This window comes from Heterocephalus glaber, unplaced genomic scaffold (assembly GCF_053883595.1).
Source record: "Heterocephalus glaber isolate CG9 unplaced genomic scaffold, H.glaber_assembly_v1.0 deba00001538, whole genome shotgun sequence".
In the NCBI taxonomy this organism is placed as follows: domain Eukaryota; kingdom Metazoa; phylum Chordata; class Mammalia; order Rodentia; family Bathyergidae; genus Heterocephalus; species Heterocephalus glaber.
The window spans coordinates 513,561-583,038 of NW_028258333.1; the positions used below are offsets into that span (position 1 = coordinate 513,561).

Here is a 69,478-nt window from a genome sequence, read left to right on the forward strand (position 1 = left end):
TGCGAGCCGGGGGGCCAGGCCTCGGGAAATCTCTGATTTCCAGCCCCCAGCACTGTGGAGAAACGCAGTCCTGTTGTTCACGCATCCGGTCTGCAGCATCCCCTTACGGCAGCTCCAGCAAACCCACACGGATGTGTTTCCAAAGGTATGAGATTTCCAACACAGGTGAAATGTCAGCATTAAATTGCCTTTAAGTGAAGAAGCCCCTTGAGGTGGGGTCAGGCGGTTCTGCTTAGAAGAGACCGTCCAGTCACTTTCTCTTCGCTGAGACGCAATCCCCGACGGCCACGAGTGAAAGGAGAGCTTCATTTTGGGCCACAGTTTGTAGAGGTCTCAGTCCAGTCACCTGGCTCCACTGCTCGACGGCGGGTCCCCACCTCCTTGGCAGACCAGATATAAGCCCCATAGTCACCTGCCAAACACCTGAGGCCTTGGAGTCTTTTCAGATCTAAAGTACACCAATGCTATTTCGTCCACCCGTCTCTAGCAGGAGAATTCTGTTAAGTCTGCTGCTTTCCCCTTCTCGTGGGCTTGTGCTTCCAACTCAGGGACCACTCTGTCTTCCAAAACTAGTTCCGATTCAGAGTCCACGCTTGGGACTTCCTCACATGCTGCTAATGTCCGGGCTCACTAAATAGATGGAATTAATCCCACGGTAGTAGAAGCTTCACACGGCCTGGCCGGACAGTGGAATAGCGGGAGATTTGTGGGCCTCGGTGTCAGGAAGGCCTGTGTTTGAATCCCAGCTCCACTACTTCCCGATTAGTGCGTGTGCCCTGCCAAATGTATGGTTGGTTGTCTGCGTGACTCAGTTTAAATCAGCTGAGGAGTATCCTGTCTATACTTCAGAATTAGCATGAGAATTTGTAAATGTGTTGAAAAAGCTATAACATGGTAGGAACTCAATACCTGAAAGCTAGCCTTATGGTTTCTGGACTATGAATTTCCATTCATCACTGACATTTCAGGTCAAGGAAAACCTAACAGTCACCCCAGTTCGTCTTTCTAAGCAGTCAGGGAGATGCCGGTGGGGTGGGCTAGGGTAAGGGCCAGGGAGGAAGCAAGAAGCCCGATAATAACATGGATGACTCTTTCAGTCTTGCTAAAACCAAATGCATATTAAAGGGTTTCTTAAGAAAATGCCAGTGCCCTTGGAAACAGCACTATGTAATCTAACCCTATACTCAAAGACTTGTGGACCTGTGAAACATGCAAAGCTCACATGGTGCAATGGCCCAGGGTAAGTGCCAGGGCGTGGTGTGGGAGGGCTGAAAGGGGGACCGCCACCCAGGTGGGGCGTGGCACCCCTGCAGTTCTGTCGACTGCCAGCTACCCCTTCCTGGGGTCTCGCCAAATGCATTCTGCCACCCTGCCTGTCCTTTAACTGTCACGTTGCGCACAGAAAGCGCTGCAAAGCTGTGTTCGCAGCTCACTCTCTGAGACCTCACCGCCTGAAAGCAGCCACCAAATCTGGAATAGAGGTGGGGTTTCGTGAAACTCTTCTGACCTTTGCATTAATTCATAAAGCACAATTTTGCTGCCGAATTTTTCATCTTGCAATATGACAGGGAAGAAAACTAACCTGACTCCTCCCTTCCATCCCTGAATTCAACCTGGTGACCGATGAGCCATTCTTTTATTGGTCCTCCCTGCTGAATGTTCACACTGCAATATTAAATTAGAAAAATAAGACATCTAATTTCCCTCACCTATAAAAGTTATATGATCTTTTCGTTCATGTTCAATTTGCATCAGTTCATCAAGTCACAAGTGTGCCAATTCCAGTATAACCATAGTGTGTCATTATCCCAGACAGAATCGGTCTAGAGGAATAAGGTGTTCTGGCTAAGAGGATCCCAGATCTCTGCACTTTACTCCCTGAGGTGAGGAGCTTGAGTGTGTAATTTAAGTGCAGCTGTCCTACATTTGTATAAATATCCACTTCTACACTTAGCTATAGGAGAATAAGAAGTCCCTTGTGTTTAATACCTACTATGACAAGTGGAATCTTCATTGGTCATAAAATTATCCATTTCACAAATGGAGTTCTTCAAAGGCAAGTCATTCCACTTAATCAGAGAAGGAGCCAGGCCGAGCTGCCTAAGGTATGGCACCCTCTGCGTAGTACACTCATGCACTGCCTCCTCAGAAGGTTCCTCCCTTGACAAGAGCCAGGGAAGAGAAGTGTCACCTCAAGGGACACAAGGCCCCACTCGTGATAAGCCTGCCAGGAGCTTCAGGAGCAGCTCCCTGGCTCAAATCTGTACTGAGTTAGCAAAACTGAGTCCAGCCTAGCTAAATCCTGAGGGATGTCATGGATTCCACTTTCCTGAGATTTCAGCCTTTGTGTGTGGGTGGAGTTCTGATACAATTTATCTTCATGCATCAGCCTCCCAGTATTTTGACAGCATTGTTTTTGCAAAACCAGAGTAAGCACTGCCGAGCACTCCTGTTTGTGGGGTGCTGAGCTTGTCAGGATTGCGTGAGGTACCTGTGCAGCTGCAGGCTGCTGTCTGCTCCACAGGCGCCGCCTGGAGGCCGCTCCATGAGCCAGGCGGCCCTCTGCTGTGAGGGAAACTCTTCCCGCTACAGGTCATTTTAGGACTCCAGGCTTGTGGCAGACAGATCCCTTCTGCAACATCTCCACCAAGTGGCCATCAGGCTTCTGCTCGCCTGCAGGCAGAAGGAACTGGCTGTTCTGAAGGCCACATTCTACCTCAAAATGGCTTCCTGAAGACTTCACTACTTCACATCGAGCTTAAACTCCTGCCCTTTTCACATCCACCCAGTGACCCTGGTTTGTTCTCCAAAACCAGGCAGAACAGTCTGATTCCAAGGAAGCAAACGAATATGACAAAAACCTCACGTTCCTGTGTCAGGCTGTGTCTCTGAGCAAGCTGGCAATGATTTCCCCTGGATTTAAATTTTTTTTTAAATGGAGACAGGATGAGGGGAAACAGCACACAGAACCCCTGGCCCTTGGTAGTGTTCTTACTTTCCTCTCTTCTACATGGTGTTAAGTTTCAGATCTAAGAAGTCCCCCAAAGTCTCACAGGTATGACGGTGACTGGATCATGGGGTGCTGCGCTCATCAATGGAGTCCTCTGTTGATGAGTTTGGTAGCTGACTATACTGTTAGGAGGCAGGGCCTGGCTGCAGGTCGTCCCTGGGGTGTGACCTGGAGAGGTATATTCTGGCCCCTGCTCCTCCCCTCTCACTCTGCTTCCTGGCTGCCCTGGGATGAGCAGCTGTTCTCCACCAGGCCCTTCCACCATGCTGTTTCTGCCTCGGAGCCAGCAGACCATGGACTGAACCCACGGGAAACTGTGACCCAAATAACCTCTCTTCCTTTACGTTCTTGGTAGGAGGTAGTGTGTCTCAGTGACAAGAGGGCTGACTAATTAATACACAGGACAACCCTTCAAATATTCAACAACCCTGCCACTCTGCCTTTAAACATCCTCCGTTCAGAGGAGACGGTTACAGCCTCTGTAACTATGCCTCCGAGAAGGTGTTTTCCAGACATCCGGAGTTCATTTCCATTTATCCACGTGGCTTCTCCTGTTCCCTGCTCTCTTTTGTTTTTTTTAATATCATCCATCAAAGCCATTGTTAGTGTGGGGACAGACTGCGTGAGGCAGGACCAGGAGTCCTCTCCCCAGGGCACCTCCCGTGTAAGGGCATTGCCACCTGCACTGCTGGGCTCACCCACAGGGGCCCAGAGGAACTTCTGGAGCTGATGCAGCCATACAGGGAGGTTTGCTTCCCTTCCCACCAGCCAACCAAGGAAGGCTTTTGCAACGAGACTCCCACCACTTCCTTTCCTCATGAGCACTGAGGAAACGTGGTCCAGGGCTGGGAGAAGACCAGACAGAGCTGGTTGTGACTCCTCTGAGTTAGCCGCTCCTACACATGCCAGTCCTACTGCTCAGAAAGGCAATCCGAAGGTGATTTCTTCCCTTTCATTCCCTAATTTCTCTCCAGTGCTGAGAAATAATCTCTGCCCCTATAAAACTCTCTGCAACAGGGACATGGCTGAAGCTCTGCTGACTCACCCCTCCATGCCCCCAAGAACAGGATGCCCTGCTGAGATGGTGGTGTCCCTAAGGAGCCATTTGTTCACCTGTCACAGCCCCCTTGACTTAGTACAATGCCCCCAAGCAACAGTTCTGGGAGCTAATCGGTGAGTGGCCCTGGCCCTGGGAGCTCCCATCCCTCACTCTCTTCTGACGCCCCTCCTAGCCTTGCCAGAAAGGGCTGCCTCTGCCAGTCCTCACCACAGTGGCCTCATGGGGACCGGCCATTCCACACTGTCAGTTCCCCTTACCCCAGTTCGGCCCTCACTCTCCCATCGTCAAAGGACCATGAACGTACAGATGACACCCAGGTAACGGCAGCGCAAAACACCATGGATATATTGCTTCACTTACAGAGGTGCCCTGAAGCAGGGGGCTTCCAGGTAGGGTCAGCAGCTCAGCACCATCTTTATGATCAAGACTGCATCTGTCTGTCTGCTCCACATCTCAGCTTTCATCTCCACATTCCCTCATGGCTACAGAATCGCTGCTAAAGCTTCCAGTATAGAGCACATCCAAAGCCAGGAAGGGTGCTTGGTCCTTGAGCATCTCAGTCTCTTAGTAACAAAGGCCCTTCCTGTGCTCCCCACAGACTTCCCTCCAATTCAGCAGCAGCAGCTGTTCACGTGCCCACTGCCAACTGACCACCCTGGCACCCATGGCAAAGAGGGAGGTGCTCAGACAAGTGGCTGGGCCCATCTTCCCTGAACACACCAATGCCTGACACCTGAAAAATGGGATTCTGCTAGCAAGACAGGGAGAATGGCTGTAAGGTAGGAAACAAGCAGGTTTGCACAGCTTCATTCCCGCTAGCGTCCCCTGCTCCAGGATGGGCCACCTGGGTCAGAGGCCTGCGGATCTTCCTGCCCAGCTGGGTGAGGACATCCCATGATGGCCCACATGACTTCAGTGAAGCACTGGGCAAACTAGGTCAGGCATGGCTCTGAGGGCAGCAAGACACACTAGTGTATTTTCTATTCGTGTACCTGTTCACTGAGATTTAAGCAGCTTTCTGTCCTGTGCTCTGCCATGACTAAGAGATCTTTCCCACAAAGTGTCAGCCAGGGCTAAATCAGCCAAGGCTAAGCTAAGAGCACCTGTCATATCCAGGTCACCAGAATCGTGGACTTCAGAACATGTCTTTCTCCACACCCACGTGTTTCACAGCTTCAGCCACCGGGGAGGGTTCTTCGGCAGAGGGAGGACATCTATCCAGGTGATTTAAATGTCAAGGATCTTGCATTTCTTCTATTGTTTGACTACAACTTGCCACAGTGCACACTGTCTCCCAGTAATGGTGAACAAACAGTGTATCTGGAAGACAGCCTCCTTTCTAAATCTTTAAAAATGGTTTCATGTGCACTGGGTAGAGCTAAACATTTGAGGGAGTCTGAACACCCGAAGTGCCAAGGGTCTGATGAGGCCCAGCTGGCACACCTGGCAAACACTGGGGTCACATCCTGGGCACCATACTTTTGAGAAATATGCATTCAGAGGGGAGAACTCTTAAATCATTGGCCAAAGTGTCAATGGAAACCCCAGGATCAGTCCATCCAGGCTCCTGCAGGGCAAAATTGGCCCTAAACTATCTCCTCTCTTCCTTCTTTCCTTCCTTCCTTCTTTCCTTCCAACACTTTACTACTGAGCTATATCACCAGTCCTCTATTGATTCTTTAAATTTTATCGAGTGTTAACTTAATACTTGATAAATAACTGGCCTCTTGATTTCTAACTTTGGCATCAGACACAGTAGCCCTCACTCCCTACCTTGTGTCATACGCACAAATTTGATCAGTGTCCTTAACCATATAATTGATAAAAAAAAAGAGGAGGAGGAGGAGGAGAAAGAGGAGGGAGAAGCAGCAGCAACAGCAACTGTGAGAGGGAAAATCCTTATTGCAGTTTACTTTATAAGCCACAATTTTACAAAGCAATTCCAGATCCTACAGACCCGAATCACAACACCTCTACAATTTTACTCTGAAGTTGTAGGAGCAAGCAACATCTAATTCTCTGAGAGCTAAAGGAGAAACTCAAAAGATAGCAAGTTATTAATGACTGCACAAAACTGGAGGTTTCTACAAACCCACCAGAGAAACTTCTGGGAAAACCTGAATATCTCCACTGTTCCACAAACCCTGCCTCGATCCGCCACATCCATCTGCAGGAAGCGACTATGGGTCCTTCTCCAAGTGTGCCCAGAAAAACTACAGGACTGGCTAGAGTGAAAGATGACAAGGACAGGCAGACAGTAAGAGCTGAAGAGAATTCACTCTTCAGAGGACACTGGGGATCTGGAGAAAGGGGTGGACGGTAACAGCCAACCACATGACAAACGTCCAAAGCAACCCGTCCCTCATCCAAAACATGTACAGTTGCTCTCTGTGTAACTGCAACTTCTTCCAGAGAACTCACATGTGGAAATTTGCTTATTTATTTGTCTCCCCTTCTAGAACAGGAATTCCATGAGGCCAGGCCCAGGGGGTCCCTTCACTTATTTCCGAGTGGACACTCAGCACACTGAATGGGACGATGGATGACTGAGTGGGTCCCCAGACAGACAGTTCTCACTTGGATGGATATTAGGAAATTGATCGTATTCTTAGCAGTTTGGTTAAAGATGCAACCGTCCATTTTTACTAAGTCTCCATTAAGACAAATCGGTATTCAGGTTTCAGGTTTATGAGTGAGAGTTTCTTTCTTTTCTGAGATTATTTGAGCCACCACTCGGTGTTCATTTCTCAGATATATGAAGCTTGTCTTCTCATATCTAAAGGCTTTCCTTGTCTTTTATCTAAATCAGTCAAGTCTCTTCTCATAAATGAAAAATACTAAATGGTTGCTCTAATAAGATGAAGAGGTGACTAGCAGAAATAATCGGCAGCTTCCAACTTCCATGAATAAGTTTTCCTTAGTGTCTAAAATAATAAATACCATTTACACACCAAAGACTATGTGCTGTGAGGTTTACAAATTGGTCCCCAGTTCCCCATTCAGTGTGTCATTAATCCAACTAGTGGGATGCTCAGGAAACCGAGGCTTGGAGAGAAAAGCCACTGTCCAAGGCTCCTGCTGATGACAAAGCAAGGATCTATACCCACGTGGGCTTAAGTCAAAGCTCACAATCATTTATTATACTTTTTTTTTTTTTTTTTTGCAGTACTAAGGATTGAACCCAGGACATAGGCAAGCACTTTACCGCTGAGCTATACCCCCATCCCCTAAGTTGCCAGGCTGGCTTCAAACTTGGGATCTCCTGCCTCAGTCCCCCAAGTGGGATAACAAGCATGTGCTTCCATGTTCTGCTTATTTTACTCCTTAATCATTACTAGTTAAGCCATCATATCAGGAATCCTCGCTGAGTACTGTACTTCATCAAGTCCATTTAATGGAGAACTTCACTGAGATGTACAGCACTGCCAATTAAAGCTACAAATGCCTTTATTGGGAAGGTATGTCACAATTCCAGAAATGTTAAAATGCATGTTATTCACACCCACTTGCATACATACATATACACGTACACAAATATATGTGTTAGACTCAATAACATGCAGCAATCTACTAATCTTGGAGCAAATGATGCCTAATAAATGCCATAAATATAAATACCTACTGAGTCCTCTAGAAAATGAATTTTTCCATAACGTACAGAAAAGAGATAAATCTTAAGTATGAGTAAAGTTACAGCACAGTGCAAACATTTGGGAATCTGCACACTCTAAACACTGTGTCATCTCATCTGTGGCGTTAGGCCATGTTGTTTACAATGGAAAACGTTGCTGACATTTTCAGAAGCCATGAACCTTTCCATCACTTTCTCATATTTTGACACACCCGAGTGCATGACAAGGCAGTATGCACTTTTTTTAGAATATTCCATTAAAAGTGGATTTTAAATCTTCCTGTTTTCTCTTAACTTCCATTTGTTTTCTCCAAAAGTTAAGGAAGAAACTAATTTTTCAGTCCTTACCAAAGGAAAACATGCCGATGCTGACATGACTGTAAGTTTCCAATGGAAGACGACCACCAACGTGGCAGAGAAGCATGCTCCATAAAGTCTCCACTGGAATGGCCAACTGCAGATGCTGGCCCTTCAGGGCCTCTTCTCCCTTCCCCTCAAAGTGCCCATATCATAAGCCCACACGGTGTCCACTCCGGCTCCAACGACGTGGTCTGGTGTCCAGTGCGGGAAAGGGAACCTGCACGCGATGACTCTGGCGTCCTCCTCAAGTTCCTGTTCAAGTTTCTTCTCCAGCTGTGGCATCTGTGGAGAGCAACAGCCATTACTTCCGTGAATGATGGAGGAAGAGCAGTGATCCCAAAATGCTCTTCTGGATTTATGAGTCCCTGAAAATATTTATAACAAAGATCACTTCAGGGCACAAATACATTACCAAACAATCCATTATCATACAGAGACACATTAGCAGCAATTATAAGAACACCTTCTGGTATCAATTATAAAAGATGCCATTTTTAGCAGATCTCTAGTAGAGATTTCCAGTTTTCTAACTAAAATGATGATATGGCAGTAATTGAAATAAGAAAAAAGTGTTAAATTACTTATCTATTTCACCATACCCTGTATGATATATTTTAAACACATTTTTAACATCTCTGAAACGAGAATAAAACATACAATGGACACTGTCTTAGAATTACTGCTGGCAGTACTTTTTCCTTAACAGCAATGCTGCATCTTCATAGCTAAAGCCCAAATCCTAATTCATCGCTACCATCAATACTAGGGTAACAAAGGATAAATTCCAAGAAAGATAGAAAATTTGTATTCTCCTAACAGCCAGTAAAAGATTCTTTTTAAAAAATGTGTTAGTCCTTGAGGGAAAAATTAAATAAGCACAGAATGAGACAATATGTGTTCTTCTAAAATATCAGAGGTTTTTCATGGTAATTTTGTTCATAAAAAGGATAATTGTAAACTTATTCATATTACCATTATTCTCCTTTTCCCTTTCATAGTTTCATTTATTTCCAAATGATTGTCATATGCTAAGTCAAGATAAACCTAAAAATGAAAGGAGCTATTTTAATCCTAAGAAATTAACTGACTAAATTACACATAAATATGCAATGAATCTGGTTCTTGATATCAAACACAAAGAGAAGCACGGTGTGTCATGCCTGTCTAATGGAATTCAAAATTATTCATACAATTTAGGTTTCAAAGTGACACAAACTCATCTTAGTCTAATTATAGCTTCAAAACTTTAAACACAAGCTAGAACCAGCTCAAAGGCATGAGACCGATCAACCAACCCGCGTGAACTGAATCTGGAGTCTCGTGCACATTGCACTCTCTAGACAAACACTCCGCCCCTGAGCTACCTTCCTGGTCCCACACCTCGCCCAGCTCAGCTCACTGCAACCCTAAGCATCATCTGGGCGCTCCAGCAGGTTCCTCGAGTCTGTCTCTCTCTCTCTCTCTCTCCCCCTCTTCTTGGATCTGGCCGCTAATCCTGTTGATTCCATCTTCACATGCATCCGCTGTGACCGCTTCTCGCCTGCCCACCCACCCTGGTCCACACCCCAACCTCAGCTTCCTGGAGACCCCTGAGGGCTCACAAACTGACTCCGACCCCCACTTCACACACGGACCACTCCCTGAGGCGGCCCCTCTTGGTCTCTGCCCAGCGGGCCCTGCATGCCTCTGCTCTCTGGTCTGTGGCTACTGTCCCTGAGAAGGCCAGTGATCTTCATGACCACTGAGTGTTCTCCCACCGCTTGCTGCTCCTGCAACCCAACTTGCACACACCACTGACCCCACCCTGCCGCTCCCTCGCTTTTAATTCCTCCATAACACCCATCCCTTTCTCCTGTGAGATGCATTTTACACAGGTAGCTATTTAACACCTGCCTCTCCTTCCCCAGGCACAGAAACACCTGGAGGCAGAGTGTTTCCTGCCCTTCACCAAAGCACTGATTCCAAGTGATTAGGAAGGGCCTGGTGCTTGGTGTGTGTGTGGCCTTAGCTGTGGAGTACACAAAGGAAGGCAGGATAAGTGATCCGGTCCTGAGTCATTTTGCTCTATCAGAACATGGTGACAACATCTTTCCTCTTCCACTGCTAACAATCCATAACTAAAACTAAACTGTTCGTTCCTCGAAGTCATGAGAGTGAATGGCCTCTGGGAAGTGTAAGGGTCTGGGTGTGCCCTCCACACTTGGTCACCCGTGTTCACTGAGTGATTACTTTGTGCCCCACAGCGCGGTGCTGGGGCTCGAGGGTCCATGCAGCCACAGTCGATTCCACCCAGAGCTCTCGGCGCAGTGAAGACACAAACACCGCAGCTTCTGTGGCCAGGGCAGGCGTGGTGCCTCGGGAGTGGGAGATGGCACTGGAGCTCGCCTCCTCTCCTCGGGGATCAGGGATGGCTGACAGAGGAGAGGACAGCTAGCCCGTAAGCGTAAGTGTCTATCGATGTCACTCCTGCCAGTGATAAGGGACAGCCCAGGCCTTGGGAAGAGAGACCCAGGCAAGGGCAGGGCCAGGGAGAGGGTGAGAGGCGAAGGAGGAGTGGGCAGGAGGCTCAGGGCCCCCCCCCCCCAGGTGAGGGCCTCACCCTCAGGTCAGGTTCAGCAGGAAGTCTCCAGCGGTTTTTATCAGGGTGTGACAGGCCTGTCCCGGACTGTGTCCTGCATTCTGAAAAGGGGCTCATGTCAAACTGGGGTCTGCAGTCCTGGCAAGGGCACTGCAGAGCCAAACGCGATTCCCGTCCCGTGATGTCAGACGCTGGCTGTGCTCCTACAGCGAAGTTCTCGGGAACCATCGGTCTTCGGGCAGAAGCAGGGCGGAGCGCTGACTGCGCCAGGGTTTCCCCTCCTGGCCGGCGGTCAACTACCACTGGGGGCTTCTGGGGCACAGCACAGCCCGGGCAACGCCGACTCCCAGGCCGCAGCCCCGGCCTCCCACTGCCTCTGCTGCGTAAGGCGTCAGGCCCCCAAAAGCGCGGCTCAGCCTTCCCGACCAGAAGCCTCTGGGCCTCCACGCCCGTGGTCAACACCGCGGCGCGGACACAGCCCACTGGGCCTCCTGCTCCAGGGCGGACAGCTACTCCCCGAGTCTCAGCTACTCCCGGTTTCCCGGGACAGGGACTGCTCCACGCTCCTCGGCTCGGCTCGGCTGGGGAGAACTGCAAAAGCGCTTATGGAAGCGGTAAGACTCCCACTGCCCCGGTGCAAGGCCAGCTCCGTGCACACTGCAGGCTGATGGGAAGCAGCAGGCTTTTCCGAAGGACGCTGCTGCCCCCCGCTGGGCACGCGAAAATACCTCGGCTCAGCATCCTGTCCTCAGCAGAGTTCCCAGGAAGCATGAACCTTCCTTTTAAACGAAGCATGGAATTCAAATGAAAATTACTTATCTCTCAAATGCTAACTATTCCACTTCAAAAGGAAAGCCAAAACATCACAATAAGGAGTAGATCACCATCAAAATTCCACATCAATTCTCTAACACCAGTTGTTCAAACTGACTGAGGATCAGGCCCTTCTATGTGTTTTCACTTCCTGACCAGCATAGACACCCAAGTCTGGTCCTAATCTCAGGGCCAGTGAGAATTACAAACACAAAGAATACCTCCACTTTCAAGAACAGACAACAAAAGCATTTCTGAATTGCCTTTAAACAATTAAAGAAAATGTCAGGCTTTAAACAATTACAGAAAACCTGGTGGAGCACACCTGTAATCCTAGCACTCAGAAGGCTGAGGCAGGAGGACAGCCGCATGTCCAAAGCCAGCCTGGCTACACAGTGAGTTCAAGAGCAGCCTGAACTACATAGCAAGACCCTATCTCAAAAAGAACAAAGAAACAAAATTAAAGAAAATGGTAATACAGTGAAGGTCCTAATAGTAAGAATGAATTCTCCAAGCATTGAAACATCTTACATAAAAATTAAGGATGAATAAAAGAACAAAAATGTAAATTTCCTTTTCTAAAATTAAAAACCATCCATATCAGTCTTATAGTGGCATTACAGTAAACATCTAATTCCACCAGCATTACTACAGCAACAATTATAGACTTTGGAAAGTACAAAGGGATTTATTTCTTCCTCTGGCACGTAAACCAGCAGTTATGGCAGAAGCATCCCACCCTGCCCATCTTGTCAAAGGCTGAGGGACCATTTTCAGCCCAATTCTTCAGTTTTATCACTTGTGAAAGTATATAATCAAAGTTCAATATTCAGTTCTTCGGCAAATCAGTCAATTGGGGTAAATGGAAACTAGTCAATGCATATCCACCCTGAAAACTCTTCCTGCGGAACTGGAGGTGGAATGATCAGCCCTAGGGAACATCCCATTAACTCCCCCGAATGATCTCGCTGCGACTAAGTGAGCAGTTGTGAAAATCACAAACCACTGGCACCTCGTAAAGCCGTTTTCAAATCGGAATTTTTAAGGCGCAGGGAGACAGATTTTTATCTGAAACAAAAGTTCAAAAGTAGGCCTGTGTCTTGTACAATGGAGCTCGGCAGGCCTGAAGTTTTATTAAAGCACCGAGCCGAGGTCCCCTGCTCCCGGGAAGGCCCCGGAAGGCCCCGGACAAGGTGAGGGGCGCTGGAAGGGCAGCGGGGTCCCTGCTGGAACCAGAACCGGAAACGGGCCTAGGAGCGGACCGGAAGCGCGGCCGCACTCACCATCTGGGGCACGCCGAAGACCACCACGTTCGAGTACTGCGAGAAGGTAACCTAGGCGAGAGGGAACGACGGGGATATTAACTCTAAGAAGTCAGACATGAGCGTTTCCCCTTTGCCAATGTGACTTTTACAGACGCCTGAGAGGAACGCTGCTCGAAGCAAAGAGCCCCGCCTTTGCGGAGATTCCGTTCGTGAGGTTTTCAGACGCCTCCATGTAATTCAGCTCGTCCACACTGGGGCTCCATGCGGGCCCACCCCGGGGATCCTGTGACACTCAGTGACCGCTCTACTCCACACACACAGAACCAGCTTAGTAAGAAAACACAAGGCATATGCCGGGTATCCTAGCCCTGGGGAGACCGAGGGAGCAGGATCACTGCGAGTTTGAGGCCAGGTTGTGCTACAGAGTGAGTTCAAGGCCAGCCTGGACTACACAGCAAGAACCTGTCTCAAAAAAAAAAAAATTCATCTGGTGTGAAATCAAGCAAGCCTTTGATGGGACATTTTAGATCTGAAGTCAGACCAGGTGAGCTTCTGATAGGACAAACGTCCCAAATTCCAGTTTCGGATGGGAGAGAAGGCTCTAGGAAGGCCTGGGCGTTAACCTCATGGCAGCTATGAGCCTTCTCAGCCCCCGATCTCACTCTGAAGAGTGTATTTCTTTTCTGCCTTTAATAAATATAAATCCTTGTTACCCTTAAAAAAAAAAAAAAAAAATTCAGACCCACCCGATTTTTTTAGTTTTTCAGAGCCACCAGTTTTATGTTGAACCATTCTTAGACTTCTGATCTCCTCTTCTCTAAATACTACACAAAAAGTGCAGTAAAATGGTCTTTCAATAGTTGAAAAAGTGGGCGGGACAAGTGCTTTGCCAGGCAAAATTCTTATTGCCCCATAAAAGTCTTATTTACTCTATAGAGAGATCGTTTAGTTATATAGTATGAAAAACAACGCAAGCAAAACTCAAGTGAATTTTTATGAGCTACTGATGACAGTATTACAGTGGAAATTCTTATTTAAGAAAAAAATCATAGGGGCTAGGGATTTAGTTCAGTGGCGCTGCACCTGCCTTGCAAGTGCAAGGTCCTGAGTTCGATCCCCAGTTCCAAAAAACAAAACAAGAAAAAAATTATGGAGCATTTCTAAAGCAAAATTATAGGGCCTTTTGAGAGCCCAAATAAACTGAAGTTCCTCACACTTTATGAGGACCAGGAGCCTGGTTAGTGGATGCTTTCTTTTTCCATCACCCATCTCAGTCCCTGTCTAAATGTACAAACATACATGCATGCAGGAAAAAAAAAACACTTGCATGTGTATTAAGAACAATGTATATAAGATCCCCAAGTGAGATGTAAAATCTCATTATTTCATAACAAACAAAATCAGAACATTTTCACTTAGGAAATAAATTGGTAGGATTCACATTACCTATCACAGTGATGGCAAACCTTTTAGAGCTTTCAGAGATACAAACAGCTTGCTGCAGCACATGTGCCATAGGTTCGCTGCCACTGACCTATCATATGAAAAAGCTTTAAGCTTCTACTCTAAAGTTGAGCCTGTCTATAAAATCTATCAGGTTAAAATGTGAACATACTTCATTATGACAAAATATTCGCTTGGATTTTAAATAGTTTTCTTTTAACAAATCTTTCATGTTTTCATTAGTAATAAATTTTTTGATGGCTGTTTCTAGGACCGTTCTCTGCCTTCCATACCTTCCATAAATCTGAAATATAAAATGTGGCTGAGCTGCCTGCTCTCCAAGCTCGGTACCTGGAATACCAAACCAGCCATGGATTTAATTCATAACCAACCGCTGTGAATCCTTCTTCTGCAGCTGCTATTACCTAAAGAGAGGCCAAGATGTATCACAAAGAAGAAAAATCAATATACATAGTCAAATAATATGCATATTTCCTATGTACGTTTATAGTCTTAAAACATCCCATCAAAAAGCACATCCTTTGTCAAAGACACCATTTAAAAATGCCTCCTCACAGGGCCAGGGATTTAGCTCAGTAGTGCCGCACCTGCCTTGCAAGCACAAGGTCCTGAGTTCGATCCCCAGTAATGGAAAAAAAATTTTAAATGCATCCTCTCCAGAGGAAGGTGGCTTTTGGACAGGGTGATGACCAACCTATTAGGACTCAGTTCCTATTTCTGTCACAGACTTCACCTCGAGTATCAGTAAATACTTGCATTGGACAACTGCAAAGTTCATTCTGGTTTAGCCAGCACCTGGGCAGGTCTAACAGGAAGTTGCTGAAAGTCTGCCATGTCTTCCCATCAGTGGGCCAGCACAGCACAGGATGAAATGACTGCACCCAGGAGGATGGTTTTGCAAACAAGTAATAATATTGTATAAAGTATCCTGTCAGGCAGACCTGCAAGTAGTCACACATTTCCTTAGAATTCAGTGACGTGTCCTCTAACCGGAAAGCAGGTAAAGGTAAAATGGAATGCATTTGAACAAAGCCAGCAGTGTCTCCCACCAGCCTTTCAGTGACAGGAGGGAAGTCAAATGGTCCTAGGTCTCTTGACCCACCTGCCCAGCCCCCACCCTGTGGTTGTTCACCTGACATCACCTTCAGACACAGGGCTGCATGGAACCATTTCCTCAGAAACCAGAAGGTACCATTCAAGTATATGAAGGATTCAAATATGGCCTTAAAACTTTCCTCCCAATTACTATATACGTCTCCCAGTTTCTCAGAAATTAACACTGGTGGGCCGGGGATTTAGCTCAGTGGTTCCGGCTCCTGCTTCAAAAGCACAAGATCCCAAGTTCGATCCCCAGTACCAAAAAAATAAACACTGGTGCTTGCCAGAATGGGGGAAAGAAGGGACTGGAGAATTACTGCTTAATAAATTCAATTTCATTGCAAGATGGAAAGAGTTCTGGAGGTGAGTGGTAGTGATGGTTGAACAATGAGAATGTACTTCATATCACTGAATGATGTTCCTCAAAATGGTAATGTGGCAAATCCTATGGTGTATAGATAAAGTTTCCAAAAGGAAGCCAAGTTGCCAAATCTTTGATCTTTCAGTTCAGTGGGGGTTCACCACTGGCTCTTGTTTAGCTCTATAGTACCCCATAGGAATTCTAAATCTATAAATATAGAGAAATGTAAACATAATGAAACTCTGTAACTGAATGTTTCGTCCAATTGCGCTACCTCTATTAGCCCACAGATTTTAATAGACAGTTGATAATTATCGATGAAGTGCTCTTTTTTACCTAGCATATATACAGAGTACTTTCTCCTTTAAGAAGAAATTAAATCTATGAAAAATGAATTCCACACATATGCTGGTGGCCTGACAGTTTAGCCAAACAAATACAACATGAAACAACCACTTTCTCCAACTGTCAGAATGGTTTGGCAAGTCTTTGTGTAAGCCTGTACTATAGTAAATGTAAAGAGAAATTTCAGCCATTCTGGATCCACACTTCAGATGTTCTGACCACTCACAACACGTCCATCACCGCTGCCAATGTCTACCAGGGACCCTCGTCTGTGCCGCAGCATCTTCATCACATTTTCAATCTGCTTTGCAGTTGCAGGTACAAAAGGCAAACAGATCTTCCGGAGGGCTGGTGTGATAAATGGTGTTGCTACAGCATACACGGCCACGAGGGCCCCGCCAACAACACCAGTGAACAAGAGCCCCCAACCGCTTCTCTTCACGCTGCTAGCTTCGGAACTCGGAGGGACACCGTGTCCACACTGTCTTTCTTCTTGAAGCACTTCTGAGGGTGCACCTGCGTTGGCAGCAAGCAGAAAACACAAGTGGCACAAGCTGAAGCCCAAGACTGCACTTTTTTGTGCAACTCATACTGACAAATTGTGCTTTTATATTTAGCTGAATTCAGTCACAATCACATTCCAATTGTGGAATTGTAGGATTCCACAATGAGTTCTAAATCCCACTAACAAAATTTAAATGATTTGAAGAAAATTATTCAATACTGATGAAAAACTGAAATCTTTTCTTTCCAATATACTGCTTTTGTGTGTGTCTCAGAGTCATCCTGAGAAAACAATATATTAAAACCTATCTAAGAGGGCCGGGGATTTAGCTCAGTGGTTTCACTGCCTGCTGCACAAGCGCAAGGACCCGAGTTCGATCCCCGGTACCAAAAAAAAAAACCAAAAAAACCTTATCTAAGGGCCAGGGATTTAGCTCAGTGGTTCCACCGCCTGCTTCACAGGCGCAAGGACCCGAGCTTGATCCCTGGTACCAAAAAAAAAAAAAAAAAAAAAAAAAAATCTAGTGCCTGGGCATGGTGGTGCACACCTATAATCCCAGCACTTGGGAGGTGGAGGCGCAAGTACTGCCAGAAGTTTGAGGCCAGCCTGGGGTACATCGCAAGACCCTGCCTCAAAAAACAAAACAAAAGCCTGCCTCACAAGCGCAAGGTCATGAGTTGATCCCTGGTACCAAAAACAAAACCAAACAAACAAACTTGTAATTTACTAATTCAATGTCTATTCATACAAATTGTAACCACAAACTCTGTTTTTATCTTTTGAATGAAGAACACCTAGACAAATAAGCATGAAAATGTCTACCCTATTTCTAGTAGAATGAAAGGATTCCACATCAAAATTGGCCTGACATCTGTAATTTAGTGGCACAAATACAATTTTGAAGTAACAGAAGAGACAAAAATCAGGTTTTACCAAACTCTTGAGGTTTTTTTGGTACTGGGGATCGAACTTGGGACCTTGTGCTTGTGAGGCAGGTGGCGGAACCACTGAGCTAAATCCCCAGCGCACCAAACTCTTAAGTAAGTATAGTAATAAAGAGACTTATTAATTCTTAAAGCAGATCATGAACAAAAACTAAGTCATTTCAGTACTATCACAAGCATGGAATAAAGCAAAAAGACGCCAATCACTGGCTGCAGAGAAGTGGATGTGGCCTTACGTATCCTCTGTGGCACCCTCATTGGGATAGGAAACTGATACGAACTTCGAATTGATTAATGACAGGCACAGCATAAGATGGGGTGCAAGGCCCCTCTGGAGGCAGCCGTGGCAATGATCCCAGCACTGCCACTTTACTTCTGGTGTGACCCCGAATCCCTTCTCCCCACTGAACCTCTGCTTCCTGCTCCATAAAGCGGGGTTCCAGGTTGTGAAAATGAAAGGAAGAGATGGAGGTACCACACTCAGGATGGGCCAGGTACACCGGAGGCAGAAGTGGTCTCCCCGCTGTCATCAGTTACTGCTGGGGGTCACGCTGAGCCCCACAGGTGTCAGACCAGCTTCCCTGGAGCAGCGGCCCCCCAGCCAGTGAGGGGTGAGGTCAGAAGCCCACAAATCAGTAGAGAGCAGAAGAGGGTGAGGGGCGATGACAACAGGCTTCACAGCTGCTTTGTGGTCAGCATGGCGTCCACAGACCACTGTATTAGTTCATCACTGCATGAAGAAACTGCCACACACTTGTTGGCACAAAAGCACATGCATTCATGAGCACACGTGCAGAGGGTAAGAACCTGCATTGGGGCAGCAGGGCTGCCCTCTTCCCAGAGACTAAGGCAGGACCAGTGCCCTTGTTTTTCAGGTTGGCTTCTGATCAATGCCGCACCAACCTCTGCTTCCATCCCAGCATCTCCTGATGTAACATTCCTGTCTCCCTCTTTCTTTACAAGGACCCCTGGGAAAACACTGCCCCCCCCATAGCCCAGGGTGACCTCCCATCTCCAGATCCTAATTCACATCTGCACAGTTTGCAGTGATTAGAATGTACCCATCTTTGAAGGGTCCACTCTGCATATGGCACCCATGGGCAAGACTACGCGTTCTGCTGAAGTACAAATGTGAATGCAGGGCGCTCCAAAAACGCACACAGCAGCAGATCCAGGGCAGCTGGCACACCTCTGGCATCCCTAGCAAGCAGCATGGCTTTATTCTGGTTTCGGAGGACCTGGGAGAGTTTTCCAAAACTGGTTTCTTCTAACCGAGGATGAATATCTAAAATACAGAACTTGGGCCGGGGATTTAGCTCAGTGGTTCTGCCGCCTGCCTCGCAAGCGCAAGGTCCTGAGTTTGATCCCCAGGACCAAAAAAATAAATAAATAATAAAATACAGAACTGAAAAACTTGAACACATACCAAAACAAAGCAGCCCAATCATTTTTCCTTTTTTTTTTTTTTTTAGATGTGGTCTTGCTCTATAGTCCAGGCTGGCCTTAAACTCATGGCACTCCTCCTGCCTCAGCCTCCTAAATGCTGGGATTACAGGGGTGTGCCACCACACGTGGCAAAAGAGACCAATCAATAAAAGGCCAAATGATGGGGATTTAGCTCAGTGATTCCAGCGCCTGCCTCGCAAGCACAAGGTCCCGAGTTCAATCCCTGGTACCAAAACAAAAGGCCAAATGAACTGAACAGAAATTTCTTAATAGAAGTACAAATAACCAATAAGTATATGAAAAAATATTCAATATCTTTAGCCTAATTTAGGGAAATGCAAATTAAAACTACACTGAGATTCTATCTCACCCAGTCAGAATGATTGTTGTCAGGAATACAAAAGTAATAAATGCTGGTGAGAATGTAGAGGAAAAGGAACCTACACTGCTGGTAGGAATATAAATTAATACAGCCGCTATGGAAATCTGTATGGAGGTTCCTCAAAAAATAAAAATACAACTACCATATGCCCAGCTACGCCAGTCCTCAGTATAGACCGAAGGAATTAAACTCAGCATAATACAGGGATTCCTGCACACCAACATCCCCTGCAGCGTGATTCCCAACAGACAGGATGCAGAATCAGCCCAAGAGCTCATCAACAGATGAGTGAATAAATAAAAGGTGGTGTAGAATACAATGGAGTACTATTCCACCATAAGAGCAAAATTATGTCATTTGTAGGAAAATGAATGGAACTGGAAATAATTGTGTGAAGATAATCCAGATTCAGAAAGGCAAGTATCACATTTTCCCTAATATGTGAAATCTTAAAAAAAAAAAAATGAAAGTAGAAAATAGACTGATTAGACAGGAGGAAGAGAATGAAGGTAGGGGGGATATAAGAGAGGATATTAGAGGGTGAGTGTGATCAAAATTCTATGCATGGGTGAAAAGACCACATTAAAAACCCAGTATTTTGTAAAATTAATAGGCTCTAATAAAAATGTATTTTACAAAACTGGTTTCATAATGAAAAACCAACTTGAGGGAAAAAGTCTGCTACAAGTGCTAGTGATAGAGGTAAAATAAAACTAGGAAAATGTGGCTCATGATGCTTGATAGAAATCCAGTGTTTCCCATCATCTCAGCGATGACTTTGGCACGGTATGGAGAAGCCTATAAGCGACATCAAGGTACATTTGTCTCCCCATGCACACAGCCACCCTGTGGGCATCCTAACAGCACACCGTGGGCCAAGAGGACTTCGGTCACATGCTGCTGGAAGCTCAGAACTTCACCTAGTTGTTTACAACTGAACTAAAGCTCACATTAAGCAAGCTTTTCCTAAGGCATGGTGTGCTCACCAGTAAGACATAGAAATAATTATATATAGTTACAATAATTATCTAATATATAATTATTAATATCTATTCTTCCACAATTTGAAAACTGTTTAAAAGATTTTGAAATCTTTTAATTGCTAGACTGGTTAAATAGCGCATAAAAAGCACTTAGCCCAGGACTGGAAAAGTAAGGGACAACTGGTAACTGCCATTATCCTTCTCAAGACTCATTTTGGAGAAGGGCTCCATTTCTTAAACTTCCTTGAGATACAGTACAATGCATGCACATACAAGAGGCACACCTGACAGTTCGATGCTTATTCATACTTGTGTGCGACTACCACCACCAATTTTAGAACATTTTCATTACCTTTAGAAGAAGCCTTTGTCCTTCAGCTGTCATCTACCCACTTGCCTCAGTCCACACTCCACCGGAACCCCCTACCCCATCCCCAAGTAAGCACTAACCTATTTTTGTCTCTAGAGTCCCATTTTCTAGACCTAGAGGAATGGGATAAAATAGTATGTGGTCTTCTATGACCACATTCTTTCACTTATAATGCCCTCAAGATTCATCTGGGTGTGTGTGTGTGTGTGTGTGTGTGTGTGTACTGGAGATTGAATCCAGGGGCATTCTATCTCTAGCTACATTCTCACTCTGAGCTACATTCCCACCCTTTCTTAAAATTTATTACTGAGACAAGGTCTCATTAAGTTGCTGAGGCTGGGCTCAAAGTCCCATCCTCTTGCCTCAGCCTCCTAAGTAGCTGGGATTACAGAAGTGCCGCCAGTGCACCTAGCTCCACATTATACCTTGTTATCAGTATTTTATTTTTTTATGACTGAATAGATACGTGACTTGTGCGGGTTATTAAACCCACACAAGTCAGGCGATCCAAATTTCCCGTGTAGAGACAGACCCTTCCATTACGCAGACACTGGCCAGCTGAAACACTGTACCATGCACAAGACTGAATGTGAGATGAGACAGAGAGAGAGAGAGTTTTTAACAGGAAGGTGGGTCTGTGTGTATTTTATTCTATGTCTATGTGTATTTTATTCTGTGTACCCTAGGACTAAACAAAGACATTGTTTACATTTTAAAGAAAGATAATACCAGCAGCAATGTGTCCCCTAACAAAAATCAGTTTTCCTTCTCAAGTTTTTATGTCTGCAAGTTTTTCAACCACACAAAGACTTGTACGCAGAAAACAATATCCATGGCCTTTGCCTGAGCTTTTGAAGACATTAGTATGTAAATCCAATGCAACTATATTGGTAGCTCCATTCAATGAAAGATGTATTGATTTTTATCAGTGAAAACTAGTCCCTGAAAATTCAAACTTAAAATCAGAAGCATTTCAACAGATCCTTCTGATTGACCATGTTTAGATATGCAAGACTATTTACTATAATGTAAATAAATGCTAAGAGATTTCTGTCAGATGTGCTCTTTGGAACATGGAACCATTCTATTAAATAGAGCTGTGGTGCGCATTGACTACTTCAGAATCCATTCTTGAAAGTAAAACACAGCACAAGGTTAACCTCTATTCTGCTGTAGTCTCCAGACACTGCCTCTGCTGCTCAGACTGGCTGAAAACCACAACTTCCAAGGACAGATTTGGGTCAGCTAAAGGCAGAGGCAGGTGTACCAAAATGTACAAAAATGTATACAGGTGGGCCAGGGATTTAGCTCAGTGGTTCCGTCACTTGCCTTGCAAGCGCAAGGACCCGAGTTCGATCCCTGGTAACAACAACAACAAAAAAATGTATACAGGGTTCATATTCCAAGTTCAAACCAAAAAGAAAAGGCAGGATTAAAGAACTGGCTCAAAGGGAATTGTGCCCAGGCACATGCTTAAAGTGGGGTTTTTATCTGAAGGTCACAATATTTGAGGGCTATTCAATGTGGACTTGCACATGCATACTAGTTTAGTAACTACAGAATGATGTATTGTACAACCATTCTTGTACTGGCCTAGTATGTGTCCTTTGCTGTATTAGGAAAAAATCACACACACACACACAGTGCTGTGGAGTTTTTGTTTTATTTTGTTTTGGGGGGGGGGTTTCTTTCTGGTGCCAGGGATCAAACTCAGATCCTTCTGCTTGCGCAGCAGGCAGCGAAACCACTGAGCCAAATCCCCAGCCCCCTATTTTGTTTTTTTGAGACAGGGTCTCACTATGTAGTCCAGGCTGGCCTCAGCAATTTTCCTGCCTCAGTCTCTAGCATGCTGGGATTACAGGTGTGCGTGACCATGCCTGTCAAAATGTTTTGACAGAAAGGAAATTGCATAAAGGATGCCATTAGACGTCTATTTTTCATAGCAAGATAATAAGCAAAATCGTTTGCAGGATTTGCCATTTTGCACATGGAAAGACCAAAGTCTTTCCAAAGCAGAAGTGTGAAATAAGCCCCAACTACAAAAATCTAAGATGCCCTTGGACTCAAAACTATCTCATATGCACGTGCCAGCATCTCACTACTCTGTGCTAGTTATGAGCCAGTAACAAATATTTTTTTAAAAAAATAATAAATAAAATACTCTCGGAGCCTCACTCTTAAGTCTAGTGAGGCAGTGGACCAGACATTTGCATGGGCTAATGGATCACGGATCATCCAGTCAGTTCAATTCTTGGTCCTCAGGCCAGGGCTAAACATAATTCCTGCCATCATTTCCACATTTATTGAGCCTGGGAGTTGGAGCCGGGGATTTAGCTCAGTGGTTCCGGCGCCTGCTGCGCAAGGACAAGGTCCTGAGTTCGATCCCCGGTACCAAAAAAAAAAAAATCCTGGGAGTAATAAAGCAGTTGGAGTGAAGAGGGGCTGGAAATTCACAAGTAAATCCAAGCAAGGTACTAACTAGTTAGGTTACCAGAAAATATCTTTCTGAGTCAGCGTAACACGGGTTAAGACACCAGCCGGGACTGGTGGTAAACCCTATTCCTCCTGAGGCGGAGGCAGGACTACAAAACAAGACTCTTTTAAACAAACCAAAAAAGCCGGCTGTGGTGCCACACGCCTGTTAGCCTGTAGTTCCAGCATTCTAGGAGGCTGAGGCAGGAGGATCACAACTTAGCAACTCAGGGGGCCCACCTCAAAATTTAAAAATAGAAAAAGAGCAGAGGATGTAGCTCAGTGCAAATGTCCTCGGTTCAATCCCCAGCACTGCCACCAAAAAAAGAAAAAAAGTGAGACCACTTGTACCCAAAGCAGTAGGCTGTATAATTTGTCTCTTACCATCGGTATAACCTTGGGCAGGTTACTGGATTCTTTATGCAAATGAGGGGTTTACTGAACGAACACTTAAACACTGCGTGCAAAAGACCAGCCACTGTTCTCCCTGGCTCCTTACAGCAGCAGCCCAGTCAGGAGGACACCAGCACTATTACAGCCATTTGTCCAGGCGAGAAATCTGAGGCACAAAGAGGCTAAACAACTTCCAGAAGACGCGGCGAGTAAGTAGCCGACCTGCAACCCCCTTGCAGGCTGCGCGCGAACGGTACCGACAGTAGTCCGCGCCCGCCGCCAGGCCCACGACCTGAGAAACGGCACCAAACGGTAGCCCGCCCGCACACCGATACTGAGGGGCCCCATTGAGGCGACCGAGGCTGCCCGATTACGCCCACCCCACATCCCAGGTAGTCCCCGCGAACCCTCCCCAGAGTTTAAGGGAGACCCCATGAAGTTCCGGCCTCACCTCTTCCTCCCTCCATCGCGAGATTTCCCGGAGAGCGAAACACGGAAGTGGGTTCTACCATCTTCTCAGAGCCAGGGTGGGAGAAAGAAAAAGTTTTGAAGTGAAGGAACTCTTAGTTGGGACTCGCTACTCAGAAACCCTAAGTAATTAAGCCTTAATAAGTGACTAAATTCTAGCTGATCTTGGGTACTCATGGTACTCAAGATTCCCACCCTGTCTTCAAATCCCCCCTACAGAATGATGGAAGTTTCCGAAGGCCGCTAATTCCAGAAGGTACTGTCGGGCGTGAAACTAGTCTCGGTTGAAAAATAAGTCTCACGAGACCTGTACTGCGCGTGCGCAAACTGTCATTTCCCCGGGAGGAAGGTGCGTTTTCAGTTCAGGAGTGGCTACTGCCGGCGTGCGGGAAACTAAGTCTTGCTGCTACACCATGACGTCTGTGGGGACCCTTGCCTTCGACGAATATGGGCGCCCTTTCCTCATTATCAAGGATCAGGAACGCAAGACTCGCCTTATGGGACTTGAGGCCCTCAAGGTAGGCCCAGAGTGCGTTTGCGGTGAGATAATGGGGAGGCTACTGAAGTGGTGGCTCTGCGCCTGCGCGAGTTTAGGAGCGGGTCCTCCTGCCATGTGCCGCGGGGAAGGAAAGGTCGGGAATCGTCTCCTAGGCAACCCTCTCGGTTCCAGTCGCGCACCCCGCTGCCGGAGCTCGGGACAGACAGGCAGGTAAGCCATGAGTGCGAATATGGGGCTCGGATGGGCCGCAAGCGCCCTTCGGAGCGGGTAGGGCAGCTTCGTTCCGCCCGCGAGCAGGACTCATTCCCGCGGCCCTGCAGCCCGGCTGACCCACCGTGCCGGGTTTGCATCGGACGACGCCGGGAAGCAGGGCTCGGTCACCTGTCCCGCCGCAGCTGCACGTCCTGGAGAAATGGAGGCTGACTTGCTTTCTCACTCAGGGTTTTAGACGTTTGCAAAGTAGTTTTTGAGTGCTTTTGAGCATGGCACATTCCTGAATGTGATGTCGTAAAAGTAAGTAGAATCCTTAGGGAAGAAAGTAATTTTCAAGAGTGGAAAGTGGATACAAGTAACTGTAATCCAAGGCGGGGTGTGATCAGAGGACCAGTGTAGGAAGGGATGCAGATAGGAGTGGAGGGAACTCTTCAGCATTGGATAGGGGATAGGGTGGTAGAGAGGCTCCATTAGGAAAAGGAGACAGTAGCTAATTCAGTGCTGGGGCAGGAAAACGCGCCGCGATTTATCGAACCGAAGGAAAATCTAGTTTTAATGGAACACACTCCATTCACCAAGTGGCGCTGTAGGAATCAACGTTTGAGCTAGATTGAGAGAGATGGGAAGACCAGAGAATGATGTGTGAGGGTCCAGGTAAGAAAGGGTCGTCTGAAAACAGATGTTGACAGAGATGCAGAGCAAGGGGGACTGTGAGGGGACCTCTCAGGTTTGTGACCACGCCACGTTTGTGTAGACCACGCCACCGGTTTTGGGGTGTCTGTGTTCACTTAGTGCCATGTGGTTTTACAGTTCGCTCCAACTGTTTGACTTAACCGTGGCAGGTGACATAACCGAACCTGATTTCCCAGTGGGAATAATTCCTCTGTAGCACTGGGGACTTAACAGTATTAATTGGGGTGACCGAAGGGCTGCTCACACACTGTTTACTCCATGCTAGGTATTCAGAATTTCGCTCCTTTCTGGGAGAAAGTTTAAAGCTGCTGGTAGTACATATTCAATTCTATTCTTCATCTAAAAGCACTTGCAGATTAACATAAAATACATACTGCAAACTTAACAATATAATGAAAGCTACAAGTTATTTTGAATTAGCCATTTTGTGCTAATCTCGGATTATTGCATGTAGTCCTCGCACTCAGAGATATTGGTAGTGTTACACAAGAGCAGGAAACTAGGGACCAGAGTAGGTGCAAAATTAACCAAGATCACCTAGCTTCTAAATAACAGGTGATCCAAGCTCTGCCTGGGTCAAAGCCGGCGGTCTAGAGTAGAATTATCAGCGTTGAAAGACTGCCATTGTGGCTAGGACATTCGTGGTTGTGGAGGCCTCTCCTCTGTAGGATGTTTAGCAGGCTTTCCTTGAGCTCTACCCACTATGTGCTGGCAGCATCCATCCCCCTCTCAGTTTTGACAACCAAAAATGTTTCCAGGTGTTGTCAGGTCTTCTTGGGACAGAATTGCCCCTCCCCAGTTAACCACTTTCCTTTGATTATTATCCTTTAAAAATTCCACCATAAAGACATAACTTTCCAAAGTATATTTTAAGGATTAACGTACCAATATTTTCACAGACCAAGTGAACCTTGTGTCTTTGTAATGTGCTAAATGGAATGGCCACAAAAGACTACTGGACGTGTACATTTGAACTGCTTTAAAAAGCTTGTCAAGATTTTGATGAGTAGAGACTTTCTGTGCCTCAGTACCTCGGGGACCAGGGGACATATTCGGTGTCCAGCATAGACCATCTTCACCAGAAAGGAGGTGGGACTCAGTGTGGAGGCCGGGAGTCATGTGTGCATTGGGAATTGATTCCAAGAATTTTTCTGTCCAGATGTGTCAGTAAGACTTTATTTTTTGTCTTCCTAGAACAGTGATGGCAAACCCTTTAGAGACCGGTTGCCCTAACTGCAACCCAAGACCCACTTGTTTATCGCAGAGTGCCAACACTGCAAATAAACCCAAGTGCTCAGCTGCTGGGGCAGTGCTGGACAACTTGGCTCACTGCTGACAGAGGCCTATGCGTGCCCACGGCGGCACACGTGCCTTAAGTTTGCCACCACTGTCCTAAAATGTGGAAATGAAGATCTAGGGCTTATTCGGATGGTGACGTGAGCACTCAAGTCCTAAGAATTAGGTGCTCATTGGTTCAGGGATGTGTACTTGGCCCCTAGTCTCGGAGAACTTAAAGCTGACTTAAAAAATGGACCCAAACATGTCACTCTGAAGCTCAAAAACTTCAGCTTTTTGTTTTGTTTCAAGAAACACTAGTTTTTCCTTTGGCATTTAGAGTCTTAAAGGTAGTAAGAATGTGTTGAGATTCTTCAGTTGTAAGACACTTCACAGAGTAATTTGCTTTTAAATTCAGGCAGGAGTTGTCTTAGGAAGAAGCTGCGTTCTAAAAGTATGTACCACTAGGCCAGGGATTTAGCTCAGGGGCTCTGTGCTTGCCTTGAAAGCACAAGGTCCTGAGTTCGATCCCCAGTACTGGAGAAAAAAAGAAAAGAAAAGTATATAACCTGAAACAGAGCAAGCTAAGTACCTGATAAGCAAACTGTTTAGTGAGCAGGGCCAGCGAACTCTGATGCTTGGTGTTGCGATTCTTCTCTGGAAACAGAACTGGAATGTATCCCTACCACTGAGTTTAGTAGCTAGACATAGTGAGAGGAAATACCAGATAACTTCATTGTTGTAATATTTCTAACAGCACCTCTTGGTCTGTAACTGTATGTAATTGGAATCTCAGGCAGGTTGAAGCTTTTTAGGGTGAGAGAACAAACGGTGAAAAGCGCAGTCATCTGTCTACTCGCTCGCGTGCCCTCACTGACTCACCATTACTGAACTCCCAGCCACCGCATAGAACTTTCCATCTTTGAAAACTGATCTTTCTAAAAACTTTGATAGGTGCAAGCGACTTTCTGTGCCTGAGTTCGGTATGGGCGCAGGAATGTCTCTCCACCGTAGACCGTGGTAGGAAAGCTCAAGGCGTCGGATGTTTACCCGACCTCGGGTCAGGGTGTCTGTGTTTGTAGCTCGAGAGAGAATGTGCCTGGCTGCTGTGTTGAGGATTAAAGGAGAACACAAACAAAACACTTGGTTCTGTTTCTTTCCCATAAGAATTGCCTGCTACAGGGCTGGGGATTTAGCTCAGTGGCTCCGCTGCCTGCCTCGCAAGCACAAGGACCCGAGTTCGATCCCTGGTACCAAAAAAAAAAAAAAAAAATTGCCTGCTGCAGCCAGTACAAACCGAACTGGGTGAGAACCGAATCACATTCCCCAAAGGCCAACACTGAACCTATTCCCTGAATTTGATCTAGTTCTCGTCAGGTTCGGTTTGTTACCAGAATGGAGAAGGGAATTAAGTTCGTCAACCAAGGTACCACTATAGTTTTAAATCTTATCACACTTAGATCTAGACCTGTCTGTAGCCTTGAATTGTAGAAGGTTCTAGAGGATAGAAACGCTGTCATAAGTGATACTTGTAATCATCTGTTATATGCCTTTAACTATTTGACATTATTTGTAACTGAATATTTGCCTTTTTTCTTTGTTTCCTTTAGTCTCATATAATGGCTGCAAAGGCTGTAGCAAATACAATGAGAACATCACTTGGACCAAATGGTGAGAGCCTAACAATCTTGTTTATTGACAGAAGTTTCAAATCAGTAGTCAGTATAATCTCTTCAGAAGGGAGAGAGGGACGATGGTACCCTGTACCCTAAAACAGCCAAAATATTAACGTGTGTACATTTTTAGATCAGATTTTTTCCACAGTTAGCATTTCATTAGCATTTTCCAAATCACCTATGTTATTGTCTTTAGAGATTAACACTAAATTTAGTGGAGTTCTGTCCCCCGCCCGCCCGCCATTTCTCTGGCTCCATTTAGCTGCCTTACAGTGCGTTGCTTTGGGTTGGCCAGCCTAAACCGTCTTTACGCGGGTGTTTGTGTGTGGGGTAAGTTGCACGGTTGAGTGTGGATCGAGAGACCTTGTTAATGCTCTGACACTGCGCCCCCCCCCCCCCCCAGGGCTGGATAAGATGATGGTGGACAAGGATGGTGACGTGACCGTGACTAACGACGGGGCCACCATTTTGAGCATGATGGACGTTGAACACCAGATTGCCAAGTTGATGGTGGAGCTGTCCAAATCCCAGGACGATGAGATTGGAGACGGGACCACAGGCGTGGTTGGTAAGAAAAGACACGTGGCCTCGCGTTCAAACCAGCCACGGGGCCAGAGCGCCCGCTGATAGTTTCTCTGAACAAGTCGTGAGGAAACGGTCCGACAAATCCAAGGTGAAGAAAGTGCCCCAGGTCGGGCAGCTCAGATTTTTTCGAAACGAAGCAGAAAGGGAAGGGGGGTGTTGGCAGTGAGAAGGACAGCCCGCCATAATGTGCAGTTCTTGGACCAGGTGCTCAGGTGGGTTTTTCAAGCCATAGGCCTCCACATCCAACCTTCCGGCTTGCTTGGGCCACATTAAGTAAAGGGAAATTATCTTGGGCCACATATGAAACATAACATAGTCAGTGTACGCGAGTAACAAAACCTCCTTTATTTTTTAAATTTCTTACTGTAACTTTTTTGGTACCTGCACTCGAACTCGGGACCTTGAGCTTGAGAGGCAGGCCGTGGCACCACTGAGCTAAATCCCCAGCCCGTTATTGTTAACATTTTTAAAAGGACAGTCTCAACCTTGGACACACCTCCTGAGTGTGAACGGTGTTTGGAACAGTGGAGGATTTGGTTTGAGTCGTGCACGACACGATTGTGCCAGGGTTCGGTCTCCAAGTGTGGCGGTCACACTGGCTGCGTAGGAGAACTCTTGGTTCCACACCTGATGCTAAAACACAGAGTGGAGGCCCGAGGATTTAGCTCAGTGGTTTCGCTGCCTGCTGCACAAGTGCAAGGACCCGAGTTCGATCCCCAGTACCAAAAGAAAAAAAAAGTTGAAGCAACATACAAACAATGAATAAAAAATAAATAAATAAAAAATAAAATACAGAGTGGAGACATGTCTGAACAGCCGAACAGAAAGAGTTCGGAAGCCTACAGAGAGAACACGTGGCAAGACTAGTAGTCTTTTAAACTAGTAGTCATTTTGCTACAAACAGGCTTTTATGTGTTTGTTTTTGAGACAAGGTCTTGCTATGGAGTTCAGGCTCTGGTTCGCTGTGTAGCAAAGACTGATCCTGAACTCACAGTGGTCCTCCTCCCTCAGCCTCCCAAGTCCTGGGATACAGGCGTATGCCACCACACCCAGCACGAGCAGTCATTTTACTATTGCAGTTTTTTCCCCAAAGGTTTGAGCTGTTTGTGGTAAAAAGTTGGGGGTGGCTGGAGGGATCCGTACCTTTAAGGTTACCTTTCCTGCAGCTAATTTAAACCCATTTTTCAGTAGTACTTGTTGGTTCCACTGTGTGTCTGGCACTGTCCTCATGTGCGTCCAGAGCACCAGATATAAAACTGGCAACAGACTCATCTGTGGCACCATAATAAGGGGACGGGAGAGTTGGTGATGAATCAATAATGAATCAGTTTGTAAATCCTGCTTGGCACGATTTCACTCTGTAGATGTCCCCGGCCCAGCAAGCGTCATGGCTGTGTCCCCTTGTGTAAATGTTCTGTCACCAAGGACGGAGCATTTCTCTTCAGGCAGAAACCCGGTCGGCTTCTGCTGGTACTGAAGTGAAGGCCCCTTGAGAACAACCACCTTACCTCCCGGGGAGCAGCCAGTTATGTTGCTCAGACTGCTTTGGGTTCTGACTCCTCTCTGATTGCTGTCTCCTTTGCAGTCCTGGCTGGCGCCTTGCTGGAAGAAGCCGACCAGTTGCTGGACCGGGGCATCCACCCCATCAGAATTGCCGACGGCTATGAGCAGGCCGCGCGCATTGCCATTGAGCACCTGGACAAGATCAGCGACAGTGTCTTCGTGGACACGAAGGACACCGAACCCCTCGTTCAGACGGCCAAAACCACGCTGGGCTCCAAAGTGTACGTGTCCTGTCGGAAGAACTCGACAGTTACGAGTTACAGGGTGCAGTGGGTTCACCATGGGATCACTGTCCCCTGTGGTTTGGTGCTGATTTGATGAAGTTTCTGTTATTTTGCTTTTGCTTTTCTTAATCCAGGTAAAAATGTGTGCGTTTGGGGTTTTTAGTTGGAAGGTGAATTTGCCTTCAATTACTATATCCTTCTGACAGTGTTTATAAAACATATACTCCTGGGCCGGGGATTTAGCTCAGTGGTTTCACCGCCTGCTGCGCAAGTGCAAGGACCCGAGTTCAATCCCCGGTACCAAAAAAAAAATATATATATATATATACTCCTTTAATTTAGCAGCTTAGGCTGATTTGCAATCAGCTAGATAGGGTCTGTCTTAGTTACCTTTGGTCACTTTTCTCTTCATTGCTGAGGCAAAATACCCAACACCCAGAGTTAAAGGAGGAAAGGTGTATTTGGCTCACAGTTTGTAGAGCTTTCAGTCCGCAGTCGGCTGTCAGACAGGGTGACAGGGGCAACAGTTCATGTGGCAAAAGGTAGCGAAACAAGCAAAGGGCAGCCACAGCTCTTTCTGTCCCTTACATCTTACCCAGGCTACTTAGAGCAAGTGGCGCTCACACCCTCGATCCTAGCATCACACCATGAATCAACCCCAGCATCACACACTAGATGCAGCCATCTCTGAAGAGGCCCCACCTATGACTGCTTGAGGCTTTGGGGGAACAGCCAGACACAGCTATGACAGGGTCCTACTTGGGATTTTTTTTGTTTTATTGGAGACAGGGTCTCACCTTGTAGTGCAGGCTGGATTTGAATTCACTGTGTGGCCCAGGCTGGCCTTGAACTCAAGATCCTCCTGCCTCAGCCCCCTGAGTACTAGGATCAGAGACATGCACTACCACTCCCAGCTGTTAATTTTCATAACACTTGTATTATTTGTCTGCTAGGGAGCCATTTAGGGAAAAGAGGTTCTACTTTTCATTTGTTCAGCAAGATACTCTACTACTCTAAAACTTGACTTTTGTAAGGAGAGACTTGAAGTTGATTTGCCAAGCGTCTTCCACACTGGCCTGACACCTGCTGTTTGCCAGATCCTCTGCTAAGTCTTAGAGGCCTTGGGACGGAGTTCTTGCCCCTGGATACTGAGCAAGCTCGGTCACAGTGCACTTTAAACGGTGAGAGAAGCTGATGGCTCCCTGCCATAGTGCAGCAGAAACGTCCAGTGCGGGGTGCTTTCTGACCCTTGTGCTTTTTCACCTGACAGCACACAGGTGTTTCCTTGTGTGTGCACGCATGTGCAGTAGTCCAGTGAAAAGGAAGGCGTGGTCTCCAGCCAGAGAGGCCGCAGGAGAGCAGCGGAAGTGTCTGTGCCGGCTGCTGTCAGAGGAAAGACAGATGTGCCTGGCAGCCTGAGCCGTGGCAGAGCCCGTGCTGTCGCCTGGCTCCAAGTAGGGCTGGGGTAGCCTCTGGTCCACCGTGTCCTCCTGGAAGGACAGCGTTTCTGGGGCTGGAGGTGCACGCATCAAGTCTGGCTGTTTTATAGGTTGAGGCAGCTCGCTTTGCCAGTCTGTAAAACCCACGTAAAGGTCTCAGTGCAGAGCATGCTCAGACCGACCGATGGTGTCTGCAGTACATCCTCCGTAAAGCAGGACATAGTCACCAGCGGAGTACTGACATTTCATGCTTCTCTTTCCTAGATTCCAACTGCTAGGCTTCCCCTTGTAGTTCTTTTAAACTCTAGCAGTCTTGAGATACTTCACAGCTTTCAAAAAGACACCGCATCCTCCATTTGTAACTGATACACATTTCCCGTTATGTTTTTTTGTTGTTGTTTTTTGGGGGTTTATTGGTACTGGGGATCGAACTCGGGTCCTTGCGCTTGCAGGGCAGGCGACAGAACCACTGAGCTAAATCCCTGGTCCTTCCCGTTATGTTTTGAACTGACAAATGGCAGTGGAAGGTTTTTTTGTTTGGTTGTTGGGGGGTTATTTTGTTTTGTTTTGGGTTTTTTGGTACCAGGGATCGAACTGGGGACCTTGTGCTTGCAAGGTAGGCGGCGGAACCACTGAGCTAAATCCCTGGCCCAGTTTTGGTTTTTTTTTGAGACAAGGTCTCACTGTGTCATCCAGGCTGGTCTTGAACTCACTGTGTGCCCCGTTGAACTCCCACCAGTCTTCCTGCCTCAGCCTCCCAAGTGCTGGGATTACAGGTGTGCATTGCGATGCCCAGCCCTGTCGGGATTTTTTTGAGACATGGTTTTACAGTGTAGTCCAGGGGACCTGGAATTCAGTGTTGTAGCCCAAGCTGACGTTGAACTTGGCAATCCTCTTGCCTCAGCCTCCCAAGTACAATAGTAACCTTTAAAAGTGGTGCAGTCTTAGAAAAATCCTTGAAGAGTTACTGCTTGCTGTGCTGCACTGATCTTTTTTTTTAAGATTGATTGATTGATTGATTGATTAGTACTGGGGATCAAACTCGGGTCCTTGTGCTTGCAAGGCAGGCGGTGGAACCACTGAGCTAAGTCCCCAGCCCTGCACTGGTCTTTATGTGCATTGGGAATGGAAAGAGTGAGTTTCAGTACATGAGAAGTAAAGATGTTGGCTTTCTCCTCCTCTGAGTGCGCGGTCCCCTCTGGGTTCATGGATCCTGTTGAGAATCCTGCCCGCTGTTGGAGGTGCAGGTGACGATGGTTCTCCGTTCTAGAAAACTGAGTGTCACGTGAGGTGACGTGTCTGTGCCACTGTGCAGTGGCTCTGCCGCGGCTGCAGTAATGGTGCAGCGTCTGGGTGTTTCCATAGGGTTAACAGCTGTCACCGCCAAATGGCGGAGATCGCCGTGAACGCTGTGCTCACCGTGGCCGACATGGAGCGCAGGGACGTGGACTTTGAGCTGATCAAGGTGGAAGGCAAGGTGGGCGGGAGGCTGGAGGACACCAAGCTCATCAAGGGCGTGATCGTGGACAAGGACTTCAGCCACCCGCAGATGCCCAAGGTGAGTCACGGCCGGGCCCCCCGCCCACCGTGCCGGCTGCTGGACTCCGGGTCCACCAGTCACGACGGGCGCTTTTCTCCCCAGAAAGTGGAAAACGCCAAGATCGCCATTCTCACGTGTCCGTTTGAGCCACCTAAGCCAAAGACGAAGCACAAGCTGGATGTGACCTCTGTGGAGGACTACAGAGCCCTCCAGAAATACGAGAAGGAGAAGTTTGAGGAGATGATTCAGCAGGCGAGTGGTGGGCGGCCGTGTGTGGCTGAGAAGCGTGTGGCGCCAACTGCTTGTTGTGCAGATACAGGCAGTGGGCAGGACCAGCTTTGTTCAGATTTAAATCATACAAGTAAGAAACAGCAAAAAGTCACACGGCACCGAGAAGCATAAAGGGGAAAGATTTTGTCTTTTAGGTGGTCACACATGTAGGGGCCTAACACCTCCTCGCTGGGGTGTAACCCATGTCTCATCGGGTAGCTCTGCTTGAAGGACTCCCATCAGGCGGCTTGTACCGCTTTATCAGTAAAAAGACAAGTGATTAGATGGCTTTGTGCCACCAGCGTGCAGGCCGCCCACTGGGACAATCATGTGCACGGTACCGAAGCAGCGCTGCGGGGTATAGGCGCTGCGGGGTATAGGCGTTTGCTCGCCAGGCGTTCAAGGCCGGCCAGACTGCACCTTGAGACCCTGTCTCAAAAGAGTTGTCCCGTAGCAGGAGCTAAACAGTGCTCTCCTGAGCCCGTAGAGCTGCTTTCCTTTCCCTCAGGCTGTGAGTTGTCTAAGAGCAGTGCTGTCTGACAGCCGACTGTCTTTCAGGAATCGGCCCTCGGGACTTAAGCTCTGGGTGCTCCAGGGCACATTAACAGGGGTGCTGGTCAGACATTACGTACAGCAGCTGCAGCCAGTCTGCTTGGAGGGAAGTCGTGGAGGGAAGCGCTGCATCTCCTGTGACTGCCACATTGCAGGCACTGGGCCCAGCCAGGGCTCAGAGCGTGACTTGGTGGGTCGGCAGGCCACGGAGGACGGACCGCAGGGTTGGGGCCAGCAGTGGGTGCTGTGTGCGGGTCTCTGAGAGGAAAATGGATGGTGATGGGCCTAGCAGGGTAGAGGCACAGTGCAGGCCACTGTGGGACCAGAGCCCATTCGAGGAGGAATCGGATGGCCAGTGTGTGCTCAGAGTCTGCAGGTGGCGGTGGGGGTGGCTGCACCCTGAGGGTCCCAAGCTCAAGGGAGCTGCGCTGGTGCTGAGAAGTGCATGTGTGTCGTCACTTCCGGCCGCGCTTTGCTCCTCCCACAAAGGAGCCCTTCCTGGGTGCATGGTGGCGCCAGGCTCCTGACCCTTTCTGTGGGAGGGAGACTCGTGGTCAGCTCCTTTTGCTTCACTGATACAGGTTCGTTGTCAGGTTCCTGTTCCTGGTGGTCCGTGTTTGTTACATAAAATTGGTAACTGACAGCAGAGTCGACATTTCCACCTCACACGCCCAGCTGCGTCTCCCATAGTTCTCATTGATGTGGTTGTGGCTTTCTTTTCCCAGATTAAAGAAACTGGTGCTAACCTCGCTATTTGCCAATGGGGCTTTGACGATGAAGCGAATCATCTCCTCCTTCAGAACAGCCTGCCTGCGGTTCGCTGGGTGGGAGGCCCCGAGATTGAGGTAGGAGCCGAGTGTGGGCCTTTGGGGGAGCGTGCCCTCAGTGAGCGGGGTGGGGCCTGTGCAGCAGGGCTGTGTTCACAGGTTTCGGCACATCCCACTGAGCTCCCAGCGGGGAAGCCCTGGTCGCCGCCCCAAAGTGCCCACTCTGCCCACCTGCCAGGCCCTGAGCCCCAAGCCTGGGATGTTTGCCCAAGTGTCGTCGGGGTGGTGAGCGCCGCCATCCTGGATGGCGGAACACGTCTGGGGCCTGCCTCTGGAAGTTCACGGGTCCCGTCTTTGTCCTCCTGACCCACCCACTTAGCTGATTGCCATCGCGACAGGAGGCCGGATTGTCCCTCGGTTCTCAGAGCTCACCGCGGAGAAGCTGGGCTTTGCCGGGCTGGTGCAGGAGATCTCGTTTGGCACCACAAAGGACAAAATGCTGGTCATCGAGCAGTGCAAGAACTCCAGGGCCGTCACCATCTTCATCAGGGGTGGCAATAAGATGGTGAGGACTCACTTCCATAATGAGTTTAACTCAGATACAGTTAACCACTAAAAATGTTTCTCAGAGAGTGATGGACGTGCCATGGTGTGCAGTTGTCAGTTTTCTGCTGTCCCTTAGAAACAAGAAACTCAGGTGAATAAATAACAGTGACGATCTCCATGTTCCTGTAGAAACGAAGTGTAGCGCAATGGTTACCACAGTTGCTGCAGGGCATTCGTGTGCGGCTCCTCGGCCAAGCCCAGGCCCTGTGGGGCATCAAGGAGAGTTCGTACCCAGCAGGCTTCCACGGAACTGGAGCTGTGAGGGTTAGGCCCTGAGCAGGTCCGGATCACATTAATCTCTCTCCACTTCTCCTTAGATCATTGAGGAGGCCAAACGATCCCTTCACGACGCTCTGTGTGTCATCCGGAACCTCATCCGGGACAACCGTGTGGTGTACGGAGGAGGCGCCGCGGAGATTTCTTGCGCCCTGGCCGTGAGCCAGGAGGCAGACAAGGTGAGAGGCGCAGGGGGCTTGGGAGCCCAGGGTGGGCAGTGTGGGAGACAGCAGGCCCAGCGGGGTACCCAGCGTCTAGCTGTGCCTACCCATCTCCCTCACGGGCCTGCCATGACCTCTGCGGCTCAGTCCCAGTCGTAACTCAGGATGTGAGCACTGCTCTGCCTCAGTCGCCTCAGGCATGGTGCTTTCACCCCGTCTCTATTCTCTGGTGACCTTTTACTACTTCCATAAGTTAAAAATGGAACAGCTTGGCCGGGGATTTAGCTCAGTGGTTTCGACCCTACTGCGCAAGCGCAAGGACCTGAGTTCAATCCCCGGTACCAAAATACACACACACACACACACACATATATATATATATATATATATATATATATATATATATATATATATATATATATATATATATATATATGGAGCAGCTCATTCCTGGGCCCTGTTTGAGTTAGCCTCTCGCAGGAGGTCTTTCGGGTGTTTGCCACTGCCGGGTGTGGCCCTGCTGGCTCACTCCCTGTCCCCGCAGTGCCCGACCCTGGAGCAGTACGCAATGCGGGCCTTCGCAGATGCGCTGGAGGTCATCCCCATGGCCCTGGCAGAGAACAGCGGCATGAACCCCATCCAGACCATGACCGAGGTCCGTGCACGGCAGGTGAAGGAGGCCAACCCCGCCCTGGGGATCGACTGCCTGCACCGGGGTACCAACGGTGAGAGTGCCCGGACTGATCCCCAGCGGCCGGTTTCCCTAACACACAGCGTCCATCTCAGTACCTGGGAGCATCGATGCAGCATTGCCTAAGAGGACAGGTTCTACCTCTGGCTTTAGAAAGTAATTTGGTCAGAGTCGGATTCCACATAGAGCAGCTCCGAGGTGGACTCGCTTGCCACCGACCGTGGCTGTCGGGAGAGCTTTAGCTGTGAGGGCTTTGGTCCGGGGCTTCTGTGAGCACGAGGCCAGATCCGAGTTCTGGAGTCTGTGGGGCGTGTGCGTGTGTGTGTCTGTGTGTCTGTGTGTCTGACCCGCACCACCCCCCCCCCGACAGTTTCATCATTACCTAGAGGTGCAGGTGTGCCCTGTTCATGCTCACAGCCACGGTGGGCTGCTGGGACTCTCACACAAGTGGGCCAAGGTAGCAGCAGGGATGCCCTTGCCTCTTCCATCTCGGGCACCTCCCACAGCCCACCCTGTGTGGGTGCGCTGTCCCTCGTGCTTCTCCATGTACGCTGGCCCTTGTCAAGGACAGCAGAGGAGCTCCATTAGCCGGATTGAAACCCAGGACATTCGTCTGAGAAAGACCCAGGCTGGGATGGCGGCCACAGTGCCGGGTCTGGAGGGGCTCTGGCTGCGCTGCTCAGGCCTTGCACTTCTGGGCCCCGGAGCTCCTGCAGCTGGGGAGGGCTGCAGGCCCACAGCACCGCACTCAGCTCTGTTTTTCAGTTTTACTGGGGTTCTGCAAGCGGAAGCCATTTATTGATACTGAATGTGTGTTCTGTTTTAGGATAATTTACTTGTGTTTTTCAGATATGAAGCAACAACATGTCATAGAAACCTTGATTGGCAAAAAGCAACAGATATCTCTCGCAACGCAAATGGTTAGGATGATTTTGAAGATTGACGACATCCGTAAGCCTGGAGAATCTGAAGAGTGAAGAGAAATTCAGAATCCAACGCAGCAGCGAGATCCATTACTTGATGAAATATATGGGAGTCTTGCGGTGCGTCGGCAGTTATTTATTACTAGGCCCTTTTCCAGATGCCGTCGACGCTGTGACAGAAGTAGCTGTTTGGTAGCTGTGCTTTCACTTGTGCAGAGCTGTGATTGCAGGGTGCGTCCCACAGGCTTTTGTATTCATTAAAGCGGTCTCTAACCCTTTCTCTTCAAGTCTGAGCCGTGTTCCTTGTCGCGCTAATTAAATGCTGCCTTCTTTGAAGGGCTTTGACTCAGCGTTTTTCAAAATAAGCAGTAGGAGCTTTTTCAGCCTCTTAAATATTTGTTCTGAGGACTCGTGTCAGCCCGGAGGAGCACAGGCCTGGTCCTGTCCCCGCGGGCTGCAGGTCTCCATGCTGTAGCCAGGTTGCCTGCTGCTGACAACAGCACACGGACTTCGCCTCACGCCCTCCTTCTCGTCTCCCCACCACAGCCAGTCCTGGGGTGACCCAGGCCTGGGCAGAGTGGAGGGGACACTTGAGCAGTAGGGAGGCAGGGCTTGGGTTCCACTCCGCCTCTGGTGCTAGCTGGGACCGCGTTCGGCAGGGCGCCTGTCAGCTGTCAAGGCTTTGGTGACCTGCTCCGCCCTGTGGGGCTCCCCGGCTTCTCTGAGTGGTTTGCTGGTCCCCAACTCCAGGGCGCCCTGTGCTGCTGTGAGGGGCTGCAGTGGCCCGCTCTGTCCCTGGCAGCCTGCGCTCTGGATGATGGGGCCGTGGGCACTGGCTGCAGCCTCGGGCCAGCTGAGCCAGGTTTGGCCTCAGTCACCCGGGCCCTGCCCCCTGCCCCTGGGCATCTCCGGAGGCCGGGGAGGGAGCGGGTGTCACAGCAGCCCTCTCAGGCAGCAGCATACCAGGTTGGGGGAGCGTGACTCGTTACTCTCACGGCGTTTCTCATTAGATGTGGAAACCGAGCTCGGCAGTCAGGTGTCGTGAGCTGCAAGTCTGACGCTCCCCAGCCACCGAAGCTGGGCACAGCCGCCATCTCCCAGGGCTCCATGCCCGTCCCCCAGGGAGGTCCGGGGTCCAAACGCCTGTGCTATGCGGCCCCTCGGGGACAGCCCTCTCCTGGGATGGCCCCCTACACCCTGCATGGGCTGCAGGCACCACAGCGACCGGGTCGAGCAGTGTGACCCAAACAGCTGGCACCTGCTTGCCCTAACTCGTTACAGCCCTGTCGGTGCAGGAAGCCAGCTGCGGTGATGCCCTGCACCCCAGGAAAGGCTTCCACCCAGAGCCTCCGTTATTCCCACAACCTTCTGACACCTGGTAACAGTCCTCCCGCTCGGCTCCCAGGGGGAAGGCTGTCAGAGCAGCACGGGTGCCCAGGACACCTGCCGGCACACAGGTCGCTGTGGAGGGGACCCATCACGTGCTCTGCATTAGGCTGCCCGACACAGGCATCCCATGTGCTGGGTGCAGTGGTGTAACCTGTGGTCCTGCTACTTAGGAGGCCGAGGCAGGAGAATCACTTGAGCCCAGGAAATTCAAGGTCAGCTTGGGCAACTCAGCAAGACTGTCTCCAAGAGCAAACAGAAAGTATCCTGGAAGAGCACACTACACACCGGTGGCCAAACCGCCTGGAGACCCTTGGAGCAGGGCTGCAGGACGCCACAGAACCGACTTAGAGGGGGAGCAGGGCACAGTGCTTCCAGCCAGAAACCCCGGCCACTCAGCAGCCTGAAGCAGGAGGATGGGTTCAAGGCTGGTCTGGGCGCCTTCGCAAGCCTGGCTCAAAATGACAACGGCTGGGGGCGTAGCACGGTGTAGAGCTCCTGGGTTCCCTCCCCAGGGCCACAGGACACCACGCCCCACGCCCTGCAGCAGGGGCCTCGCCCTCCACCACCACCTGGCGGGCAGCACCCAGCCTGGCGCCCAGAGCCAGTGTGGGGTACGGGATGACAGCAGGGTGGTAACTGCCCGCCCTCCTATGCTAGATTAAGGGGAAAAACTACAAGAAACCAATTTATTATCTGATACAATTAGGTCAACAGAAACTTTATTTCAGCATTAGGCAGATGTGAGAAATGTGGCTCTCAGGACAAAGACCAACAGCTCACTGTGGTTAGTCCACCCGGGTTCCTGCTCGTCACAGTGGCGACACCATAGGCTACGTGGAGCTGTCAGCCGCCCCAGCAGCCCTGGGCCTCTCCCTCCTGCCCTCTTAGCTATTTTTTTAATTTTCATTGATATACATGTCCAAGATTATTTCCATACATTAAAATTTTCTCCTGAATTGGTTTCAGATGAAATTAATTTCAGCATCCTCACATTTATCTTTTTAAGTAAAAAATCAAATGACCGAAGGACTTCTGGGCAGATTTTGAATGAAGCAAGTGTGAGTAGTCAGCCTGCTGGCTGCTACACGAACTTGTTCAGCCACTCCACCAGGTTCCTCCTGGCCTCGTCGATGTAGGGCTTGTCTGCCGGCTGGCAGTCTTCCCTCTTCCGGTGCACAAAGCCATGAGTCTGCCCCGTGAAGGTTTTCACCTGGTGCTCAACCTTGCAGTGTTCCTTCAACTTCTGGGTCAGCAAAGAGACCTGATGTGCACAAGAACTGATGATAGGATTTTAACCCTTAGCAATATTCCCCATTCTCTTAAGTCTTCAGTGGGTGTTCACGAAAGAAACTCAATATCTGCTGTATAGACACACTTCACGGCTGTACCGAATCCTTTTTTTTTTTTTTGTACCAGGGATCGAACTCGGCACCTTGCGCTTGCACAGCAGGCAGCAAAACCACTGAGCTAAATCCCCAGCCCCGAATTCTTATAACAGTTCTTAGCACTGACAAAGGTGATTTCAGAGCAATATAAGAATGATACAACAGCAATTCAGCTGCTCCTACACCTACGGCGGGGTGTCCAGGTAACCTATCATGAGTTGAAAATAGTGAAGATCAAAACTCCATTGAGGGGTTTGGAGACACAGCTCGGCTGCACAGAGGTGGCTTCGAATTCACGAGCCCTGAGCAAAGCTCCCAAAATCACCAGAAGAAAGAAAATGCGCTTCTGGTCATGGTGGTGCCCTCCTGTAATTCCTGCACTTTGGGAGGCTGAGGCCCAGCCCAGCCTGAGCAACTTAGCAAGACAGTCTCCAAAAACTAAATAAGTAAAACAACAGCAGATGTAGCTCAGCACCCACAGGGTTCGATCCCCAGGACCTGCAGAATGAATATGAAGACACACTGAATTCCCAGTGACCTGGGGGCACCCGAGCCCAGCGGCCCAGCGTGCTGAGCGCTGCCCGCCCCTGAGTGTCCTGGCCTAAGTGAATGGGAGCAGTGGCTTTGAGACTGGGGGAAAGAGGCAGTTTTCCCTGAATGTGGATTTCACACCACCTTCAAGGTCGGAAAGTCTTCCTTCAGGCCACTGCAAGTCCCCCTAAGCTCACCCATGTCAATACACTAGCATCTTGGTACTGGTACCCATGTCCCGAGGACTGCTTCCTTTCTTTGAGCTCCTGGGGAATGGGCCCGGGGGCTCCCACACTGAGCTACTTCCCAGGCTCTTCCTGCTTTCTTAAGATGGGCTCTCACTGAACGGCCCACCCGGCCTCCCCAGGAGCCAGGGTTACAGGTGAGCACCGCTGGCTGGGCCCAGTGACTGCCTCTTTGTGACAGGGTCTCACTGTGTAGTTCAGGCTGGCCGCCAATGTGCAGTGATCCTCCCGCCCAGCCTCCCGGTCCTGGGGTGACAGGCGTGAGCCACCACACCTGGCTCGTGTCTAAAATGTCAACACTAGAAAACAATCAGAGTGATAAATCAATCCTTTGGGGCTTCTTCCCCAAAACTGCCGAGCGGTATTAGGCAAACGAGCAGAGGAAAGCTGTACCTACCTGCTCAAGGGAAATCACGAAGTCATTCTCAGCAAAAATGAACAGCGTGGGGTTCTTTAAGTCATAAACGTCTTCGGAGTCCTTGACGATGCCTGAAAAGAGAGTTCGGGCTCACACCTGGTGGTTCGATCAGTATGGGCAGCCGTGGGCAAGGGCTGGGCCCCACGGGCATCCTTCTCAGGGTCATAGACAATCAGGCAGTGGGTTGCAAGGTAAGAACAGTGCAGGAAAATACCACGCCACAGCAAGCTAAGATCCCTCCTCTCCAGGAGACAGGGAGCCCGAGAAGACTGCCCCGCGCCCGCTCTGGCACGCGTGCAGGGACAGGGCGCCCCGCCCGCCTGAGTCCTGAGAGCTCTGCAGCGCGTACTGCACGGCCGCGCCAGCAGGTGGCACCACTGCGGCGCCCGCCCAAGACCCAGGCCAAGGACCCGCGGTTACAGGGTTTATTTGCTGTTGTGCAAGTAAATATTTAACAGGGTTTTTAAAAGCTAAAAGTAGGCGAAGGTACCACAGAGAGAAATCATTAAGCTAAATAAGCATCATGGTACTGCACGTTTACTCCTAAAAGTAAAAATTAAACTTATCGGTGTAGAGGGTAAAGACACGGATGGCATATTTGCCAAAGGCACTTCTTTAATGGTGATTGCAAAGTTATGCTTAGCATTAATTTTTGTACGTGTTGCCTTAAAACACTGAGTTTGAAATAAATACTAAACTGAGTACAGTGCAGTCATAAATAAATAAGCATGATATGTGCTTTGTAATATAAAATTTTATGAACCGGCATGGTGGTGCACGCCTATAATCTCACCACTCAGGAGGCTGAGGCAGGAGGGTCGCCGTGAGTTGGAGACCAGCCTGGGTTACATAGTGGGTTCAAGGTCAGCCTGAACTACATAGTGAGACCCTACTTCAATCCCCCCCCCCAAAAAAACCAAAAACTTCATGACATATCAGTACAAGAGCCTCAGGAGATTCCTGGAATGCCCCGTGTGGCCTTTCTATAGCAGCGAACGTCCTTGGGTCCCTGCCGGCCTCTGCTGCACCGTGACCGCTGCTGCCCCTCCCTGGGGCTCCCCTCCCCTCCCCTCCCCTCCCTCCCTGTGTGTGCGCGTGCGCGGTGTAGCATTCTGGCCTGGAAAAATGTTTGCTCAGCTGTGGATGTGAAGGAGCTCGGGGAGAGGCCACCTGCGCGCCGGCGGAGGACACGGAGAACGAAGGCCCGGGCCTGCCCAAGCTCCAGCCCGACCTTGGCCCTGGGCTGGGCCCCGCCCCTGCACTCACCGTAGAGGGACACCCCCGCCCTGATCTGCGGGTACTTGGTCATCACGTGGTGCACCACGGTGCCGCCCCAGCAGAAGCCCACGATGCCCACCCTCTGGGCTCCGCACTGCTGTGTCAGGTACCGAAGGACAGCCTCCACCTCCCTACGACAGAAAGACGCGCTCAGGCATCCAGGGGCCTTAATAAAAACCCCAAAAGGGTGGTGCTAGCCCAGAGTGGTTAGCTGATAGTCCCAGCACTCAAGAGGCTGAGGCAGGGGATTGCCATGAGTTCAAGGCCAGCCTGGGATACATGGCAAGATCCTGTCTCAAAAAACCAAAAACTAAAAAAGTAGAACCCTATAAAAAAGTAAAAACCCTATAACAACTTTCTTTTAATCATAACATATTTGTGTGCATTTAAACAAATACATCATGCCACTATGCAGAAGCAGTTATTTCCATAAAGATATAAAAGCAGTGATTAACCCAAGCATGGTGCACACACTTGTATCCCAGCACTCTGGGAGGCTGAGGCAGGAGGATCACAAGTTCAAACCCAGCCTGGGCAATTTAGCAACTCAGTGAAATCCTGTCTCAAAATAAATTTAAAAAGGACTAGGAATGTAGCTGTTATGGCTTGCATCTGGATGTTTCCCCAAAGCCTCATGAGCTCATAGGTGGAGCTTTTTGGAGGTGGTCGGATCATGGGTGTGTGATACTGGGTTAAAGGTGTGTGATACTGGATTAGTCCAGACTAGAATTAGTATAGTTCTGGTGTGGCCAAATGGATTTACTGAAGACAGAAGCCCACCCTGGGTGTGGGTGACACCACCCATAGGCTTGTAGCCTTGATGGAATTAAAGGAAAAGTGGGCAGCTGCTGGCTGCTGCTGCTGCCGCCTCCGCCTCCAGCCTGCCTGCCTGCCATGGACTGTTTCTCCTCTGTGATGCCCCTCTGCCATGTCGCCAGCTGACTGTGGACTGAAACTGAGCTAAAATGAACCTTTCCTCCTTTGACCTGTGGTGGTCTGGTATTTTGTCTCAGTAATGAGGAAGTAACTAAGACATCTCAGTGCAAAGTTCCTGAGTTCAATCCTCAATACCACCAAAAAAAGAAAGGCAGTGATTCAATCTTTAAAATATAATGTCATGAACAGTAGTTTGGGCCATTTTGGTTTTGAATTTTTCTTGGCTACAGGGAATAACTGCTTTACTTGGGAGGGCCAAGAAGGAAGATGACATTTCTATAAAAATTCTTGGACTTGAGGGACAGCAGGTTGCATTTGTGCTCAGGTCTGCTCCCCATTTTCTGGGTGCACCAGACTCCAGCCCCAGATGCCCCTCCCCAGCCACCTCATCTGGGGGGCTTCATCCTTGGCTGCTGGAGTTGAGCGTCTGGCTCAGGCCTGGCCAATCAAGGCAGAGCAATCTCCTGACCACAGGGATTGGTTCCAGGAGGGCCTTCTGAACCAATCAGAATTAAGGGGATAAAAATGAGACCTGCTGGGTTGTGAGAGAGCTAATGGAGGGCAGGAGCCCCTGCAGCCATCTTGCCACCTGAAGTAATTGACAGATGCCTGAGAATGAAGCCAGCACAGAGGAAGTGGAGCCAAGTGAGGTGGGAGAATGAGTTCTGGGATTAGCTCCAGCCATGCACCAAGACTTAGTGAAGCCAGAAGTGGCCTCTTTCATTCTACGAACCAGTAGCTCTCTGGACACAGTAAGCATCCAGGATGGGTCCCTGCCATTGGCAGACACCCTGCCACTCCTCACTCACTTGGCCTTGCTGCAGGACCTGGCTGGGCCCAGGTGAAGCCCCCTCATGGACAGGGTGACATGGAAGGGCAAGTGTCCCTGTGGGGCGGCCCCACCCTCCTGCGGGCTGTGACTTACTTATCCACCTTCCTGGCATCTCTGGACTTCAACCACTCGGGGAAGGTTTTCATCTCCCATGAGGGGTTCCACGGCTCCTTCCCCACGAAGAAGTCCGGGACTATGGTTCTGGAAAGCACAGGGTTAGCAGATTTTCATTGCCGGCTGGGCGTTTGTGTGCATTTGTTAAGGAATCAGTAGGGTGGCAACCTGGGTCCTGGAGCAGGGGCACAGCAGCTCTCAGTCATGGCTGCCTGCAGCTGGCGCATGGCCAGAGGGCAGGATGGCACAAGTGCAGGTGCTCGCCTTCAGTGGCCTGGGTGTAACCGGGTCAGGGTCAGACAGGGCCATGGGTGTGGGGCCAGGGCCGTGAGACCCTCCAGCCGGGTTTGAGTTTGATGGCCACGAGGGTCCCTGCTGTCCCTAGAGCCTCACACCTTGTCAGCCTCAGGCAGGGCACACCTGGGCAGCAGGGCCCGTCACCGTGATCCAGTCACCATGACTCAGCGATTTCCTAGTCTCTGCCCAGAGGGCAAGGTCCACGGCAGGCTCCAGCCACACCCAGGACACCTGCCACACCCAGGACACAGATTGGGGAGCCCAGGTCGTCCTCCCCCGAGCCAGGTCAGGTTACCACTGCACAAAGCTGCCGCCAGAACCTGGGTCAGAAAGACAAGTTCCAGGCTCTCCCCGAGCTGCACTTGGTCACTTTTAGCCTTTTTTGGATTTTTTGGCAGTGCTGGGGATCAAACTGAGGGCCTTGTGCAGCCAAGCAAGTGCTCTACCACACGATGTGATTGAAAATTACGATGAATACTTAAATTTCAAAATATGCATTAGAGTAAAAGGCACATTTCTGTGAACCCCCGCTCAAAATCCTCCCCCTCGCTTAGAACACACCCCATCGCTCTTGCCACTGAGGCAGGGCTGCAAGTGCTAGTGTCTTCAGTTGTGCTGCCGTAGCTGCCTCGCTGTCCTGCATCCACTCAAAGCCTTGACCTTTCACGGCCATTTTGACTTTGAGGAAGAGCTACGCATCTCCAGTGACGGATCCCGTGAATCAGGTGGATGAGGACACGCCATGACACCGCACAAGCCGCCTTTCTGACAGATGCGGCTCGGCAGCAGCGTTCACTGTATTTTGGATCACCCCCAGAAATGCTGCAGAAAGTGTGTAAGCGAGGGGAGGGCTGTGACAGGGATTCACAGCATCGTGTTTTGTATTGAAACAGCCCGCGTAGCTCGCAGCTCGGTCACACCTAGGGTGTCCCAGCCCCAGCCTCACCCTCAGGGCTGGATAAACAGCACCCTGCAGCGTCCAGCCTCGAGGCTCAGCGCGAGGGTGACAGGGGGCGAGCGACCTGCGCCGCCCTGGTGCTGCGCAGGGCACACGGAGAGGCGACGCGAGCTCGCAGCCAGGTGACGGGGAAGCCCTGCAGCTGAGGAGCCCGTTCTTAAGCCCTGGCTGAGGCCTGCAGCCTGGCCAGAGCCGGCGGGGCGGGCCAGGGGCTCATCCCTGGGCGTGTGCTCAAAGCTAGACTCCCGGTCCCCTGGAGGGGTCTGGGGGCTGCAACTGGGGGCCGCCCGCCGAGGCCAAGTTTGCGTGGAGCCACAGCGGGTGCAAGTCCTTCCCTCGGCTTCTCTTCCAAGGAGACGGAGGGAGCCGGGCACCCTCAGGCTTCCGGGAGCTCCTTCCGAGAAAAACAGAAACCGGGGGTGCGGCTGCTGGGGCTGAAGCTTTCTGAGGCTGGAGAGGAGGAAGGTTCTGTGCGTGTGCACCTCCCTGCCTCACTAAAGCTCTACCCCCAGGGGCCAGCGAGCAGCAAGGCCACCTGATTGGGCAGAAGCGCACCCCTTAGGGGATGAGCGAGGCCTCGCTGTGGTTCCCAGACATCTAATCTCCCAGGCCGTGACCCACAATGCCCCGCGGGCCGCCTCACCGTGATTCCCGGTTGTGTAATCTTGCGGGCCGTGACCCATAATGCACCGCGGGCCAAGCAGGCCCTGGAGCCCGAGTGGCGCCAGGTGCGGGGCCAGCTCAGCACTCAGCAGCACCTCGTGTCTGCTCATGGCGCCCCGTACGGTTACAGAGGCCCGAACAGGGAGAGGAATTGTTGTCCCCCAGGCCTGCAGGAACCCCCAGGAGGACCTGAAGTCCCGAGATCCGGAGGGGTGGGTGTGGCACTTCACACGGCAATCCCGTCACCTTCACACAGGGAGGTACGGAGGGATCCGGTGTGAACCCGAGTACAGCCAGGCTGGCGTGTCTGTCTGTCTGTCTGTCTTCCTTTGTGAATAGCACAGTCAGGATTTTTTGTTTGTTTGTGAAAGGAACCCCAGAAACGCACACGAGTTTAGGCAAGGAAAGCCTTCCTACGTACGTGTATCCATTTCCTGCGATCAGGTCGGCCATGTACCAGGTGTTGGGCAGCTTCCAGCCAAATATGTCCTGCACGACAATGATGGCCTTGCCTGTGTCGGCACGGGGCCTGGTGACATAAGCCCTGATGTGCTCCACCTGCACCTCGTGGCCCATCCCTCCATACTCCAGCCTGTGGCCAATGTCGCACGGACAAGGGCTCGCCTCGTTGGCCATTGGAGATCCTGAAGTCGGTTGGGCTGGGAGAGAGGAACACAGGTCATTCGGAATGCCGCGGGTCTGCAGGTCACAGAGCTGGTACACTGTAATCAGACTCCTGGAAGAAGGTTCATTTCAACCCCGTCTGTGGCACTTATTAGATGAAAATTGATAATTCCGGTTCTGGAAGCATCAAAGATTAAAGCGAATGAGGACCTGTTCCCATCTCAAACACTGGAAATGCAGATTGAATATAACCAATGAAGAACAATAGAAATGGCAGTGGTAGCTCTTATAGGAAAAGGGACACACATACCCCCAGCCCTGCCAGGGGCCCAGGGCCAGAGGGGAAGCTGGCACCTGGACGAGGAGATGACAAGAGACCAGTGATGTCCTGACGTCCGGGACAGGTCCAGACCCAGGGGCACGTCTGACAGCGGGGCTCTGGTTTTGAGTCCAGTGAGGCCCTGGGGCCACGTTCACCAGGGATTGGCAATGAGGCTGTCTCTGCCTGTTGAGCTCCCAGAAGGTCACATCTGGGGCTGGGGGCAAAACAAGAGAAGGAAAGCTGTGTCACCCAGGCTCAGACATCCCCAGAAGCTCTCCTCACCCTAAGTCCTGAGTGAGACAGAAAAAGAAGCCCGTGCCGAGTTTACACTGTGCTCCCAAAGCAGGAACACCTAGGCTGAGACATTGGCATAACAACTGACCCTGGGCCAAGGAACCCGAAAACACCAGACTCCACACCAGCCCCAAAAGGTCGCCTGGCCAGGAGGTCACTCTGAAATCAAAAGTGACTTTGATCACCACGTAATAGAGCAAACAATCATCGCAGACACAGCCATGGAGCAAAAGTCAGGTGAGAGCTGCTTTGACTCAAGGGCAGGCCTGCAAAGTCTCCATCAAAGCAGAAAGCGGGAAGAAAAGAATCTAAAACCTGTTAACTGCAAAGCATGAGCCCTCCCACAGAAATACTGAAATAAACCCAGGTAGATGGGAAGAGCTCAAACTCACTCATTGATACCGATTCTCAAATTAGATGGTTTATAACACTAGGGTTCTATCTAAGCGGGAAGGGTATAGCTGTGAATGTACACATAAAAGGAGTAATCTCAGATAATGGAAAGATGCATCTCAAGGCCCTAGAAACACAAGGATAATGCAAATCAGAAACTATTAGAAAGAAAGAATGAAGTCAGAGCAGAAATTAATGAAATGGGGATTAAAATAACAGCACAGAGGCCCAGCGACCCAAAGGACTGGTTATGTGAAAGGATGGAAAGGGGCTCGGAATGGGGAGACAAAAATGATCAAGATGCAACCCGTGTGTGTGCTAGTTCCCCATGTGAACGTGTTTACTGTGCAGCACCGACATGTATGGATACAAAAAGCAAAGGGAACGTGGTAAAAGAGTTAGGGTTCCTTCCCTCAGAAACTGGGAACACTGAGCCAAAGATGTAGGTGGGTCCCTTCATTAACAAGTAGCAAGTAGAGGCTTCCAAGCAGGTGTGAAGAGCCGCCAACCTCCCTGAATACTGACTGTGATGGTTTATATCCCAGTGTCCCCCCAAAGCCTCATGTGCTCATAGCGGGGCTTTTGAAAGGTGATTGCATTATGGGAGCTCATAATTGGCTTGCCGTTAGGAGGTGAAGCCTGTTTGGAAGAGTTGAGTCACTGGGGGCGTGGCCTGGAAGGATTTATTTCCCACCTCCCTTTTCTCTGTCTGCTCCCCACTACCCAGCCATGGACCGTTTCTCCTCTGCGATGCCCCCTGCCAGGCCACCCTGCCTTGAAGCCAGCCAACTGTGGACTGAGACCTCCACACACTGTGCGACGAATCAACCTCTCCTCTAACTTGTGGGTTTTGGTATTGTGTCCCAGTGACAAGGAAAATGACTAAGGCACAGGGTCTGGGATTTGGCTCAGTGGTTCACCACCTGCCTCACAAGCGCAAGGTCCTGAGTTCAATCTCCGGTACCAGAGAAAGAAAAGAAAAGAACTAAGGCACTAACTCACAATGCAAGTTTCAATGACAATTTTGCTTTTGTTTCTGTATTTTTTGTGGTGCTAAGTATTGAATTCAAGACCTCACACATGTTAGGCAAGCACTGTACCCCTGATCTACACCCCAGCCCCTAAGAGAGATTTTATATAAAAGATGTTATAGCTGGGGATTTCTCTCAGTGGTTCCGGCGCCTGCCTCGAAAGCGCGAGGTCCCAATTTTGATCCCTAGTACCAAAAACAAAACCAATATAAAAGATATTATATAAGTATAATAAAGTTATGATAAAAACTCAAAAGATTTAGAACGGAATTACAATTTTAAAATTATAGCAAGAGTTGATATAATCGGTGCACTAGAATGTAGAGAAGTCTTTACAGCCTAGATTGCATATTGTAGCCAAGAGGAAAGAATGAAATAAGCATCAAGAAGTTAGAAGGACACCAAGCATGGTGGTGCATGCCTGCAATCTCAGCACTTGGAAAGCTGAGGCAGGAGGATTGCTACGATTTCGAGGCCAGCCTGGACTACACAGACCCTGTCTCAAAAAACAAACAAACAAAGAAGTTAGAGGGGAAAGAAACAGGATAAACCCCATCTTAGTCCATTCTGGCTGCTGTAATGAAACAGCATAAGCTGAGCAGCTCACAAACAACACATATTTATTTCTCTCATTCTGGAGGCTGAGAAGCCCAAGATTCTGGGTCTGCTGAGCCACTTAGGGTCCCAGGGGGTGCCCTCTTCCTGTGTCCTTGCCTGGAGAAGGACCATACAGCACCTGAAATCTCCTTCGTGCGGACACTGGTCCCAGGCTGACAGCTCTGCTCTGGTGACCTCTCAACTCCTCGAGTCAGGGTCCCCACATATACATTCTGGGGAGGACAAACGCTTGGGGCATTGCAAACCCAAAAAGGCAAATATAAGGAAGTGAAAATAAACAGTAGAGAAAATCCCAAAAGATTAAAATCTGATTCCTTGAAGAGTTATAAAATACGCATACCTCCAGGAAAACTGGAAACAAAGATAAACACACACAACAGTAAAACAATCTCTGGAATGAAAAGGTGACATAAAGATGTTGGCTGAGGCAGGAGGATTGTCTCAAATTCAAAGCCAGCTGGGGGAAAAAAAAAAGCCAGCTGGGTTACACAGTGAGTTTACGGCCAGCCTCAACTTCATAGGGAGACCCTGTCTCAAAAAAAATTTTTTTTCTCTCTCTGTAAGGGGCTAGGGTGTAGGGCAGTGGTAGAGCACATGGCTGGCATTCAGGAGGCCCTGGGTTCAACCCCTAGCCTGCAAAACAAAAACAAACTCCAAATACCATAAGAAAGTATGAACAACTGACTGTATGCCAATAAGTTTGAAAACACACAAAATTCACAAACTGGTAGAATAGTGAAAGGAATGTTTCTCAACTGGTCTATGTGCCTAACTTCAAAATTCAGTGTAAAAGGGGGCCAGGGATTTAGCCCAGTGACACCTCACCGGCCTTGCAAGCACAAGGTCCTGAGTTCGATCCCCAGTACCAGGGAAAAAAAATTCAATGTAAAAGGGAAAAAGGTAGCAAGACAAGTCTTAATGAAAAGAAACTAAAAAGAAATAAACCCAGTGATATGGGCTGAACTTTGATGAGGTCATAATTCAGAAAGAAGAGCTGATATGAGACATTTGAGAGACACCAGGCTGTGGACACGGTGACAGCTGCTGTTACACATCGATCGAGTTTTACAGTGGGATTAGAAGGCACTGACAGTGGTCCTTTCCAGACATGTACTGAAGTCCTGGGGGCCGGTGGACTGTAACAGCTGCAGTTCATCCTCAAATGGTTCATAAAATACACACAAGCACGACACACAGAGATTCAGAAAGCATATGGCAAACTGTCAGTAGCTGCAGAAGCCAGAGGGTCAGCATCTGAGTGTGAGCTGCACTATTCTTGCCATGTTTCTATATTTCAACATTTTCCATACAGAAAGTTGGAGTTGGGAATCTAACTGGCAAACTATTCACCAAACCAATAGATTACAACAAATGAAATATGACTACATCTTGGATATGAGAACTGAACAAAGCTAAGGTGGGAATGAAAAAGTTGAGTGACTCCCTTCCTTAGGAATTTAGGTACAAAAATCCAAAATGAAATGTGGACACACGGAATCTGGGATGCATTGTAAGAGGATCTGTCACCATGACATCAGGAATGAGGAGATGGCTGTTAGATATGCATGATGTAATCCACAGCGTTAAAAGATGAAATGGTGAGTTCACATCACCATAGCAACAGATGAGGAAAAGGCATCTGATAAAATGCAGCAGCTATTTTGGCTGAGTGTCCACATTCCTTTAAACCCCATAGGCTGAGCGAGGCGCGGGGGCTCACACTTGTAATTCCAGCACAGAGGGAGGCAGAGGCAGGAGGATCACAGGATCCAGCCCAGCCTAGACAACTTAGTGAGACCTTGGCTCACAATAAAAAGGGCTGGGGTTGTAGCTCCATGATGGAGCGTCCCTGGGTTCCGTCCCTACTACTGCAAAAATAATAATAAAATAGAATTGTGTGTTGAAGTCGTAACTCCCATTTGCAATTCTGTTTGTAGATAGGGGCTTCAGGAGGAGCTGAGGTAAAGTGACATCATACGGCGGGGCCTGATCCGATGACGCTGGTGTTCTTACAATTTTAGAAGAGACCCCAGCCGGCCCCCATCCCCTCGCCGCGTGCACACACACACTGCACCAATTCCATGCACAAACACAGTGAGAAGGTGCCCGTGTGTGTGTGTGCCTGTGCGTGTGTGTGCGCGCACGTGTGCATGCACGCCTCGCACATGCGCATGGGCTAAGGCAGAAGCCCTGCATGATCAGGGAAAGCACACCCAATCCCTCCAGCAAACACCAAGCCTGCTCCAGGCAGGAAGACAAATACACCCTTTATCACTGTTGTCCCCAACTAAAGCAGCAGCCCACCGAGGAGAGTACTGGGCCGGGGATTTAGCTCAGTGGTTCCGCCGCCTGCCTCCCAAGCGCAAGGTCCTGAGTTCAAACTCCAGTACCAAAAAAAACCCTTTCAAGTAAATAAATTAATTAAATTTTTTTAAAGAATTTTGAAAAGAGAAAACATCATTACCCCTTGACTTATAGTTAGCGCTGAAGAAACTTCGAGGTTAAGTACATATAAAGAACAAACGGGGGGGGACAAATCGAGGAGATTAGCAGGGTGCTGCACATAGGCTTAGAAAAGTCAGGAGCATTCTTACCCATGAGTGACAATCAGAAGATACAACCTCAATGGAACACCACCCAGAATAATTTGTTAGATGGGGTAATGCTAACAATGGATGTGTGAGCCCATTAAAGGAGGCTTTTTAATACTAAGGACAAAAAAATGACCTCCGGAAATGAAGACATGTATCATGCTAACTGATTAGTCATTAAAAAGTATCATAAAGATGACAATTTTTCAAATTCACCTCTAAGTTTAATGCAATACAACCAAAATTTCAACAAGGGTTTTCATGTTAAAATTAATTTTTTAAAAAGGATAAGAGACAAGAATAGTTGAGATAATGGAAAAAAATAAAAGAAGAGAACAATGGTCTTACTAGGAAACAAAAGCTATCAAAGTACTCTGGTAGTCAAGTATGGTGGCACATGCCTGTTAATCCCAGTGCTCTGGGAAGCTGAATCAGGAGGATCTCAAGTTTGAGGCCAGCTTGAGCAATTTAGCAACTCAAAAAGACAGTGTCTCAAAATTAAAAAATGAGAAGAACTGGGATGTAGCTCAAAGCAGAGGACTTGGGTTCAACCCCCAGAATGGGAAAAAAAAAAATAAAAAACTATGGTATTTCTCGAAGTACAGAAAAATAAATCAGTGGGACAGACCAAAGACTCCAGAAACAAATTCATACATCCACCCAGTCATTCAAAAACTACAGACTTCGGGACGACTTCGGCACAAACACCATGCAGGCTCTGGGGCAACAGCAGAGCCACACTGACAGGAATCTGGCCGTGGGTCTGTGGACCCCCGGATGGGGTGGACACAGGCCGAGGTGCTCAGGAGGAGGAGGACACGACCCGGGCAGCGGCGCCCAGCTGTTCCAGGTGGGTCTGTTTGCTCCCAGAACTGAGTTAACAGGGAGAGGGAGAGGGCTCCAGAGGGGACAAAGGACCTGGAGAGCATGCGCACCATGCAGGGAGAGCTGCAAGCCCTCCGGGCCGTTGTGGGACAGCACGGGACAGCAGGGGCGCACTGCACCAGCTGAGAAAACAAGGCCCAGAGGACCTCTTCTGCCTTGGCCTGCGGGCATGTCACCTGGGGCAGTTAGAAACCTGAGGCGGAGAAGCAAAACTAAGCTGCTCCGAGAAAACACAGCCCTTTCCTTCAACTGGGGATCATTTCTTAAAGGAGACCCAGATCACATATACCGTGAAGAAAATGGTTCATACATTTCATCTTCTTTTTAACCAACTGTAAAGGAACAAAATTGCACTTGGGAGGCTGAGGCAGGAAGATTACAAGTTGAAGCCTAGCATGGGTAATTTTGTGACTTAATGAGATCCTGCTTCAAAAAAAAAAATTTAAAGGGCTGGGGATTTAGCTCAGTGGTTTTGCTGCCTGCTGTGCAAGCACAAGGACCAAAGTCCGATCCCCGGTACCAAAAAAAAAAAAAATTTAAAAGCCCTGGGTTTAGCCCCCAATACACCAAAAAATAAAAGGTACATCTGAATGATTCATAAGTACATGAAAAGATGCCAAGCTTCACGGGTGGTTAAGGGAACTGTACTAGCAGTAATGGGGAAAAGCCATTGCACATCTGGACACTGGCTGGAAAGCCTGTTAACATGGAGAGAAAGTACGCGTGTAGGAAAGGGGTGTGCACTGGTAGAAACTCTGGAGAGCTGACTAGCAAGGCCCACCAAGTGACACAGGAAGGAGCCCACATGTCTCAGGCACTCCCACTTCTGGACAAGGTGCCTGACACCTGCAGCCTAAAAAAAGAGAGGGTTCATCTTACTCACAGTTTGGGGGATTCAGTCCATGGTTGCCTGTTCCAGGGCAGGAACGTCATGGCTGAAGGGCCTGGTGGAGCAAAGCTGCTTACTGCATGTTGGCTGGGAAACAGGGCAGGGGAACAGTGCAGAGAGGAAGTGGACGCAGGGACCATGGGTGTGTGGTGAGAATGGAAGGATTTTCTCCATGGCCTTAATGGGGTGGCAGCAAGTGAAAGCAATGTAACTGACCATCAAAAGGGCAAGGGGTTACATTGTGATGTATTCATTCTTGTGGGTGGAACTGGGTTCTTTAAAAAAAAATATGTTCAAATCCTAACTCCGGTCCCTGTGAAGGTGACCTTAATTAAAAATAAGATCCTAGTTGAGGTTGGTTGCACATGCTTGTAATTCCAGCTACTTGGAATGCTGAGGCAGGAGAATTGCAAGTTGGAGCCCAGCCTAGGCATCTTAGTGGTTTTTTTTACTCTGGCTCAAGGTAAAAGACAAAAAACTATTTTAAAGGGCTGGGGATGTAGCTCAGTGTGAGCCCCTGGGTTCAATCAGTGCCACACACAAAAACGGAGGGAAAGGGTCTTTGTAAATGTATCCAGCTGGGATGAGATCAGCCAGGTGCAGTGTGGAACACCTGGAATTCCAGCATTTGGAGGCTGAGGCAGGAGGATCACCATGAGTTTGAGGCCAGCCTGGGCTACATAGTGAGTTCAAGGCCAGCCTGAACTAAATGGCAACACCCCGTCTCAAAAAAATTAAACCAAATATAGCATACACATTCCCTAAATAAATACACTATAGTAAAAGTGTGCATGGGAATGAAACCCAGCAGCTGTCAGGAAAGGAGGGAAATTGTTGGCTTGAATTGTTACTTTGTATTTCCTTACAAAGTTTCAACTTGGTACACAGGACCAAATGATGCTGTCTTTTAAATGCCCGGTGGGGGTGATAAAGGACTGCTGGATTATTTCCTGCATTTTACTGAATTGTCTTAGTGTTTCATCATGTTAGGTATTTCAGAGCCCCCACAGAGCAAGCCCCCTCCTCTCCTTTCCCTTTGCCCCACTCTGGCCACAAGGAACAGGGAACTTCCACATAGCTAAGGCCTGACCTCCCTTTGGTAGTGACTTTCTGCCTAGTTAAGGTCTTTCTGCCCCACCGGTTTCTGAGTCAGATATTCCAGTGAGACAGGGGCTTCCCCAAAGCGGTGACTCCATCCCCCAGCCCTCATCCCCCACCCCCACCAATGGACCAGTGCTCTCCCACCTGCAAGATCCCTATATAAGCTTCCAGCTCAGCCCATGCAGTCGCTGGTCTCCATTCTGTGAGTCAGCCCGGCAGGCTGCGGACTGCCGCCCCAATAAAGCTTGCTTGAACGTCTGTGTGTGCCCCCTTCTTTGGCGACCTTTCACATCATAGAAATAAAGAACTCCGATTTTTAAGAAGAAATGAATAAGTAGCTGTTCAAAGACAAGGGGACTGCCTTTCCCTGGTTTTGTTTCCACCAGCAACTTACAGAACTAAATCAGACAGCTGTCATAACAGCTCTGCATTGATAGAAGCACATTTTAGGCCCCTGTGCTATTGATTAAGAATCGATTCCAGGGCTGACTTCTTTTTAGTGCTGTTCTATTTTTTGTTGTGTTCTGTTTTGTTTTTCTGAGCCAGGGTCTCGATGTGTATGCTGGCGATCCTCCTGCCTCAGCCTCTGGGTGTGATGGTGCACACCTGTAATCCCAGCACTGTGGGAGGCTGAGTCAGGAGGATCTCAAATTCAAGCCCAGGTCGGGGAATGTAGTGATTTGGAAAGACCCTGTCTCAAAAAAGTGCCAAGGCCCTGGGTTTGATCCCCAGTACCCAAAAAAGGAGGCTTCTCTGCCACGTGGCAGATGTGTTGGGGCCACATCCTGGGTCCCCTCTATCAGGGCTGTGATCTCCAGTGTAAGACCCTCTCGGTGGCAGCGGGTGGCCGGGACAGGCCCCTCCACAGGGCCCACAATGACCGGCGTGCAGGACCCACACCCGCGGGAACAGCACAGCGCCTGGCCCACATGGCCGGGGCCCTGGGCCTCCCCAGGGCCACAGGCTGGGCTGCTCCTCTGCCCCAGACCCTGCGGCCGCCTCCAGCCCCACAAAACTTCGCTGCCCGGCCTCTCCCGAGCCACGAGGCCGCGCGGCTCCCTGCTCAGTGGACGCAGTAGCCGCGGCTGCCCGTCCCTGTCGTCCGCTCTTACCTTGGTCTGCGGGCACTGCGAGCCAGAGGTGGGTGGCACAGAGGGCCGAGGTGCGACCCCTTTATAGGTCGGCACGGGGCACGGGGGTGTCCCCGCGGGAGCAAACAGGCGGGTCAGAAGCTGGGAGCTTTGGAGACAGGTGGCCAGGTGCAGGGAGGGGGCTGGGCTGGGGCCCCGAAGGTGCGGTGGTGCAGGGGGAAAGGCCTGCCCCCCCCGCCCCCACTCAGTAAACACTGCTGATTGACACCGGACGGGCCTGAGCCTGAAGCCCAGGCGGCTGCACCACCCACCCGGCCGCCCTGCGCTCGGAGAGCGCCGCTCTGCTTCGGCCTCCTGGCCCCGCCCACCGCTCTCCCCCCGCCTCTTTCCGAGCTGCCCTGAGGACAGCGGGTGGCTTCCTGGGGCAGGGCCAGGCCCACGGGCGCTGTCGGCCGGCCCAGAACCGTGCGATGCCTGGCAGGCCGCCTGCCCCGGCGTCTCTCGGGCGGCCCCGGGAGGTCTGCCCAGGCGCCCCGTCCCGGCTGAGCAGCCCGCGGGCCAGCCGCAGGCCACGGCTCAGACCGGGCGGAACGGCCCGGGGCGGGCTCAGGGCGCACGCAGTCAGCCCGAGTGTGTGCAGAGTGACTTGCAGAGCGCGGCCCAGGCCCGGGACGGCGCCGGCCGAACGCGGCGGAAACGGGAGGGAACGGAGTATGCGATCGCCGGCCGCAGCTGCACGGGGCAGCGGGGGTCGGGTTCAGTCCTGGCCCGGTGCAGACGCGACTTACGGCAGTGTCCCGTCCCGTCCCGTCCCGTCCCGCCCCCACCCCCCACCCCGGCACCTACCCTGTCCCTGCCTGCGGACCCTGAGGACGCCTGCACGGCGGCCCAGCGGGAGCACTGGGAGGAGCCTGGCCACCCCGGCGGGCCAGGGATACCGGCGGCGACCCGGATTCCCGGCCCGGCCCCGGGGTCACGGGAGAGGGAGGCCGGAGGAGGGAGATGGCCAGCCGGGCTTCTAGGCCCCGCCTGGCTCCCAGGACCTGTAATCTCCCTGCTGTGAATCACTATGAGGCTACTAGTTTAAAAATAAACTACTACACATTTCACACACACACACACACACACACACACACACACACACACACACGTCTGAATTTTGTCTTCTGGTCCTCTGACCCAGGTTGGAATCCCAGCACTCTGGGAGGCTAAGGCAGGAAGATCGCAACTTGAGCCCAGCCTGGGCAATTTTCTGATTTAGGGAGACCTTGTCTCTTAGGAAATAAGAGAGGAGCTGAGGATGAAGCCCAAGTGAAAGCCTCGGGTTGAAGCCCTGAGGAAGGGAGCGGGGAGGTGACCAGGGCAAGTGCGGGAAACTGCTGCCGGCCGGGCGCTGCGCCCGCTGTAGCTGTGCTAGGGGAGATGGAAGAGCCGGCGGGGGTGGAAAGCCGCTGTGCGAGCGCGGGGAGCTTGGTCGGGCGCAGAGGGCGACTTCAGAGCAGGAGTGATGGCGCCCGGCCTCCGGGCCTCTCTCCTGCGCCGACTGGCTCAGGCCAGTTATTCACAGGCCGCCGAGCCGGGAAGGCTGAGGGGCGCGGGTGCAGCGCCACCTCCAGGCGGCGCAGTTTCCTATTGAAACAAAACTTTGGAGAAAGCTCTTTTGTTTGCTGCGGATTTTTTTTGTTTTTTTGGTACCGGAGTTCGAACTCGGGACCTTGAGCTTGTGAGACAGGCAGCAGAACCATTGAGCTAAATCCCCAGCATGCTTTGATTTTTTGAGACAAGGTGTTGTTATGTGTTCCAGGCTGGCCTTGAACTCACTATGTAGCCCATGCTGGCCTCCAATTCCCAGCAATCCACCTGCCTCAGCCTCCCCAGTGCTGGCATTACAGGTGTGTGCCACCACGCCCAAGTATAAGACTGTTTAAGGATCTCTCAACATCTTTGAGGTGCTGTTTCTGTGGAAAGAATAGATGTGACTAGTTGCATATCCTTTTTCTCCACTTGCTAAATTTAGCTCCTAAGCATGCTTACCAACTCTGATTAACAACACTTATTAATAGAAAGATTTACACACACGGACTCTGCCCCAGGTCGCTAGCCTGGTGGCAAAGCTGTGTGCGCTTGTACAAAGGCGAGATCTGCTGGGGAAAGAGCATGGAGCCCGAGCACACTGGGTAGGATGGGGCCTTTGTCACTGAGACCTGGGCCCCTAGGTGGTGAAGCCCGCTTCTCACAAATCCCGTTTCTCAAGACTGAGGTTGTGAGTGTTCGAAAGTGGCCAGCTGCCTGCTCTTTCCACTCTGTGTCAACCCACAGACTCAGTTTCCTTGACTATAAAACAAAGGGTTATGCTAGGTTTGGTCCTCTGACCCCAGCACACACCAGAGTCCCTGGAGGGATTGGAAAACCACAGCATGCTGAGCCCTAACCCCAGAGCCTGCTGTTCCAGGGGCCCCAGGGGACCCCAAGAAGCTGAACCACTGGGAGATCGGCCATGCATATGTGATGCTTACTGCAAGGACTCAGCCTGGTGATGGCAGGGACTGCTTCAGTGTCCCGTGTCCATGTCCAGCCCCAAAGGGCAGAGCTCACAGGCAGGAGAAGGTCACTGAGAAAGCCTAGCAGCCAGCCAGAACCCGAGGAGCTATACCTGTGCTGTGGCTTATATCTTGATGTCCCCCCAAAGCCTTGTATCCTCATAGGAAGGGCTTTCCAGAGTGGCTGGATCTAGGCTGGGTGGTTACTAAATGGGTTTAGCATAGTTCTGGGTGTGGACAATGGGAGCCCCATCCTCTTGCGGGTGGCTCCAGTCAATAGGCCTGCAGCCTGGACAGAATAAAAGGGAGACAGGAAAGGCAGGCTTGGTGCCTTCTGCCGACCCTGCCATGGACTATTTTTCCTTTGTGATGTGCCCTGCACCTATGCAATGAAGCCTCTACAAACTCTGAGCTACAATAAACCTTTCCTCTTTTACCTCCTGTCGAGTATTTTGTCTCAGCAATGAGAAAAGTAACCAAGACGGCCTGAAACTCTGCAGAAACGGCCTGGAACAGCATCAGTCTGTCCGCCCTGTGGCCTCTGACCTTCCTGATGTATCCTACCGGGCCTGGAGCTGCTCTGAATGGAGCTCAACTCGAATCCTGGGCCCAGGAGCCAGAGCTGCTAGGGACCCCCACCTGGAAGGCACAGTGACCCCGGCCAGCACTGCTCCTCAGGAGCCGACCCTGAACAGGAAACGCCTGGGAACAGGAACTTGGACCCAGCCCAGCAGGACCAGGGCCACCGCCACCACAGCACATGGCCTGTGCCCTGCAGTCGTGTTGCTTTGTTCTAGACATTTCTGCTCCCAGATTCTGGACCCCAGGGTGAGGGTATTAGCAGGTAGGGCCTTTGGGTCACGAGCGCATCCCCTGCGGGGATGGGGTTAGCACCCTGAAGAGGGGACCCCAGGGCAAGACAGACTCCCTCATCTGCAAGCCAAAGAAGACCCTCAGCCATGTGGCACAAGCTCCTAATCCCAGCACCCAAAGGCTGAGGATGCAGGAGAGTCACAAGCTCAGGCCAGCCCAGGGGTTTTTGGTTTTTTGGGATATTTTTTTGGTTTTGGTTTTGGTTTCTTGAGACAGGGTCTCACTGTGTAGTTCAGGCTGGCCTTAAACTCACTATGTAGCCCTGCCTGGCCTCCAACTCTCAGTGCGCCTCCTGCCTCAGCCTCCCACATGAGCGCATAACAAGTTCAAGGCCAGACTGGACAACATAGCAAGACCCTGTTTTAAAAAACAAAAATAAATAAATAATAAGAAGACTCCCCCCAAGACCCTGACCTCAAGGGCACCGTGACCTGAGACTGCACACCGTGGGGAAGTTTGCCAGCTGAGCCACAGCACAGATGGACCAAACTCACCTAGACAGATGCCTTCCAACAGCCCCTCCCATTCCAGACTGAGTCGTCCGGGCTTGAGCTATTGACTGCACGGGGTTTCCCTGCAGTAGTACATGGTGTTTTTTTAAAACATCTGAATAATTAAAAGAAGCTGCAAAGTGTTATGATCCAGAACCAATGAGGACCAGCTTTAAACACAAAACCTTTCCATCCTAAACAAAAATGCCAGCCAGGTATTGGGGCCCATACCTGTAATCCCAGCATCCTGGGAGGATAAGGAAGGAGGGTTGCAAGTTCAAGCCCAGCCTAAGCAACCCAGTGACTTAATGAGACGCTACGTCAAAATTCAAAAAACAAAACGGGCTGGGGATGCAGCTCAGTGCGAGGGCGCTGGGTTCAACCCCCGGGCCCCCAACAAACAAAAGCGCAAACTGCTTGTAACACCCAAAATGGCAGCCTCTCAGCTTCACCGATCCGAGTTCCAGACGGCCCTGCAAATGCAGCGCCCGGGGAGTGGTCATCCGGGCTCCCAGGAAAGTCCGAAGGTCCCTCTGCAGGCGCCCTGGGCCAGAGCGAGAGGTCTCCGCGCCCCGCGAGCTGGGGCCGTGATTCAGCAGCCCGCTGCTTGCTCCGCGGAGCGCTGCTTTTATTTTCATTACGAAACCAGAAACTAAATTCCAGGAAGGGAGAGAGGCCAAGCTGAGCTAACAAGCAGGGCCAGCGAGAGGTTAACAAAGCGGCGTGTGCAGCCCCCACGGACTGACCTTGCTGCCAAGGTCAGGAGAAGAATTCCAGGATCCGCGCCTCCCAGGCGCTTTGGGACGAATCAGAAGCGGAGCTGGTGAGTTTCCAGCTGGCTCCGTGACACCCCAGGGAGAACACGCCCGCCTCCTCTGCTCCACTCCAGCACCGCGCTGACTCAGCCTACCCGGGTGCTGCTGCAGGGAGCCAGCTGTGGAAGGCTGGGTAGAGAAGAAAGCAGCTGGTTTCGCGAAGATTTCTGGGCCAGGAAGCTGTCTTGTTCCCCTAGACAGAAAGCCTAATCATTTCTCTATTTTTACTTTCTTTCTTTCTTTTTGTTTTTTTCAACTCATGGCAATCCTCCTGCCTCGGCCTCCCAGGTGCTGGGATCACAGGCGTGTGCCACCTCACCTGGCTATTTTTATTTTTTTATTTTGAAAATGTACAAATACATGGAAAACTAAGAAGAACACAATGAACTCTCATCAAGACTGGATCTAGTATAATTATTGCTGACATTAAATTTGTTTCACCTTTTTTCTCTCTCTAAATTATAGGACTTGTAAGCAAAAGGACATTTCAGCCCTTAATAATTCCGTGGTAGGCAGCCTCGGAGATGGCTCATTACGCATCCGCCTCTGGGGGTCCACACCCGAGTGGTCTCCCCATTTTGTACCGCAGACCACAGCTGTGCTACGTGGCCAGCACGGTGCAGCAGAGCCAGGCGTGGTGCGCATGCTCGCAATCCTTATCTCTGCGTCTCTTAACCTGAAATGACCGAGTGATGATGTTAAAATATGTCCACGAATGCCTTGGTCCTCCCGGCATTCGTGCAGCTTTCCCTTGAGGTGCGGTGTGTGATTGAGTGACTCACCTTCCGAAAAAGCAATGTGGGCCGGGTGTGGTGGTGCATGCCTATAGTCCAGCTTCCAGGAGGCTGGGGCAGGAGGATCACCACAGAGCAAGGCTGTACAGGAGTTCAAGGCCTGAAATGCACAGCAAGACCCTGCTTCAAAAAATCCCCCAAAACTAAAAATAAGAAAAAATTTAAAAGTAGAATGTGGCAATAATGACAGCGTTTGCCTTCTGAGGCTAGCTCACCAAAAGTATTGTGGCTTTCTCTTGGAGAGAGGCGAGATGTAGTTTATTGTTTTCCGTCTGGGGGCACAGACACACTCCGTCCACAACGAAATCGCATCCCAGACCCCTCCGGACTGGAAACGTCATCTAGGAAACGCCATCCAGGAAATGCCATCCAGGAAACGCACTGAATGCCCGTCTGCCCCCTGCGGCTGGGGAGACCCCAACTGGCAGACACTGTTGCGGGCGTCCCGCAGACTCGGGAGCCTTGGTCCCAGATCTTCCTCACCGACACTGGGCCCCGCTCTGAGTCTCTGCCCCGGTGAAGTGAGGGCTTTGCTCGCCACCCTCCCCCGCAATGCCCGGGGCAGAGCCGCGAACCGCGTTTCACCCCACGAAGAGCCAAGCTCCGAAGCCAAATTACAGTTTCTACTGCGCGAGCGTTGCTCCTGGACCTTTGCCAAGCCACTGTTGCAAATCACAGATCAACCCACTAAGTTGAGGACTGCGGATAGTGCACGACCCTGACAGGCCCAGGCTAGGTGTCCTGGTAACCTAGTCCTCTATCACCCTAACACTTAAGTTTTTGGGGTTTTTTGGGGGAGGGGGTTAGACGGGGTCTCGATATGTAGTTCAAGCTTGGCCTTGAAGATCCTCATGCCTCAGCCTCCCAAGTGCTGGGATTACAGGTATGTGTCCCCACACCCAGCTCAACATTTAAATTTAGAGGCCTATTATAAGGATATTTATTGGATTTTAGGCCCATCCAGATAATCCAGGAAGATCTTGTCTCAAACTCCTTAATTTAAAACAGCTGTGATAGTGCATGCCTAAATCCCAGTACTCCATGAGGCTGAAGCAGGAGGATTGCAATTTCAAGGCCAGCCTGGGCAATTTAGCAAGACTCTGTCTCAAAAAAAAAAAGATAAAAGATATAAAAGAGTTGCCAATAAAGTCACATCCACAGATTCTAAGTATTACAACCCACATGCCATACTTCATGCAGGCTTCTCACCATACTTCAGCTGACAGAGTAACCTTATAAATTGATGCACCTGTGGTATCCAGAATTCAATAGGTCCCAGCACTTGGGAGCCTGAGGCAGGAGGATCGCTGTGAGTTCAAGGCCAGTCTGGGCTACATAGTGAGTTCAAGCAAGCCTAAATTACATAGCAAGACTCTGCCTCAAAAAACAAAACAGGGCCAGGGATTTAGCTCAGTAGTTTTGCAGCCTGCTGCGCAAGCACAAAGACCCGAGTTTGATCCCCGGTACCAAAAATAAATAAAACAGAATTCACTAGGGCAGCATTTGAAATATCCATAAAAGTCATGTGCAGTCTGAAAAAAATAAGAGGAAACAAGATTCTAGCAAGCTTAAAACCCTTCCAAGTTGAAAGGCTCAGGGTCCCTGAGAGAGTGGAGGTGGGTCCAGTGAGGGCATCGCTGGAGTATGGGAATGTGACCGACACCCCTTCTGGAGGGCATGGATGCAGGGATGCGGTGGGCAGGGCCTCATGTGCTATCAGGCGCAAGTTCCGCGCCCTCTCACCTCTCCTGGGCTCCTAGGTGACAGAGCCTCAGCAGCCAGGGCACCTGGCATGGGGCCTTCCTCCCCTTCCTCCCTGCGGGCCAGTACTGTATCTGTTCCTCAGGGAATTGATAACTAAGTACTGAAAACCTGGTGGGGGGGATACCCAAGTAAGAACAGGAAGTGCGCACCTCCAGTTTAAAATCTGCAACTCAATTCTTGATTAACACGTGTGTTTCAAGGATGAAGTCTTACTAAATGTATTGATCTTTTTTGCGGGGGACCGCCCCACTGATTATGCCCAAAGCCAAAGCTGTGAGCAGTGCAGGCTGTGAAGAGCAAACCCCACAACTGGCTTTTTTAGAGAAGTGAGTCTGACCAAAGCCTATGTGCCGAGGTCAGAGTAACTTGCACCCAAATTCCATTCAAAAAGTTAAGAATGCTTTGTCTCTCCTCCTGTGAGCCTTGCCTGCGTGTCAGCAACGTATCCCTAACAACCACACATAGCCCTCTCTCCCTAACCTATGACGTCACCAATAAACATCAGCGGCTTTGGCTGCCCAGGGTCTTTGGCTGCTTGCTCAACACTCGCCATCCTGGCTCCCCATTTCTCTCTTTAACTCTGTCTTTGAGTTTTTCACCTTACCTTGTGCTGTAGAATGAGCAGGGGATTGGAACCAGTCACAGGGATCTCCAGTACATATTGAAATGTTTAAGAGAGAATATTTTTTTTTGTATTAAATTCCTTTATTGGTACATTGTAGGTATACAACACAATTACATTTCTCATTGGGAATTGTACCTTTACATAATGCATCTTGGTTCTTATTTGTTCCCCATTCCTAGCCCTCCCTTCACCCCCTCCACCCTTCCCTATTTACAAAGACTTTATTTCCATTTTTTCCATTTCTCATCATTTTTCTTTCCCTTCTTTCCTTTCCCCTGCCCCTCCCACTACCCCTACCCCTTTGGACCTTTTCTTCCTATTTTGCATTATCGATTATTCATTCTAATCATTGGTACATTTTAGGTATACAATATAATGACATTCATCATTGGAAATTTGCACCTTTACATAGTCTCTCTTGGTTCTTATTTTTCACCCTTGCCCAGCCCTCCCTTCAACCCCTCCAGTCCTCCCTATTTACAAAGATTTTGTTCCTATTTTTCCATTTTCTCATATTAATCCCATTCCCTTCTTTCCTTTCCCCTAGTCCTCCTACTTCCTTCCCCTTTGCCCCTTTTCTTCCTATTTCACATAATCTATTATACATTTTAGTCCTTATTTACACTTTCAGTTTCTCACACTAGAGAAACTATTCGGTATTTATACATGTGTGTCCTATTTATTTCACTTAAAAGTATCGCCTCAATGTGCATCCACTTAGCTATAAATGTCTCTAATTTCTCATTTTATATGGCTGAGTAGTACTCCATTTTATAAAAAACCCACATTTTCTTTATCCAGTCTCCAGTTGATGGGCATTTGGACTGTTTCCAAGTTTTAGCTATCACAAACTGTGCTGCTATGAACATGGGTGCACATATATCACTGTGGTATGATTCTTTTAATTCTTTGGGGAAGATCCCCAGCAGTGGAATAGTGGGGTCAAATGGAACTTCCAGTCCTAGTTCTTTGAGGTATCTCCATACTGATTTCCACAGTGCTTGCACCAGTCTACACTCCTACCAGCAGTGGAGCAGGGTTCCTCTTTCCCCCACAGCCATGCCAGCATTTGTTATTGGTTGATTTCATGATAGCAGCCATTCTTTCTGGAGTGAGGTGGAATCTCAGTGTTGTTTTCATTTGCATCTCTCGAATGACCAGTGATGTTGAACATTTTTTCATGTATTTATTTGCTATTTCTGCTTCTTTGTGTGAGAAATGTCTGTTCATTTCAGCTGCCCATTTTCAGATTGGGTCTTTAAATTTGGGAGGTCTGATCTTTTTAAGTTCTTTATAGATTCAAGATAGTAGACCTTTGTCTGAGGAACAGCAGGTGACGATTTTTTCCCACATTGTGGTTTGTCTCTTCACACTGCTGGTGGTTTCTCTTGCTGTGCAGAAGCCTTTTAATAAGAAGAGATCCCACTTGTTGATTGTTTGTGCTAGTTCACGGGCAACTGAGGTTTTGTTCATAAAATCTTTTCCTACACCGATGTCTTCAAGAGTTCTACCTAACCTCTGTTCCAACTGGTTCAGAGTTTCTATTTTAATATTTAGATCTTTAATCCATTTTGATTTTAGTTGAGTGCATGGTGAGAGATATAGGTCTAGTTTTAATCTTTGGCAAGTTGAAGCCCAATTTTTCCAGCGCCATTTATTAAAGAGGCTATCTTTCCTTCAGTGAGGGTGTTTGGCTCCTTAATCAAAGATGAGATGACTGAGTGTGTCTGGCATTGTTTCTGCATCTTCTAAACTGTTCCGCTGGTCCTCAGGTCTGTTTCTTTGCCAGTACCATGTTGTTTTTATCACAGTAGCTTTGTAGCAGAGTTGCAAGTTGGGGATTGTGATACCCCCTGCCATGTCTCTGTTACCTAGAATTGCTTTTGCTATTCTGGGTCTCTTCTTGTTCCAAATGAATTTTTGGATTGTTTTCTCAAGGTCCATGAAGTATGCTGCTGAGATCTCAATTGGAATTCCATTAAATCTACATAGCAGTTTTGGAAGTATGGCCATTTTCACTATATTAATCCTTCCTACCCAGGAGCAGGGGATGTCTGCCCATTTTCTGATATCATCTTCAATCTCTCTTTTCAGAATGCCATAGTTTTCAGAGAAGAGGTCTTTGATTTCTTTCATTAAGTTGATTCCACAGTATTTCAGTTTTTTGGGTGCTATTGTGAAAGGAATTATTTGCCCTATTTCTCTCTCAGTGAGTCTGTCATTCATTTAGAGGAAGGCTATTGATTTTTGTGTGTTGACCTTGTAAGCAGCTACTTGACTGAATTTGGTTAAGTCTAGAAGACTTTTGGTGGAGTTCTTGGGCTCTTCTATATAGAGTATCATGTCATCTGCAAATAATGACAATTTGACTTCTTCATTTCCTATCTTTATTCCTTTTATTTCTTTCTCTTATCTAATTGCCGTGGCTAATGTTTCCAGAACTCTATTGAACAAGAGTGGTGATAGTGGACATCCTTGTCTTGTTCCTGATTTTAGTGTGAAGGATTTCAGTTTTTGACCATTTCCTATGATATTGGCTGTTGGTTTTTCATAGATGGCTTCTATCAGTTTGAGGTAGAGACCATCTATTCCAATTTTTTGTAGGGTTTTTATCATAAATGCATGTTGGATTTTGTCAAATACTTTTTGTGCGTCTGTGGAGATAATCAAATGGTTTTTGTCCTTGGCTCTATTGATATAGTGTATTACATTGATTGATTTGCATATGTTGAACCATCCCTGCATCCCTGGGATGAATCCCACTTGATCAGGGTGTATGATCTTCTTGATGATTTTCTGCATTCTGTTTGCCAGTATCTTATTAAGGATTTCTGCATCTATGTTCATTAGTGAGATTGGCCTATAGCTCTCCTTTTCGGTTGGGTCTTTCTCTGCTTTGGGGATCAAGGTGATGCTTGCTTCCAGGAATGAATTTGGGAGTATTGCTTCCCTTTCAATTTCATTGAAGAGTTTAAACAGTAGTGGCAGCAGTTCCTCTCTAAATGTCTTGTAGAATTCAGCAGTGAAGCCATCAGGGCCTGGGCTTTTCTTAGTTGATAAGTTTTTAATTACATTTTCAATTTCCTTGGTTGATATTGAGTTGTTCAGAATTTTTAGGTCTTCTTCGTTCAACTTTGGTAATTCATATGTATCTAAGAATCTGTCCATTTCTTCTGTGTTGTCCATCTTACTGGTGTATAGGTTCTGGAAGTAGGTATTGATGATCCTCTGGATTTCTGCTGGGTCCATTGTAATTTCACCCTTTTCATTCCTAATTGCATGGATTTGGGCCTTTTCTTTCCTTTTTCTGACAAGGTTGGCTAAGGGTTTGTCAATTTTGTTGATTCTTTTGAAGAACCAACTCTTGGCTTCATTGATTTTTTTGTATCGTTCTCTTAGTCTCCATTGCATTGATTTCTCCTCTGATCGTTATAATTTCCTCCCTTGTATGAGCTCTGGGGTTGTCCTGCTCTTCTTTTTCTAGAAGCTTGAGATGCAGCATCAGGTTGTTTAATTGGGCTCATTCTGTTTTCCTAATATGCATATTCACTGCTATGAATTTCCCTCGTAAGACTGCTTTCATTGTGTCCCATAGATTCTGATATGTTGTATTATCATTGTCATTTAATTGAAGGAACTGTCTGATTTCTTGTTTAATTTCCTTTTTTTTTTTCTTTCTTTCTTTTTTTTTTTTGGTACCAGGGATTGAACTCAGGACCTTGCGCTTGCGCAGCAGGTGGTGAAACCACTGAGCCAAATCCCTGGCCCTTCTTGTTTAATTTCCTCTGTGACCCGTTGGTTATTCAGAAGTGTGTTGTTCAATTTCCACCTGTTTATGAAATTTTTTTGAGTTTCTTTTGCTATGGATCTCCAATTTCATCGCACTATGGTCTAATAATATACAGGGGATAACTTCAATTCCTTTGCACTTACTTAAACATGTTCTATGTGTGAGTATGTGGTCTATTTTGGAGAATGACCCATGTGCAGCTGAGAAGAATGTGTATTCTGATTTTGTGGGGTGGAAGACTCTGTAAACATCTGTTAACTTCATTTGTTCAAGAGTTTGATTGAGTTCTAGTATTTCATTACTTATTTTTTGTCTAGTTGATCTATCTGTTTTTGACAGTGGGGTGTTGAGGTCCCCCACTACAATTGTATTAGTGCCTATATGACTTTTCATGTGCGTTAGTATTTGTTTTATATAGTTGGGTGCACTAGTGTTTGGTGCATACATATTTATGATTGTCATAGGAGATGCATTATTGAGGGCCTGTTAAGCCACGATGACCTCATCCTGAGCTCCTTAGCTTAATTCCACCTGCAAAAGCCCTTTTCCAAATAAGATCTCATCCACACCTTGGACTTGTTTTTTGGGGTGACCACATTCAACCCAATATGGCCCCTCTTCCTGCAAAGGTGTTTTCTGAAAGGGACACTGGTCTCCTTTGTAAGTATTATCTTGGAATCAGAAATCAGATCTCTTCATTCGTGCATGCTTTGGGGTGGTGGCTCTTGAAGTGTGACCAGAGGCACCTGCCTTGCTCAGAAACCCAGTAAAAATGCAAACCCAGGGCCCCCCACCTCCCCAGCACGCTAAGTGGGAGACCCTGGTCGTGGCCCCGCCACCTGCCTTTTGCCACAGCCTCTAGGAGATCTTGATGTGTTCTGAGTTTGAGAACCTCTGCCGTAGGAGCCACAGGAGTCTTCAGAGGGCCTTGTACCCCATTCCCAGGACTGTGTCCCATCCGCCCCTTCAGCTTACGCAGATGCTGGGTTCATACCTTACT

The 69,478-nt window shown here is 49.1% G+C and overlaps 3 protein-coding genes across 20 annotated transcripts; 1 reads left to right on the top strand and 2 right to left on the bottom strand.

Annotated features, from left to right (window-relative positions):
- Positions 1 to 7,499: 7,499 nt before the first annotated feature.
- Atpsckmt (ATP synthase c subunit lysine N-methyltransferase) lies at positions 7,500 to 24,123 on the bottom strand. Of its 9 annotated transcripts, none has more exons than XR_002395125.1 (7): positions 23,932 to 24,123; positions 16,212 to 16,501; positions 14,454 to 14,585; positions 12,736 to 12,786; positions 10,661 to 10,740; positions 10,291 to 10,472; positions 8,179 to 8,343 (listed from the first exon to the last, which is right to left on the bottom strand). XR_002395125.1 is itself a non-coding variant. In XM_013072376.3 (6 exons), exons 1-5 carry the CDS (start codon positions 23,990 to 23,992, stop codon positions 10,663 to 10,665), a joined length of 612 nt encoding a protein of 203 aa, XP_012927830.2. In that variant the 5' UTR covers positions 23,993 to 24,123; the 3' UTR covers positions 7,500 to 8,343; positions 10,661 to 10,662. The 9 variants fall into 9 exon arrangements, 7 of the variants coding, with proteins under 7 accessions (XP_012927830.2, XP_004845235.2, XP_021114271.1 ...); XR_002395126.1 differs by having other exon boundaries at positions 10,291 to 10,527; XM_013072376.3 differs by lacking the exon at positions 10,291 to 10,472 and having other exon boundaries at positions 7,500 to 8,343.
- Positions 24,124 to 24,217: 94 nt separating this feature from the next.
- On the top strand, positions 24,218 to 38,188 carry Cct5 (chaperonin containing TCP1 subunit 5). The gene is made up of 11 exons (XM_004845180.4): positions 24,218 to 24,466; positions 28,239 to 28,299; positions 28,708 to 28,872; positions 30,475 to 30,673; positions 33,481 to 33,673; positions 33,758 to 33,907; positions 35,203 to 35,322; positions 35,624 to 35,809; positions 36,168 to 36,305; positions 36,832 to 37,012; positions 37,828 to 38,188. Exons 1-11 carry the CDS (start codon positions 24,362 to 24,364, stop codon positions 37,953 to 37,955), a joined length of 1,626 nt encoding a protein of 541 aa, XP_004845237.1. The 5' UTR covers positions 24,218 to 24,361; the 3' UTR covers positions 37,956 to 38,188.
- A 1,804-nt stretch (positions 38,189 to 39,992) lies between these two features.
- On the bottom strand, positions 39,993 to 61,609 carry Cmbl (carboxymethylenebutenolidase homolog). 10 transcript variants are annotated; one of them, XM_087189228.1, is made up of 8 exons: positions 56,808 to 57,124; positions 55,840 to 55,978; positions 47,926 to 48,107; positions 47,369 to 47,606; positions 45,009 to 45,116; positions 43,136 to 43,278; positions 41,849 to 41,940; positions 39,993 to 40,551 (listed from the first exon to the last, which is right to left on the bottom strand). In XM_087189228.1, exons 4-8 carry the CDS (start codon positions 47,581 to 47,583, stop codon positions 40,372 to 40,374), a joined length of 738 nt encoding a protein of 245 aa, XP_087045354.1. In that variant the 5' UTR covers positions 47,584 to 47,606; positions 47,926 to 48,107; positions 55,840 to 55,978; positions 56,808 to 57,124; the 3' UTR covers positions 39,993 to 40,371. The 10 variants fall into 10 exon arrangements, with proteins under 10 accessions (XP_087045354.1, XP_087045355.1, XP_012927857.1 ...); XM_087189229.1 differs by lacking the exons at positions 55,840 to 55,978; positions 56,808 to 57,124 and adding an exon at positions 57,633 to 57,811; XM_013072403.3 differs by lacking the exon at positions 55,840 to 55,978 and having other exon boundaries at positions 56,808 to 57,102.
- Positions 61,610 to 69,478: the final 7,869 nt, after the last annotated feature.

Coding starts and splice junctions, on each gene's coding strand:
- Cmbl (XM_021258611.2), bottom strand. CDS start 47,583: ATGGCCAACGAGGCGAGCCCTTGTCCGTGCGACATTGGCCACAGGCTG. Junction 45,117..47,368: donor ATCGCAGGAAATGGATACAC/GTACGTAGGAAG, acceptor TGTGCTTTCCAG/AACCATAGTCCCGGACTTCT. Junction 40,552..41,848: donor TCGTGATTTCCCTTGAGCAG/GTAGGTACAGCT, acceptor TGTGCACATCAG/GTCTCTTTGCTGACCCAGAA.
- Cct5 (XM_004845180.4), top strand. CDS start 24,362: ATGACGTCTGTGGGGACCCTTGCCTTCGACGAATATGGGCGCCCTTTC. Junction 28,873..30,474: donor CGGGACCACAGGCGTGGTTG/GTAAGAAAAGAC, acceptor TCTCCTTTGCAG/TCCTGGCTGGCGCCTTGCTG. Junction 36,306..36,831: donor TGAGCCAGGAGGCAGACAAG/GTGAGAGGCGCA, acceptor CTGTCCCCGCAG/TGCCCGACCCTGGAGCAGTA.
- Atpsckmt (XM_021258612.2), bottom strand. CDS start 23,992: ATGGTAGAACCCACTTCCGTGTTTCGCTCTCCGGGAAATCTCGCGATG. Junction 16,502..23,931: donor CGCGATGGAGGGAGGAAGAG/GTGAGGCCGGAA, acceptor CTGCCAACGCAG/GTGCACCCTCAGAAGTGCTT. Junction 12,787..14,453: donor ATATTTCAGATTTATGGAAG/GTATGGAAGGCA, acceptor CCTCTCGCCTAG/GTTACCTTCTCGCAGTACTC.